Source organism: Ursus maritimus, unplaced genomic scaffold (genome assembly GCF_017311325.1).
Source record: "Ursus maritimus isolate PB19 unplaced genomic scaffold, ASM1731132v1 scaffold_14, whole genome shotgun sequence".
Lineage (NCBI taxonomy): Eukaryota > Metazoa > Chordata > Mammalia > Carnivora > Ursidae > Ursus > Ursus maritimus.
The window spans coordinates 36353798-36411704 of NW_024423786.1; the positions used below are offsets into that span (position 1 = coordinate 36353798).

Here is a 57907-nt window from a genome sequence, read left to right on the forward strand (position 1 = left end):
GGGATACATAGCAATGAGATGTGGAGTTCCATCTAGCATCACCTTGCCTTGTCCCCATTTTACAGATGAGGAAGCTGAGGCGTGAAATGATTGACATGCCCACATCTTCTGGCTACTCTGGGATTTGAATCCAGGTAGGCCTGAGGCCTGAGCTCTATTTCCTTTCTCTTCTCTGTCCTCCTCCCCAGTGTGGGCCAGCCTCTAAGCCTCTGCTCATGGCTCTCTGCTCTCCCACACTGGCCCTCACTCTCCTGACACCCTGTCTGCAGCTGGTCCCACCTCCTCCCATCCGTCCCCCACAGACACATTCAGGGATCCCTTCGGCCACCCAGGAAAGCCTTCTGCTTTAAGCCCAGGGCCTCGGAGCTACAGAAAACCCATAAATACAAACACATTTGCATGAAAACCCAGGGGTCTGTGTCTGTGGCTAATAGCCCACTTAGCTTCCAGGACAGAGCTGCCAGAGGCGGGAGCAGCGGCCACTAGCTTCCTGGGACAAACGTGTCCTGACAGCCAGGTCAGTACCATTCGGTGTTTATTTAGACACACAGATAAAAGAACCTGGTGGTTCAAACAGTTTGTGCTCCTGTTTTGTTTTTTTGTTCCTATATATATATGTGTGTGTGTGTGTATGTATATATATATTTTTTTAAAAAATCAACACATCACCAGTCCCCTATACGTTTCTTCTCTACTGAGCAATATATACAGCCTATTATATATATATGTGTGTGTGTGTGTATATATATATAATATATTTTTTCAATAGATAACTACATTCAAGTAATGAAACACAGGATTTACAATTTCCCTCTGATGGCAGAGGAAAAGCAAATTCACACACGGTTCACAGAAGTACCATAAGAGCCCAGCCAGACAGGAGCTGAGGCCCCTCTTGGGGACCACGGGGCGGCAGCAGCAGAAACCAGACAATCACACTGTTGCTTATCGTGGGGGGCCGATGAAGGGGGACGCCGCCCAGCCTGCTCTGCCCAGGCTGTGTGGTCAGGCCATGCTGGCTGACCCAGGCTCCCTGGCTGGGGTGGGTTGGGGGGCATGTCTGGAAACCTCACTTTTCCAGGAATCTCTCAAATTTGGGGTTCACGAAGGAGAAGCCAGCGAATGCCGTTTGGTCCATGGAGTCGATGAGGTTCTTGTCAGTGTAGGAGAGGCGTGCCTTCTCGTTCAGGAACTCCTGGTCGAAGTTGCTGTAGTCTCCAGGGGACTTCTGCGGGCAGAGGGCAGCAGCAGGTGAGCAGGACCCAAGGGGCGGGCCCTCCAAAGGTCCCCAAGTTCCCAAGACTGCCTCCCACACACCTTAGAATCCCCGTGGTGCTGGGCCAGGCCAGAGCTGGCCTTATTAAGTACAGAAAGAGAGGCAAACCGTACGAGACTCTTAACTCCAGGGAACAAACCGAGGACCGCTGGATGGGAGGTGGGTGGGGGGATGGGGTAACTGGATGATGGGCGTTAAGGAGGCCATGTGATGTGATGAGCCCTGGGTGTTACATGCGACAGATAAATCACTGACCTCTACCTCTGAAACTGATAACACACTATATGTTAACTAACTTGAATTCTACAAGAGAGAGAGAGCAGAAAAGGGCGTCTTTCCCAACAGCCTGAGAGGAGCCCAGCTGGACAGTGGATGCTGTTTGTCCAAGGGGATGAAGGAAGCCAGCAAGGAGCCCTGGGCCTGGCTAAGGAGAGGTGGGCATCGTCCTGAATGGGGCTCAAGCGAACGACAGCCCATGAGTAAACCCCGCCCGTTTTTACAGGTCCTGAGAGCTGTAAGAACAGCTTTCACATTTTCAATGCTCAGGAAAAAAAATCAAAAAGGAGATTAATATTTCATGTCATGTAAACATGAAATGAAACCCAAATTTCAGTGTCCATAAATAAAGTTTTATTCATACAAAACTATACCCATTTGTCAACATATTTTCTATGGCTGCTTTGTTGAGACCGTCTGGCCTGCAAAGCCTAAAATATGTACCATCAGACTGTTCCAGGAAAAGTACCAACTCTCTGCCTCTGAAGATACAATGAAATGGGAAGAGAAGGGATCTCAGGCCTGTGGCCTTCAGGCCAAACTCAGCAGGCAGGTACAATCATTTTGACTGGCACTGGGTTTTAATGGGATTTGAGCTAGTTATTTTAAAATTGGGCAATTTGACATAAAAATCCAGATTTCTGGCTTCTTTTGAAAACTGGCAGCCTTGGGCCCGCTTCCGGCGTGTGCACTCCTGGTGTGCAAGCCCCCTTGGACAGCTCGCCAGAAGCCCCTGACCATTTCCCACGGACCCACACACCTGCCCTGTGCTATTTGGTGCAGAGAAAGAAATCTACCCCTCTTTCTATCGAAAGCAAGAGACTGAGAGCAGGCTGTGTGATTTTCCTCCAGCCAGCTTGGCCTGGTAATGAGGTGCCCGGCCCAGGAGGGCCCCAAGTTTGAGCTCGCTGGAGCAGAGGAAGCTCTCCAGGTGTCCTGACAGAGAGAAAGCCCCAGGGAAGAGCTGCAGGTCAGAGAAGGGCCACAGAGTCCAAGTCCTTATCTAAGAATTCTGGCCCCAACCTGCCCCTGCTCTCCTGCTCGCTCCTAGGAGCCTCTGTAGATTCCAGGCCTTTGTGGGCACATCCCTCCTCTGACCGGAGTGCCTCCCGGCTTCCCTCCCCACCCTGCCCATATCCCACTTCTCAGACCCACTCTGTTCTTTGCATCTGGGCTCCTGCTGACGGACTCCCCCAGTGACAACTGATCATGTGTGGTCTCGTGACAGCTCTTGCACTGCTGTCCTATATCATAAACAATCATCAGTGTGCAAGCTTCTTATCTCTCCAAGGAGCTGAACTCCTCTGCTTCTGGGCCTCCCGTGCTGCCGGGCAGCGAGCACAGAGCTCTGTACCCAACAGGCACACAGCACTTCCAAGATTTATTGGAAAATGGATTGGGTGGAGGGAGGGAGGGAGGAAGGCCTTACCTCTGACTCCCAAAGCATAGTCCCTGCATACAGGGGCATTAAAGAAGGTCTACTGAAGGGCACCTAGATCCACAGTTCCCACTCTTTGTTCACTGACTGACTGCCTGACCGAGGTGGGGGTTGTGGTGAGAACACAAAGGTAGAGGCAGAGACAGAAGGTGCCGGGTGGCCAGGGAAGCAGGCTTGCTGGAAGAATGGAGATGAGGAAAGCGTGCAGATGAAGCAAGAGAGGCAGGGCCCGGAAGGCAGTGGAGGCCAACAGTAAGCGGGCGGCCCCCATGGGAGTGGGAGCACATACCACTTTGGGCTTGAAGGGCGGCTCCACGGCCCGTTTCTCCAGCAGAGTCCAGTTGATGGTCTTGAAGAAGGGGTGGATTTTGATGTTCCCGTTCACTCCCAGCCTCTTGGCTGTATCCCTTTCAAGCAGCTGCAACCCAGCAGGGGCCCTGGTTAGCACCCGAGGACTCAGGAAATCCAGAGCCTCAGCAAGCTCCAAGCGGGCCCAGGGGGTGCCCAGGCAGGTCTAGCCCAGCCCTGTGGCCCAGCCCAGGGCCTCTGGAGCTCAGAGGGTCCTCTCTGGCCTGCTGCCCTCCTGGGTCCCCCAGACACAGCAGGCCGAGCAGCAGGGCTGCCGGGACTTTCCGCCGCGGGCCCGTGAGTAAAAGCAGTGGTGTTTACTGGGTGTTTGCGATCTGCCTGGGACAGACCCGAGCACCACACATTTATGTTCCCTTCCCCAAAACTCTGTGAGGCAGGTTCTCCCACAGCGTCCCTTTGGCAGATAAGGAGACAGCCTCAGAGTTTAGCTTCAGGTCTGTCTCCTGACCCTAAGCTCAAAATCACTGTACCAGGCTGATTCGGTGCGATGGACTCAGGAGCCCCCAGGAACGTGGAGAGCGAGGAATACCCACAGTGTGTTAGGACCAGAGCATCAGTGAGGCTGCCGCTTCGGGGACGAGGGGCTCCTGGCCTTCCCATGACCCGCATGTCTGCTGGCCCCTGCCCCAGCCAGCCTGCCCGAGCCTCCCACCTTCTCCAGAATGTCCTTGGACTCCTTGGTGATCCAGCGGGGATAATGTGGTGTATCCACACGGATGGACTCGAAGAGCTCGTCCTCATCGTCACCATGGAAGGGGGACTGACCGATGAGCATCTCATAGAGAAGGACTCCAAAGGACCACCAGTCCACGGAGAATGAGTACTTCAGGCCCTGCAGGATCTGAGGCAGGAGAAGGAGGGCCGGAGCTGAGAAGAGTCCCCAAGCAAGAGACCAGGCCAGGCTTCCTCATCCTCCTGGCTGTGGCTCGGGACACCACTGTCTCCCACCCTGCTGAGACAGACAAGGTATCTAACCAGGCTGGTGGCTGGAAGGCTGCCCACTCACCTCGGGGGCGATATAGTCAGGGGTGCCGCAGAAGGTGCTAGCCTGTTTCTCCCCAAATATGTTCTCCTTGCACATCCCAAAGTCAGCAATCTTGATGTGGCCATCCTGGTCCAGCATCACGTTGTCCAGCTTGAGGTCCCTGAGAGGGAGCAGGAAGGGAGTCACCAACTCCCCTCCTCTCCTCCCAGCCCCCATGTCTCCATTTCCAACTCTGTAAGCCTAGGACCTCCCCCAGGGAACAAGGGAATAAGAGAAAAGGAAGCAGAAGGAGAAAGAGGTGCTAAAAACAGGTGTTTCCTGCAAAACACCTACTGGGGTTCCACGTGTTGGATACACACCCCCTGACTTCCTAAAGCCCACACTGAGGCTCAGAGAGGTGACGTCACTTGCCCAGGGTCACCGAGCTGGTCAGCCGTGGACGTGGCCCCGGGTTCAGGTTTGTCTGAGTCCACAAGGGCAGGGACCATGTCTGTTTTATACAGTTCGTGGTTTGAGGAGATCACTCATGCACACGGGGTACTTTCAGAAAAGGGCCCACAGCAGCAGGCCATCTTTACTAACCTCGGTAACCAGGCCCACCCCGGAGCGGTCCTCGGCACCGGCAAGCACACTACGGTATGAGGCTTCCCCTGCCACCTTCTCAGACCCGAGCCCTAACATTCGATACACACTGTCCCATGGATTCGATTTCCACTTGACAACACATTCTGGCCTTGTCCCACATCAGCCTCATTGATGGGTCCACACTCACCCACTGCAGGATGGGACTGTCATTTATTGGCGAGAACTGATGGAACCCGGCCCTACCGACTGCTCAGATGGGGCTTGGGAGCAGGACTGATCGCTCCCAGGAAGGGAGACAGTGTCCCGGGCAGTTCTGTGCTCCCGCCAATGGCGCCAAGTATGGGCAATGAGTTCGCAGTCCCTGGAGCTGGGCCAGCCTCAGCCGAGGGGCCACAGGAATCCGAGCAATGGAGTAGGAGGCTTAGGCAAATACCCAACGAAAGCCTGACTCCGAGCAGAGATGGGGCCATGGCTGGGCTGGGCCTCACACAGAGCATTTCGGGGGGATGTGATGGGGTTGGAGCTTTCCCTCCTAAAAGCCCCCCAACACCCCCCCTCGCACCTGTAAATGATCCCTTTGTTGTGCAGGAACTGTAGTCCACAGACTATCTCGGCTGCATAAAACCTGGATGACAGAGAGAGACAAAGTGTTCTGGGATTTCTACGACCAGCTCCTGCTTCTCCCTGGGCCCCCATCCCCGCCCCCAGGGTCAGGAAATGCTGCAAATAACTCCATGGACAACCTGGGCCTGATGAAGCACACCTTGTATCAGGTGAGAGGGGGCTGGCAAATAAGGTTAAGAAGAAAATTATGAAGGAAAAGCTCCTTGTCTCAGAATGAGATAATTCTCTGTCATAAGCATGGACACATGTATACAGATATACATACGTGCACACACACACACACAGCTGGGGGGGTACCTGCCAGTCTGGGGGCCACACACCAGGGTCCTGTGTTGTGCAGCACGACCATCTGCAAGGCTGCCCGGGCTGAGGCTCAGGGAGGGGACAGGACCCTTGCACGTCTGTGCTGTGCCACCAGCCAGAGCTCACTCCCCCTCCATGGCTTCCCATGTGCTCGGACAGCCCCAGCTACCCCAAGTCTCCCCTCCAGTTCTAGCCCAGGCTGGCTTCTCCAGGGAGAGGGAAGAAGGAAGAGGGGGCAGACCAGCAGTGGGCTCCAGCCCCCACAGGGCCCTCACGTACGTGGCACGGTAGAGCTCGAAGCGGCCTTTGTCCTGGATGTGGTACATCAGGTCCCCCCCGTTGAGGAACTCCATCACGAAGAACAGGTGGTCCTGGGGTGGGGAGAGGGGTCAGCAGGGCACAGTAGAAGGCTCTCCCCTGAGGGCCACCGGGGGCAAGTCCCAGCAGGAAGCAGGGGATACCTCTGCCCTGGAGGACATGGCGGGGCGGGGGCGGGGGGGACGTGGCCCTGCCCCGGGGGGCTACGGGGGGGCTGTGGCTCCTGAGGCAGTAAGAGTGGGAGAGCTGGGCACCTTGGTCTGGAATGTGCAGAAGAGGTGGGTGAGAAAGGGATTCTCCCAGGCGAGTGCCAGCACCCGCTTCTCCACCATGGTGCACTCCACATCGTCATCGATCAGAACCACGTCCTTCTTGAGGGCCTTGATGGCGAAGAACTCCTTCTTGCCCTTCAGCTCTGCAAGCAGCACCTGGTGGGTAGGCAAGATGCTGAGCAGCGGAAGGCCAGGCCAAAGGGCCAGGGCCCCACAGCCCCACCCCATAAGGAAGAAGCTAGGTAGGGTGGGATGCAGGTGCCCTCGGGCCCCTGGGCCCAGGTCCCTTGAGCTGCCCCAGGGCCCAACGACCCCTTACCTTCCCAAAGCTGCCTTTGCCCAGGACCTTGTGGAAGGTGAAGTTCTCAATGTTGCACCTGGTGCTGCCCTCCCAGATCTTGCCGTAGGTACCGTTGTCTGCCCAAGAGATGATGCTTTAGGCTTGGGTCTCTGTCTGCCGAGTCCCCTCCCTCGGGGCCAAGGGGTAGGGTGGGGTGAGGGGGCCTCAGAGAGGAAGGGGCTCCCTCTCCAGGGGTGGTGCCTCCTCTCAGGTTTTGGCAGTGGAGGGAGGTCAGGGCCCCATCTCGAGTCCTAGTAGGGAGTGGGGGCTTTCTTGGGGAAAATGGGCCCAGCTTCACCTGGGACAATATCTCCAGAGACTCCTGGCTTCCTCTCAAAATTCTGGTAGATTCCAACAGTCTCTGTTTCTGACTTCCGGGAGGGTCTCTGGAAGAGGGGACAGAGGTTGGAGAGCCAGACAAGTTAGTCATACCATGATCAGAACCCCCAGCCCAGACGGAGGACCCCCACCATCCATAACTCTACTCTCAGAACCAATGGAGGCCAGCAGGGGCAGAGCCCAGGACCTCCAGGTAGTGCGCGCGCACACACACACACACACACACACCCCGCACGTCCTATGGCACAGGGACACCCTGATGGTCTGGAACGCACTGATTACAAACAAAAGTTTTCCACACGGAGTCCCACCCTCCCAACCACTTACTCAATAGATTATATGTGTTGCCTTCACTTGTAACTGATTCTAGAATTTTACCTTGAAGCTTTATGGCATTCCTTGAGCCCCACTCACACCGAAACACGCAAACACGCAAACACACACACACATACACACACACACACACACACACACACACACACACACACACACACAGACTTTTAGTCCCAAGCATTCCAACCTTGTGCTCTTCCAGGCTCACCAAGTAAAGAACTGCTCAAATCACTTCTTAAGAGAACAAGCTCACCATCTTCTGCTGCCTAATTCTTGGACTGGATCTTCCAGAAGTGGGGTCCTGGGCATAACCCCCCCCCCACCAGTCGGGGTCCCCACAGTGCCTGCCCACCTGGCTCACTTGGTTCAACGCCTCAGCCAGGAGCTTCTGGTTAATGCCGCAGAGGTTGGCCACCTTCTTCTGGCACTTATGATGTACGTTCATGCCACAGTCTGGGGGGAAGGAGAAGGGCCATCAGGGTCCCTGCCCGGGCAGGACCAGACAGGCCACCAGCAGGCTCCGGAAGAGCTGCCCCCCCTTCCCCCAGGCTCAGCCAAGGGCAGGGAGGCGGGGAGGAGAGAGGAGGAGGAAGCAGAGCTTTGGTGGGGTCTGCTGAGTTTCCTGTCTTTAGAAAAAAAATCCATCTGAAGTATCATGAGCACTTCAAATGTTTCATTATTTAAAGAAGACAAAGAAAAAGCAGAAGCTATGAGACCTAATTCTAAAGCCTTTAAAGAATGTCTAGGACAACCTAGATAAGTCACTTTCCCTCTAGGGGGTCTCCTGTTTCTGCCTCCTTAAAGCCTGGGGGGAGGGCAGGAGTCTGCAAGGCCTGTTTGCTGAGCACCTTCTGCCGGCTCGCCCCTCAGTGACTCTCTGGGCCCTGCTCTACTCTAACCCCTACCATCGAGGACACTGGGCTGGGGGATGGGGGGTGGGTGGAGTCTCCTGGTCGCACAGCAGGTAAATGGGAGAGGCAGTCGGGCCAGCGGAGAGGGGCCACCGAGGCCTCCCCCAGCACTGCGCCCAAGGCAGCATTAGTCGGCGTGTGCAAGGTCTGGGGGGGTAGGCACCGGCGGGGTGTGCCCTCCTCCCTGCCCTCGCCCCCAGAGCTGGGGGGCACGTACCTTCACATTTTAAGCCCTGCTTCACCAGCCCCCAGAGCAGGCTGCCGCAGTGGTCACAGAAGGTGGGGCTCATATAGTTGTAAACCTTGAATCGATGCGGCATGTCAATGTTGAAACGTTCTTTCTGGAACTGGGGAGGGAAGGGGGGTGTCACAGGTTGAGGGTCACAGGCCAGCGCCAGCTCCTCCCTCAACCCCTAGCTCTCCCCCAACCCCACGCATGGCAAGATGCCCAAAAGGGCTCCAGTGGGGACTGGGCAATCCGGAAGTCCGAGGACAGACCAGGAAAAATGGGGAGAAGGGTGAGCTCCACGGGGAAAGGCTGGGGAGAACCCGAATCCCTCCCAGCTGGCCAAGCCCCCCCAGGTCCCCACCCTGGGCCTGGCCTCACTATGGTGTCCCGGCTGTTGGCCGCGGTGCCCGTGCACCGGCCGATGATCTTGTCGATGCATTTCTTGTGGATGGCAGCGTTGCATTCTTGAGACGGCACAGGCCAGGAGGGGGTGGGAAGGCAGCAGGAGGGGCAGAGCTGTGAGCTGGCGCCGCTGGGCCAGTGCAGCCCTCTACACAAAGCCACTGTTCTCCCTGACTGCCCACACCCTCACCCCACACAGGCCTGGGGCCCACAGCTTGCTTCTTCTCTCCTCCTGCCCGCCCTGGCAGGAGGGGCCTGGAAAGAGTAGGGGCAGGGAGGACAGGCCAATCTGGAGGTCCTCAAAGATGAGGGAAGGCTCGAGGGGGCCTAGAGGGCAGTGTGTGTGGGGGGGGGGCAGCAGTGAGGGCCAAGAGGACCACAGGCAAGCCCCCTCTCCCTCTGCTATGCTCAGGACAGCAAACGGGTCCGAAGCTTGCTCTCGTGCTCGTGCATACACACGCACACACCCAACACAAAGACCCTGGGACATCCATACTGATGCGTAACGACAATGGGCTCTGTATAGAATTGTTACGTGCCTGTCACCTAAAATACAGCTTTATATATTTCATCCCATTTGATCTTCATAATGGTTACTATTCCTATTTTACTGAGGCACAGACAGGTTAAGTCATTCTGCCTCAGGCCCTCCAGGTAGGAAGTGGCAGAGCTGGGATTCGGACCCAGGCCACGTGGCTCCAGAGCCTGCGTTCAGAAGCACCCCACGGTGTGTACGTGCGTACCCGGACACACACGTATCCCCACAGAAGGACACACGCAGCCAGGGGTGTACTGGAAAAGGTCGAATAGCCTGTCTGGGGGAAAAGAGCCGTGGTGGGCGGTGCTGGCTGATTTCTGGGTAGATCCTACGCCGAGGCCTGCTCCGGGCTACCAGGGTGATACTCCCACACGGGAGGGACTGGGAAGAGACGCAGGGAATCGGCTTCCGTGAGGCTGAGCAGAGCCCACGGGGGCCCCCACTGGATGGGGCTCTCCTACGTACAATCCCCATGCACACCCCCAAGCACACAGGGCCCCGCTCGCCCGGGCACACAGCCCTGGCACGGGACCCAGACCTTCCCGAGCACGCATGCGGCCGACGACATACTTACGCCTGCATTTGTAGCCTTGCTTGTTGAGACCCCTGAAAGACAAATCCCCAGGCGGGGTCAGGGCTGGCTATGGGGCCCTCCCCCCCCACCCCCCCACCCTCGGCTGGCACAGCCGGCCCTCACCAAACGAAGTCTTTGCACACAGAACAGAAAGTGGGCTGTCTGAAGAAAGTGGCAATAAACTCGTGGTTCTTGATGTAGTGAATTTTGGCCTGTTTGATGGCTCCACGGCGGTTCATTGTTGGGAACTTGGCCTCGTCTTCACCACGCATAGACTGTTTGCAATCTGGGGACCGTGGGGTTGCGAAGTCAGTCCCAGCCCCGGGAAGGACAACATTCCTGGAGTCCCTCCCGGGGCGGCCCCAGGTAGACTGTTGAAAGGGACGGCTTCCCTGAGCTTCCACCCTGGCTCTAGCCTCTGAACCTATGTCCCCCGCCCAGGGAGGGAGGGTCTTACCTACATCTTCCAGGAAATACTGCACAGACATCAACACCTTGGCCTGGGGTTGCAGGTCCAGCTGCAGGGGAGAGGGTTGGGGGGGGTCAATGAGGGCGGGCTCCAGCCAAGCTGGACTCAGAACCCGCCCCCATGGTTGGTCCCCCAAGGCCAAAGGAGTCCTGGCAGCCTAGCCAGACACCTGTCTGCCCAGTGTGGGCACAGCCCCACCCTTGAGCCCCGCCCCCACCCCCGACCCAGGGGTATTATTACATTTGGGGAAGTGAAAGGATCCAGCCCACACCCAGCCCGGCCACATGGCCCAGGAACAGAGTGGGAAGGGAAACTCCCCACCCCCCCCCGGCTGCCCCCCTTGACAAGGATCTTAGAATAGAGGCCCCCAGCCCCTGCATATGCAGAGACACAGGCACATCTGTGCTGACACCCCCCGCTGGTGCTCTCTGTGGCGGGGGCTCTGCACACCCGGTCTCCTTACACAGTTCTGAAGGCAGGACCTTCACCTCTCCCAGGACATGTGCCTGGTGCCCGACACTGTCCCTCGGTGGAGTGGACAGAGAGCACAGCAAGTGTCTCTGCCTGACGAGCCAAGGGTCAGTGCAGCCCTGGGCCAACTTCTCTCCTGGCCCAGCCCCTTCATGCCTTCCTGGAGGCTGACCAGAGTCCCCGAGGGTCATAGGGTCTTTTCCCGTGGGGACATGTTGACTGCAGGAGCCCACGGGTAACCCCAGGGGGCAAGAGACACTCTGCCAGCACGGACATCCCGTGGCCATGAGGGACACATGGCCACGTGCGTGTGAGGAGTCCCTGTTCCAGCAGGTGAGTGGTGGCCCTTGGCCTCCCCTTCTCCCACCGCCTCACTGCTGAAGACACGTACTGTGCCCGCCCGTGCCTGCCTGCCCCTGGAACCTCTGTGAAGGTTCCAAACAGAACTTAGAACAATGGGCACCACTGAGAGGGGGCCTGGCGCCTGGTGGTGGGGCCAGGACATTCCCCTTACATACAGTTTGAAATGTTTTACCACGTGCCTGTCCTGCTTCTACAAAACTGAAAGGGAAAAAGGTAGTCACGGTGGCGAGGACAGCACTCTTTAGCACCTACTATGTGCCAGAGCTCCAATAGGCCCTTGGCATCCAGTGGCTCGTTTCCCCTGAACAACGGACTTCGAGGGAGGGTCTCTTACTAGCTTCTTTTACGGATTCAGACACTGGCTCAGAGTGGCTGGGATCTGATCAGTCACCGAACTGCTATCAGCCGCAGAGCCGCTCAGGAGGCCAGATGGAACATACACACGCGTGTGCACGCTGCAGCCCACGTGTCCTCACCCCCACCCCGCACACATGCGTGTGCCATTGCAGCCCGCGCACACTCACCCCACCCTGCACACGTAGGTGTGCACGCTGCAGCCCGCGCGCCCTCACCCCCACCCCGCACATGTGCGTGTGAATGCTGCAGCCCGCGCGCCCTCACCCCCCACCCCGCGCGTGTGAATGCTGCAGCCTGCGCGCCCTCACCCCCCACCCCGCGCGTGTGAATGCTGCAGCCTGCGCGCCCTCACCCCCCACCCCGCGCGTGTGAATGCTGCAGCCTGCGCGCCCTCACCCCCCACCCCGCGCGTGTGAATGCTGCAGCCCGCGCACCCTCACCCCCCACCCCGCGCATGTGAATGCTGCAGCCCGCGCGCCCTCACCCCCCACCCCGCGCATGTGCGTGTGAATGCTGCAGCCCACGTGCCCTCACCCCCCACCCCGCGCATGTGCGTGTGAATGCTGCAGCCCGCGTGCCCTCACCCCCACCCCGCACACGTGCGTGCGCCATTGCAGCCCACGCACCCTCACCCCACCCCGCACACATGCGTGTGCACGCTGCAGCCCGTGTGCCCTCACCCCCCATTCCGCGCATGTGCGTGTGAATGCTGCAGCCCACGTGCCCTCACCCCACCCCATGCACATGTGCGTGCGCCATTGCAGCCCGCGCGCCCTCATCCCCACCCCGCACACGTGCATGTGCACGCTGCAGCCCGCGCACCCTCACCCCACCCCGCACACGTGCATGTGCACGCTGCAGCCCGCGCACCCTCACCCCCACCCCATGCACATGTGCATGTGCACGCTGCAGCCCACGCGCCCTCACCCAGAACTCGGCCTTGCCGTTGTTCTTCTTGCAGCGTTCAGCCAGCACCGATACGCCCACCGTCACCTCGGACATCGGCTCTTCGGCGGCCCGCATCAGCACGATCTGGATGACACGGCCCTCGTAGATGTGGGCGTCGAATGTGGACTTCCACTCGGGGTACATGGTGGGCTTCTTCTGCACCAGCGTCTTCCCACGCTCTGCCACAGGGCCAGGTAAAGGTGTGGCAGGGGCCCCTCTGTCCCACCCTCCCCAGACTCTCCACAGCTCCAGCCGGGAGAGAGTCTGCCTGGCTCCCCACCGCCCCCTGAGGGCCCTCCTGAGGCTATTTCCCTCCTCAGCCTTCACAACTGTGCTCTGCTCCCCTCTCCAGCCCCGTATCATTCGTAACACTCCAGAACACAGAACCGCCAGCAGCTCCTCTAGGATGCCCCGCTAGGTCCCACCTCCAGGCCTCTGCTCCTGCTGCTCCCTCGTCCTGTGACCCTCTTCCTTCAGCCCCACTTAGCTGTCACCTCCCCTCATGCATGCACTCAGTGAACACACACTGAGGCCCCTCATGCCAGCCGGCACTGAAAGTGAGGAACACGGCAGAAAGAGAAGTTAAAACCAGCACCTGTCCCCTAGAGCCCAGTCCAGGACAGAGGCACGAGCCCATGGATCCCTCAAGTCAACGTTAAATCACAGCTGTGATGAGACTGAAGAGGGCAGGGCCAGGGTTCTAGGTGGTGGGCCCCAGCCTAAGGGTTAGGGAATGCTTCCTGAAGGAGGGACGGCTCAGCTGAGACCTAAGGGATGAGTCAGGAGTTCAGCAGGTGAAGGCAAAAGCCAGAAGGATTGGTGTGAGATATCTGTCTCTTCCAGGAAGACCTCCCTGACCCCAGCCCGGGACAGTGCCTCCTGTGGGCTTCCCTATCACTGGACTCAGTGTCTGGATCCCACACCTGACCACCTGACTGTGAGCCCCGTGAGGGCAGGGCCAAGTCAGCCCTGGAGCACGGCAGTGTCCTCCGAGCCCAGCACAGAGGCTGACATAGACGGACACGAGGAGTTTGTTGGCTGAGACCATCAAGAGGGAGGAGCCAGAAGGCCGCCCCGTCCCCCAGAGGTGGCTCCACGTAGCCAGTGCTAGAGGCCCTATGGGCACTCAGTGGCCTCTACGGTCCTGCGTCCACGACAGGGCTCGGCAGGGAAAGGAGCATGAGGAAGAGAAGGATCCCTCAGAACTTCTAGGGGAACAAAGCACGGGCCCTCCAGGGCCTCCCGCTGGGCCCCGCTTCCCAGTCCTACCTGTGCTGAGCGCCTCCTTCATCTTCACGGCACAGAAGGGCTGGCTGGCCTCATCGGCGGTCTGCAAGGAGCCCAGCTCATAGGAGGTGAAGGCAATGCGCAGGAATGGCGCCATGTTGGGGCCTGCAGTGGGGCTGCAGACACAGAAAGGGTGAGGCTGGGTGGCGTGGGACAGCCCTGGGGGGGGAGCTCTCACCACACTGAGTCTGGCCCCCATGGTGTGCTGACAAGACACTCCTGTTGCCACTGGGAAACCTGAGAAGTTTTCTAGAAGTCTGGATTTGTGGTAAGTCTGGTAAGACTGCTGGCTGTGACATGCAGCCCACTGGCAGGAGCTGGCTGGCACTGTCCCCTTTGTTGAGTACCTGCCAGTCTACTCCAGGCCAGGAGCCCCCTTCTCACTCCTCTCCAAAACCCGTCTGGGCCCTAGAGGCGTGTGAGTCTGTGACCCCGAGTCATTTATGTGGGGGGTCATTTAAGGCCTCCTTTACTCCCCCACTGCTGCGGGCCTACCACGGGCCAGGTACCTAGCACGTGCCGGCCAAGACGGGCAGGACGGTACCCCCACCTCCCTGCACCCTCCTCCTCGCAGCCCTTCTGGGTTTCAAAGCTGGCTCATAATGACTTAGGCAGACCGACAGGGCGAAGATGACCAGCCCCACTTTTCAGAAGGAGAACCTGAAAGCCCGAGGCTGAGCCAGAAGCGAAAGCCGAGATGCCACTCACCAAGCACCCACTCCGCTCAGGGAGCAGGGCAGTGGCAGGGCCCAGCCGCATCCCTCACCTTCTGAACCTGAGCCCTCGGGGGCGGGTGCCGCTCACCCCAGAGGTTGCCTGCACTTTCAAACTAATTTTTTCCACACATAAGACTATTTTAATGTTGAACACACACTGACTTTGTGTTTTAGACCATACGGGTCAGCCCCGCATTCCCCCATTTCTTGCCGTTCCTCAGCTCAAGGCTCACGAGAGGAGGTGACCCTGAGGGTCTTTCGGGCTGTCACTCCTGGAGAATGGTCGCAAGCGCACTGCCTTGGGCCGCACACACAGGGATGCTCCGTAAGTGTGGTGGGAAGACCACTCGCTCACGCTCACGCACGCAGGGATGTGCTCGCTCCTTCCCAAACAGCAGGCAGCACGGCGGCGGTCACACACACGCACCCCCAGCCCCACGCACATACACGTGCATGTGCAGCTCGTGGCCCCCCCAGCTCCTCCACCAGGCAGCCGGCTCTGCTGTTCCCAGTCCAGATGAGCTCACAGGAAACACTGACCTCAGCCTGCAGCCCAGCCCAGAGGCCCCAGCAGCCCTCTGTGGCCAGCAGCCAGAGGACAGGGGAGGGGCCGGGCGAGGCAGACCCCACCGTGACTCCTGCCCAGGCCTGGCTCTGCTGCAGAGGGAGCAAGAGTGGGCGTGGATGCTCACATCTGAGCCCAGGTCCCCAAGCCTTCAGCCGAAGACCAGCCAAGGCCAGCCACCATGACCTCCTGGCAGGCGGGGAGGAGGAGCCGCTGTGGGAGGTGGCCTGCCCCTCCCTCGGCTCAGCATGTGTGAGTGTGTGAGATGGTGTGTATGAAGCTGTGTGGGGGTGCGCCTGTGAGGACGTGTGAGTGGGTGGCACGTGGTGGGCACGGCGCTAACGTGGAAGACAAGAGCAGGCTGCATGGGCCTGGGGGGCTGGCTGTGTGTATGAGTCTGGGTGAGTGTCCCTAACTCTCAGGCCAAAAAGGACACTGTGCCCCTCTTGCCACCCTGCTGGGCCTGGGGCTCCAAGGTGTGGCACACCCAGGTGAGTTCTCCCTGCGGGATCCAGAATGATTGGCAGGGCCCCTGCACAACACACACTTGCCAAAGTCTGCATCCGCAGTCCCAGGGCCTGACCCCAGCAGACAAGGCTGGGTCTCATGCTTCCCAGCAGAATAACCTCGAGACCCAGGTGGGGCACTGATAGGTGCTCTGAGTGTCTCAGAGGATGAGGGCTGAGGGGGCAGGCAGGCAGGGAAAAAGGAGCAAAAGTCGTGCTGCAGGGGACCTGGGAGAGAGGGGGTCAGGGCAGCCCAGGCAGCAAAATGACCTGGTCACTTTCGGCAAGTGGTCAAGCTGCCTCCCCGTGGCCTCTCCCTGGGGCCCAATCCAGATGGCCCCAGGGCTCCATGACCTCTCCCATGTCTAGGTCGCCAGCAAGAGCTGTCTGTGAGGACCGCCCTGGGGCTACACGGAGGAGACGGAATCAGAGAAGCCCTGGGAATGGCAGGCAGAGTCCAGCCCCGCAGGCTGCCAGTCGGACCTGCCCTCCAGCTCTCGGCGATCAGAGCAGCTGCTGCTCAGCAGAAGCCACTGGAGGGAAACCACAACCACAGCAGCCCCAGCTCTGGCCCCAAACCCGCACAGCCAGGCCACACTGCCATGAGGAGGGGGACCCCTGGGTTCCGTGGGCTGCCCTGGGGCTACTTGGCAGTGACTCTCGGGTTAGGTCACCCAGCCCCAACTTCCTAGGCTAAAACTAGAGCGTGGGCCCTCCGCCCCACTGCACTACCCAGACATCAGGAGGGAGACAGACACCGTGAGCTGGCACCGTCTTCCAGCACCACGGGACCCTGGGACAGGTCTCGGGCCCTGCGCACCGAGTGCCCCCTGCACAGCGGAGCCAGCATTGCCATCTACCTCGAGCAGAGTCTGAACACTGGTGGGGGAACCAGGGAGTGAAGAAACAGCACAAAAGCAAGGTGTGCTTATTATTTATAGCCCCCATGCAAATAGGCCCAGGCCCACAGGCCCCAAAGGAAGGCCACTGGCTCAGCCTTGTGCTGCTCTGCAGGGCCACGGAGGTGGCGAGGGCAGACCGCCCTCCCCCCCCCAGGCCTCCACGGGGACCAGCTCCTTGGAGCCAGCTGAGGCCAGCCACCCCTTTCCCAGCCACCAGTGGGCTCTTGATCTCTACTCTCCTGCTTCTCCAGGCCGTAGCACAGGCAGCCCAACGAAGCAGGGAGCAGAGCACCAGACAGAGTCAGAGGACCTGGGGGTGAGTCTCAGCACTCCCACTTATAAGAAGGACCATCCTTCCCTGAGGCCAACACATACCAGATTCACCTCCTCACGGCATTAGCTCACTTCATCCCTGTGCTGGTTCTGGAAGTGGGTATTTTACTGATGAAGAAACAGGTTCAGAGAGGCTAAGTGACTTGCCCAAGGTCACACAGCCAATAAGTGGTAGGAGGATTTGAATCCAGGCCTGCCTGACATTGCAGCCAATGTTCTTTCCAGTATGCTGTATCAGGAAGAAATGATGAAGGGAAAGAGGGAGCAAAGGTAGAGACAGAGAAAACATGCCAGGAGCAACACACACAAACACACTGAGGACAGAGGAAGCAAGGAGAGAGGTAAGGGCACCAGGAGACCGGTGCCCTGTGCTCAACCAGAGTCTGTGAGTCTGTTCACCCGACCTGCTCTGGGCTGGTCCTAGGCCTGACCTTGAAGACCTCCCCCTCCTCTGTACAAGGGCGATGCTGACCCCTGAACTACTATGTTCCCTCCTGTCCCGGCCCCTTGGGCCAGCCTCTGCTGTACAAAACCTGGATAATGCTTGGCCATAGTAGATTCCAGTCCCAGAGCATGAGGGCCCACTGGCTCTGCTCCCCGCTCCCCGCCCAGACCAGCCACCCAGAGGTAAGGAAAGGCCATGCTGGGCCAGACCAGAGCAGGCAGGTCACCTCTTCCAGGGCAATGGAAACCTGTTCCCAGCCAGCTCCGGGCAGGTTGGACACGGTCAACCTTGAGGTGGCCAGGGTGACGGCGATGGTTGGAGCTCCCGGGGCGCAGAGGACAAGTGTGCGTGTTGAGCGAGTGTGTTCCAGCAAAGGGGGTGGAGTGGCAGACGTGGCCTGAGGGGTGTCATCAGGAACAGAAATGTATTTTCTAATCTTTCTACAGCACTCACATGTAACTTGTTTGATAATAGTTTTATTAAGGGTGAAAAATAAAACCCAACAAGTCAAAATGTATCTAAGAGATGTGCTTTTAAAGACTAACATGCCCATCTCCTCTTCATAGGGAGGGGGAACCAAGGGCAAGGTCCTGCGGTGAGAGTCCTCAGGCCCGCAGATCTGACCTGTTCCCCTCTACCCCAGCCCTTCCCTGGCACTGGATTCTGCCTCACAGGCCACAGAGGAGCAACGTGGGGCCCTGAGAAGAGAGACCTGGCCAGGCTCTTGGGGAGTGTGTGCAAATGTGGAGGGAGGCTCTCTCAGGAAGTCTGTCAGGGAAATAAGAGGGGGCAGGCTGAGGTCAAGCAAAGCAAGCGAGCCCGCAAAGCTGAGGCACTGCTGGGTCTGCTCTTCCCTGAACAGCCCCCTGGGGGCGGACGATGCCCCCCTCCCATGCAACCCTGTCTCACACATACCTGCCCCACCCTGGGGCCAGCCCCTGCCGTCCACCGTGGAAGGCACCGCCCGCGGCCAGTAAAGGCTAGCTGGTGATGGCAGCAAAGCGGAGCCAGGCTCTCCCAGGGACACAAACCCTGCCTGCGGGCAGAGTTCAAGGTGCAGCCGAGAAGGGCCTTGAAGGATGAATGAAGGAGGGAGGACGCATGAGGCCCAGGCCGTGGGAGGGAAGGAGAGTGAGAGGCGGTGGGATCAGTAGGACGGAGCAGGGCTGGCTCCGGCAGAGCGGCAACAGGGCAAGGGGGCCGGGCTTGACGGCGGGGGGGGCCTCCCCGGATGGCCTTTCCAGACGGAAGCAAGTCAAGGCGGCCACAGGGGTTTCACAACCCAGGAAATGGGCTCAGCAAGAAGAGCAGGAGGTGGGGGAAGGGAAGGGCTAGAAAGGCCCTTCTAATGCCCTTCCACCAGGGCCTGTGCCCCAGCCTCCATATGCCCAGCCCTGTCCTGGGAGGAGGACCAACCATGGTCTCAGGTCATGGCCAAGCAGGGGATGCTCCTGACACCTGCTCCTCCCCAGGACTAGCTCCGCACGTCCTCGCCATGCTCCTTCTTGCTCCTTCCCACATACCACACAGGCCAACCACTGCAGTGAACTCTTCTTCTTTTCCCCAGTGACCCCTCCCAGTTGCCACCACTCCTGGTCCCTCCCCAACTCGTGGAACCTCCTGGGTTCCCACCGCCCTTGGAGAAAGCCCAGACGTCAGTCTCACTCTGGCTGCTCTGTGAACTCCCGTCTCACTTTCAAGCCCCCTCTTTTGGCACATGCTATTCCCTTAGCCAGCATGCCCTCCGTAATCCTACATATCCTTCCTGACAGTTCTAAAGGCCAACCCTGGGGAACCGCTCCCCCTCCCCCAGGAAGCCCACTGCTCCCCCACCTCATGTACTCCCCCAACAAGGACTGTGCAGTTGCCTGGGAAGCTCGTGCTGACGATCTGGGTCTGTTCTCTGAGCATGGTCTCTGCCCCTGGCGCAGGCTTCTCAGCTGTGGCCACACCTCTGAACGTCCTCGGGACATTCAAAAATCCTGCTGCTGGGCTGGCCCAGCCCATTGGGATCCAGTGGGAATTGAAGGTGAGGCCTGGGCAGCACGAATGAAGCCTTTGCGATCGTGAAAGGAGAGGCGACACCCTGAAAACCAATGAGGAATGAGGGCCCTCTTCCCAGGAAAACACGCGGTGGTGGGGACATAACTCCGTGCACGATGGGTTGGGGGCCGTAAGTCCCGAAGGCCCAGCCCAGCCCTCCTCGGGCCCCGCCGGCAGGCACCCCAGTGACAGGACACACCAGGCCATGGAACTCACAGCTTAGTGGGGGACAGTCACATAAATATGTCATCAGAGGGTGATATGACCGCTGCTCAAGCAGTTAGTGCAAGGAAGGGAGTGAGGGGAGCTGGGGTGCAGTGGGGATCAGGACAGGCTTCAGGGAGCGAGGGGAGCTGGGGTGCAGTGGGGATCAGGACAGGCTTCAGGGAGTGAGGGGAGCTGGGGTGCAGTGGGGATCAGGACAGGCTTCAGTCTGACAGATGTGCAGGGGTATAGCTGGCCCACCCGGCCAGAGGGGTTGGAAGAGTCTGAGGGGCAGGGCTTGGGACCCTAGGTCCCAAGGGCTCACACTTCCTCCTGCCAGCACATGGGAGGGGGAGGGGTGAGGACAGGGGCATAGTCCACACCAGGCCCAGGCCTTGAGTCACTCAGCTAGTCCTAGGATTGGGGAAGCCCTGGGCTCAGTCGCAGGGAGGGCTCCAGGTACCCCCGAGGGAGGAACAAAGGCCCCTTCATGGCAGGACTGAGGACAAGGGGGCCTCTGTGAGGAGCTGGGCTGGGGGTACATCGGGGCCTCTCCCAGAATAACCACACATGTGTGCACACACGGGCACACCCACTAACCCAAACACACAGTCACACACGGGGAACCCTGCTGGCAGCTGGACACGCACACGCAAGGTGGTAACCACAGGCACATACCCATTCCTACAATGACTCAGTGACACAGGCTAAGACACACTGCCCCCCCCATGCTCTCACATGTTGACAGACACCCAGGCCCACGCGGGCCACACAGGCCACTGACACCCTCACGCAGTCCCCAGCACAGAGAGATCGGCTGCACACGCACGCCGCGAGCGCAAGGTACACACGGGCAGAAAGGCTCCAGGCCGACGCGGGCATAAACGCACGAGCCTGGAAGGACCCACACACATCTGATAGGGGCTGGCACCAGGGAAGTCCAAATGGAGCTTTTTCTAGCACAGTCCCTGGGGATAACGGCTAAGGAGGGAAGGGCAGCCGGGTGTCGGGCAGGCTTGGCCTCCCCACTGAGGGAGGCAGAGAGAGTCCCTCCTGGCTCAGAGCAAAGTCCAAAGTGCACACGGGAAGGCGTGGGCCGGTCAGGCGCATAGCAGGGCAGGCCTCCCCACCCACCTGTCTGAGAGGATGGCGGAGGCCGGGGACAAGGCTAGGGGTCACAGGTGGTAGTCACAGGCCGGGCGTGCAGGAGGAGGGGAGGGGGTACACCTGTTGCGGGTAGGACAGCCATGCCAGGCGCCCCACACATGACCTCCACTGAGCTCCAGACTCACTGGGCAGAACCTAACAGAGATGGAGTAATTCACCCAAAACCACAGAGCCGATGGGGCAGCCCCAGGGGGAGGCAGAAAGGGACCCTCCAGTTCTAAACCTGGAACTGGCCAGCTGGCCTCCTGTGGGGTGAGGGCATGGGGTGTGTGCTCGGGTGTGGGAATGGCCCCTCTGCCAGCCTCCACAGAGGGGGCCCCAAGTGCACTCCTCCACCCTGTCCCTCTGCACCCTGGTTCTCCCCATAGCGGACATTAATCTTTGCTTAGGAAAAGGTGAGACGGCCACCAAAGGCTTCTGCCGTCCGTCCCCACAAGGTGAGTAGGGCCCAGATCACACCTCCCCACTCTAGGGACCGAGAGAAGCCGGCAGAGAGGCAGGGCCATGGTGTGCCATCCCACGGCAGCCAGTGAACGCGGGAACTTAGGAGTGGGGGCCTGGGTGCAGGTTGGACAGGTCTAGTTCGGGCCTGGGTTGCCCTCGGTGCCCTGCGAGCTTGGCCAAGGTGCTGAGGCACCATTCTCTCTAAAAGAGAATGATCTTGCCCTGCCCAGGAGATTGCGCTGAGTGCGAGACCATCGTCCTTACCACCACCGCCATCCTCACACCTGGCCCTCTCCCCACCCGCCCCACTGCCCATTTCCAGTCATCCTGTCACCGTAGGTACCCCCCAAACTTCCTTGCATCAGTAAAGGGGCTCCCTCAAGCCTCCCACCCCTGCAGTGCCCTGCTCTAGACTCTGCTGCTTTGGGAGCAGACCAGGCTAGGCAAAGGCAGCTCGAGACCCCCGGCTGACCCTGCGCTGGCTGCTGTCTCTCTCAGGGCCTCAGTCTTCCTGTCTTAATGACTGAGACCCCAAAGCTTTCTCCAGCCCTGATACTGGAAGCCCCTGCAATCCTCCTATCTCCCCCCACCCCCGCCTGGCCCCTGCTCCTAGCCTCTGCAGCCCACACCACGCACACATCTGACCCAGCCGCTGCACTGTGCCTGTTTACCCAACAAGCCAGTGACATGATCCAAAGCTTCCGGGGCTGTTGTGAAAACAGTGGCTCAGCCACCACAAGCCTGCCCTCCTGGACACCTTGGCAGGGACCTTCGAGGGACAGCCATCCCAGCCCAGTACCCAGGGCCTCTCGAACTTCCCCACCAAAGACCCACCAAACCCCATCCTCCCCAGCCCAGGCTTGCCTGCTACCTGCTGACTCTCAGGTCTCTGCTTTCGGCCCAGGCCCCCCGAACTCCAGGCCTGCCTGTGGGCCCACCTGCCTCCCCAGCCTCATCACGCTGTAGAGGTACTCAGACACATGTGCAGCAGGCCTCCTGGTGCTCCCCAAGCAAATGTCCCCTCACCTAGCAGGGCCAGAGGCTGTGGAGGTGGGGGGAGGACGAACCACCATCGCTCTCAGTTCTGGCCTGCACTCTACCCTGAAGTTGTCGCTTCTCTCCACCACTGTCCCCAGCCTGGCACCATCACCTTCCCCAGGCTCTATACCTGCCTGCTTTCTATCCTCTGCCCCAGTGGCTAAAGCAGATCTCGTCACTCCCTTTCCAATAAGCCCAGATGCCTCTCCTGGGCCTGACCCACCCAACCTGCTCCCATTACCTCCCTGACCTTCTCCGCCACTGCCCTCCCCTCGCTCCTCTGCCCTGGCCACAGTGACCCCTTTCAGTTCCCTGAGCTGCCAGGTTCCTTCCTGCTTCGGAGCCTCTGCACTTGCTGTTCTATCTTCCTGCCCCCTCCGCTGAAAGACAGGCTGGCTCCTGAGCCTTCGGGTCTCAGATGGAAACTCCCTGACCTGCCCATTGCACAGATGAGGCCACAGAGGCTCAAAGCAGTCCAGTCGCCGGCTCCAGAGTACACAGCCAGTAAATATCAAGTAAATATCAACCCAGGTCTGTCTGATGCCTGCAGAGGTCTTGCTCCTAACCTTCCAGCACACCCTCACTCACACTCCTAGCCCAGGCCCCTGCCGGTCCTCCCTCCCTCCAGTCTCCTGGCCCTCGTCTACTCTACCACCATCAATACCACACCAACACCCGAGGCCCCTAGCCTCTTGGCCCTGGAGAGCAAAGGGCCCCTCCTCCCTGGGCTGACCCTCTGCATGTCCCTAGGAAGGCAGGTCCCTGCCACCAGCTGCCAGGTGTCCAGGATGTACATAGGCATATGTGTGCAGGGGGAATTTCTAGCCCCAGATATCCACCCCCTTCCCAGTTGACAGGTGGACTCCAGGGGTCCAAAGGGTAGGCAGGCTGGCAGGAGGGCTCACCATCCACCCCTCATCGCCAGCCTCTCCGGCTTCTCCAAGCCCAGCGTCTGCAGGAAACCATAGTGAGGGAAGGGGCCCAGGGGAGACCTGAGGGGGCAGCAGGCAGCTGCCTTTCTCTTCCCTGCATCCATTTGTCATGAGATCTATTTTTCTCCCTTTGAAAGGGAGTGAGGGGGCTGGGCTGCTGAGTGGGCACGCAGCTGCTCCACCCCGGAGCTCCTCTCCTCAGAGGACAGGGAACGAACACTCCCCACACTCCCCGCCTGCAGGACTGCCACTGGGAGGCGGACGCGAGGGCGAGTGAGGGAGCCTGAGACCCGGCTTTTTAGCCGGGCTGTGCGGCCACCTGGCCCTGTGACACTGGGCGGGTGTCCAGGCCTTCAGACAATAACAACCCCATCATCAAGACCACTTGCTGTTTTGGGGGACAGTTACCACAAACCAAGCGCTAAGTGCTTTACATAACTACAGTTTCTACTCTTGCAACACTAGTAAAGTGCCCGGCACGATGCGAGCTGCTTTGCATACATTGTCTGTAGTTTCCAGCACCAGCCCATGAAGATGGATGCTGTCATTGTCTCATCTGTCAGAGAAGAAAACTGAGGCACCCGGCACCAGAGCCACTTGCCCAGGTTCATTCATACAGCTGCTCCGAGCTGCCTAATCGCAGAGATGCCAGTTCACCCAGGGCGGCGGTGCCTGCCAGAGCCAGTGCTCGCAGCCTCAGGGTAGCGCTCAGAGGGAACGAGGAGGCGGGGTTCTGGGGGCTACAGGGGACTTCGTGGCCTCAGCCCCCAACCCCTCTCCTTGGGCCTCCGTCAAGGCCTTGTCAGCCTTGGCAGTGGGAAGCGTGGTCAGTCAGCCTAACCCACTGGCCAGGCGCTGTCCCCTCAGAGGCAAGGCCCGGGGCGGGGCAGGCCACAGACAGAGGGCTGGTCAGTCCCACTCTGAAACCACTTCCTGGGCAGCCCAGGGGAAGTGAGCCTCCGGAAACACCTCGGATGGACAGGCCTCTCCCTGGGCCCAGGCCTTAGAAAATGCACACAGCACCCTGGGAAAAGTACCCTGCTTGCCTCCCAGTTGCCAGAGCCCAGCAACTCCACTTCCACCAGGCATGGATGCTACGGGGGATAGAGGGGCTGCCTGGACCCCATCCACCTGCGAGCACCTTGGCCCCACGACCACAGGCAGCCCACTTCCTCCTCTGTGGCAGCAGCCACAAACTGGTGTCGGCACAGCTCACATGGTCCCTCCCCCACATCCCCACCTCCCCCACACCGAGTCCCGGTCAGCCTGGGGTCTGGCCCAGGTGAGCAGAATGGCTGGTCAATGTCTGGGCAGAGCCCACCTCCCAGTGTGGCCCAGCCCCCTGGAGCACCTGTGGTCACAGCCACACCTCAAACCTCACCCTCAATGCCAGACGCAGGCTGGGTTGTGACCCTCACCGAGGACCCCCCGCCCCATCCCGACCCAGAATGGGCAGTATGGTGTGTGTGGGCAGGCTTCTGTGTACAAGGATGACTGGGTGAGCATCTGTGTGCGTGTTTGAGCGTGCCTGTGGGTGAGTGCATGTGAAAAGCTGTGGACGTGTGTGTGCATGTGCGGTGTGTGTGGGCACTCGAGGCTTTGCGGGCACGGGTGCCGAGCGCAGCTCAGTTTCTATGGCCTTGTGTGAGCATACCTAGGTCTGCGCCGGCTAGGTAACGTTTGAGCTTTGAAAGTGGCCTGGATCCAAGACTAACTGGTTGAACTTCTTAGGGAATGAGGCTCAGTGCTGGGAGAGGGTGGCCCCCTGACCTCAGGGAGCAGAGGCCCCCAGCCAGCCAAGGACATGTTACCTCCTGCCCTCTAGGCTTGGTGGTAAGTTGAATAAACAGCAGACCCGGTGACGACCCTGCCCTTGTTCAGCCCCCACTCCCATCCCAGGAGCCAGAACCCTGACCTCCTGCTCCCCCTCCGCACAGACTTAAGCTCTGACAGCCCAGCCCCCACTGGTCCATTCACTCCCCTCCCCAAACCTGTAGGTGCCCAACAGCCAGTAGGGAGGGGAGTGGGGGCTGATCAGGGAGGCCTCCTGGAGGAAAGACCACCTTGGCCACCCCTCCCCACTGTCACTCCCTAGGTTCCAGGTGCCCTCAGCAACACCATCACACCTCCAGAATCTTGTCCACTGGACTTTGGACACTCAATGGGTAACTCACAGGGCTGTTTTCACTGCCATGGGGGCTGAAGGAGGCAAGTCTGGTCCCAAAGGAAGGAATCTCTAGTTTTATAAGGGGCCTGAGAGAGTGCAGCCTTCCCTGGTATTCCAACTCACCCAGAATCTGGGGGTTGGGGAGGGGGATTTTTGAGTGTCTCCTCCGCCCCAGAGAGGCTGGGGAAATGAGGGAACTGGGGTGCGGAAGAGAGTGCAGGAGACCTCTTTCCATTCTCAGCTTGATGTCCAGCCCACCTTAGGGCCCAGGGCAAACGTGAGGTCCCCTTTGTGACGATGATGAAGACAGCCTGAGGCTGAGCCACGGGGCCACGGAAAAGCTGATCCATCCATCCTCAACCCTTGGCACATACACCACCTTCTAACTGACCAGCAAAGTGGCACCACTCTTCACCCCCAACCTGCTGGCCGGTCCAGGCCTCTGAGCTTCAAGGCAGGGAGCCCTCATAGGCCAAGAGAACTGCTGCCCCCTCCGGGCACCCAGGCCCTACACCCAGCCCAGGGACTTTGTGGGACACCCCCCCAATGCAGCCCCTCACCCCTCCACCCCCCGCAGAAGGGGAGGAGCCCAAAGAGGAGGAGGGCCACCCCATGCACACGGTCCATATATGTCCATCTGCCTAGGGGATCTGGTCTTACCTAGGGCTCCTGGCTCCCCCTTGCCCTCAGTCCTGGCTCCTGCTGCAGCCACCACCACACGGCCACCACCAGAAGGCCTGCCGCCCTCACCTGGGCCAGCTCCAGGCAGACCTGCAGGAACGAGAGAAAGCAGCTGAGTCGGGAGGCACAGCCAAACAGGCTCTCCCCATCAGTCAGCCTGGTCTGGCTCGGAGACCTCGGCCTCTTCGGACTGGGCTTTCCCTTCTGTGAAATGGGGTGCTTGGCCCAACTCTTCCAAGGTACCAGCTACGTGTCCTCTCCACGCTAGGGGTTGGATTACTGGGTCTCAGCCCTCGGAGCATTTCCAGACTATAGACGCCGCAAGAAAGCTCTTCCTAATCTTCCTGTCTGCAAGAGGTCGCCCTGTGACTTAGGAGACCTGGTGGCAGTGGAGGCCACTGCTTTGTGGTCTGGGGCAATTTCTCTGAGCCTCTGTTTGTCTTATCTTTAAAATGAGGAGACTACATCTCCCCGGGTAGTTCTGAGGCCCCAGTGACATGGCCTGACGGTTCCTGTCCCGGACTCACACTGGGAGGACCGTATGAATAGTGACACCTTCTTATTCCTTGTTTAGCACCTTCTAGTCCAGGTGATTCTCCTATTAATTGTGGGCCCATTATACAGCTGAAAACACTGAGGCCCAGAGAGATCCTAGAAGGAAGGAATGGCAAAGGCAGCAAGGTATCCCGGGGCTCCTGGCTGAAGACCTGAGCACTTTTGCTGCAGGCCAGGCCAGGCCTCCACAAAAGATTCCCCTCCCCAGATGGGAGCGCCTCCTCCAGCTGAAGACCCCCATCACCACTCCCTGGGGAATGAGGCACCCTCAGGCTTGTCTGTACTTTATGCTTAATTTTAATTTAAGTTCCAATTAGCTGTGGCAGCTAAACGGTGTCAGCGCCCCGCAGCCAAGCTCCAAATCACCCCCCAGCCCTATCTCCCCCATCAGTGCTGCTGAGACTGGGCAGGCGTCAAGTGGGCTAAACAGGGTTCACGGGGTCTCTGCCAGCCGTCTGCCTTCCTGCAAGCAGTCCGGTCAAGGGCATGGGACAGGCAACAGACACATCACAGACAGGAAACTGGGTTGGGGACTATCTGGGCTTTTATTAGCCCAGCTCCCAGGAGAATGGGGACCATACAGTTGGGGGCGGGAGTGAGTGGTCACCCAGTAAGACAGCATGTGCTAGGCTCTGCCTGCGGGCCAAGCCTGCGCTCCAGGCCCACTGACATAGGACCTTGAGTCCTCACGGCAACTTTTTCTATTCTGCAGATAAGGGGACTCAGCCTTAGAGAAGCCTAGCTCCAGTCCCTTGCCCGTAAGAGGCACAGAGAGCGTTTGAGCCTACGTCTTTCCTGGGTCCAGAGCCCTGGGTCTTGGTCACAGCACTGCAAACCCAAAGACTTGCCCTCGGGTATCCCCCAACTTGGGGGAGCCTTCCCCAGCCTCCCCAGGAACCGGGGCTGGGCTTGAAGTGCTGCGAGCACATCAACATGCTCACGCGCACCGGGGCTCTGCCCTTCCCTCCCAGCACTGTCACCCCGGGGCGCAGGTGCCGCGCTCTCGGTTCCCCACAATCACAGGGACTCCCTAACACACCGACTGGCAGTTTCATACAGTCAGACTGTAAGTCTCCCACCAGTCATACACTCACCCCTGCCACCCTCATCCCAGCCACAGTTCCGGAACACACCAGATCCCTTATACCACCCTACAGCCAGCTACAGCTGTCCAAACACCTCGACATCGTGTGCACACAAGGGTACGTACACACACACACACACACACACACACACACACAGAGCTGCCCTCTACCGGCCTGTCCTCCACACCCCAACTCAGTCCATAGCAGGAACGAGGAAACTCAAGGGACCCGTCCCTCCCTCAGTGACCAGGTCAGCCTGGTCACAGCAGCAGCATGGCAGCGGGAGTGGATGAACAAGTGGGTGTGCGTACACACCCACACTCATACAAACACACACACGAGCCTGGGGGGTGCCACTCTAACACCACTGGCTCCCAAAATTAACAGCTCAAATGTATATGGCCAGCGGGTCACCAAGGCACAAACCAGTGTGCAACATAGGACCCTCCAGACACACAAGGGCCATACAGGCACACAGAGACACACACATACCAACACACCAAGACACAGTACACACATAGTTGCAAAACGCACACAGAGCCTCAGGACACCCAGACATATACACGCACACACAGGCAAGTCACATCATGTGGAAAAGGACCACAGACACAGTGACAAAGAACACACAGGGAGACACCGACACATAACATACCTAAATGCTCAGATACAGGCGACTCAGCACAAGGAGTCAAGTCCAACCATATAGGGTAGGGGCCAGAGAAGGGGATGCCTCCCACCCCACCAAATCCTTCTGACTAGGTGTAAGTGGACGGGCTCAGTCGGGTTCTTCTCCCAGATGAGGACAAATGGGAGTGTCAGAGAAGTGAGACAGTTCTGAGGGTGCCCACCTCCTGCCTCTTCACCCCGGCTCTCCTCTACTCCCTCCCCTCACCTGGCCAGGCCCCCACGCGGGGGTGGCGTCTGGATTGCGGAGGGGCCGGGACAGATGGGACCTGGACGGGGACTCCAGGGGAGGGGACTCAGAGGGGCGTAAGGGCGGGGCGGTAAGAGGGGGATGGTGGAGACTGGAGCCACGCCCAGCCCGGAGACAGATGGAGAGAGAAAGGCAGAGACACCCAGACTGAAAGAAGAGAGAGAGCAAGGAGGAGGCGCCGCGCGGGCTGGGCCCAGCAGGGACCCAGGGGCGGGCGACGAGGCCGGGCGGGCGGCCTGGCCTCCCCCCCCCCCCCAGTAGAAGAGGAGAGGCGGCGGGACCGGCAGGGGGCGACGAGTGTGGGCCGGGGGCGCGGCTCCGGGAGGACAGGATCCAGGGGGCGGCGGGAGGTGCGGTGGGGGTGGGGCACGCGGAGGGCTACGGACAGACAGATCGGGGCTAGAAAGACGCGGACGCGGGAACATAGAGGGGGTGGGGACAGATGGACCGACCGAGGGCCCCGGGGATTCGCGAGGGACCGGCGAACGCTCCGAGGGTCTAGGGCACACTGACGGGTAGAGGGGTCGGGAGCAGACCGACGAGAGGGCCACGACCCCTACAGCTGAACAGAGGGACAGACCGACGGACGGGGGACGGAGGCACCGGCGAGTCTCGGAGCGCGACGGGACTTTCGCTGGCCGCGGCTCAGTTTCTCAGTTTCGGAAACGGGAACCGGATCGGGGAGGGGGAAGGGAGGGTCGCCGCGTCCTAGGGACAGCCCGGATCCCACGTCGGGGCCCGGCCCTCACTCACCTCCCGCGCACGGCCAGGCGCCAGGGGTCGCGGCGGCTGGGGTCCAGCTCCCGGCGCGGTTCCCGCGCGCGCGCGTGGACAGGGGTCGGTGCGGGCCCGACCGGGACGGGCCCGTAGGCCGGTGAGTCCCGTCCGGGCCTCAGCGCGGCGGGCGGATGCCGGGGGTCGCTCCGGGGATCCCGGTGCCGCCGCCTCCCTCTCTCGAGCCGCTGCACACGGAAGTGCAAGGGGGCCGGGCGGCGCGACCTCACCCAGGTGCCGGCCCCGGCCCCGCCCCCGCCCAGGGCCCGCCTTCCCCAGGGCCAGCCCCCCGAAGGCCCCGCCCCCGCCGCCGCGAGGAGGGGGTCCGGGCCTCCGCCTCCCGGTGCGGGTCTTTCTCTGCCCTCCCCGGCACACGTCGGCCCCCGCCCGCCCTTAGCCCTTCAGAAGGAACCCCACTGGACGGAGGAGGACGCTGCGGCCCGCGGGAGGGGGGCGCTCTCCCCACCTCTCGCACACCGAAGCCGGGGAGGCGCCGGCGGGGCTTCCCCGGCTCCCCGCGCCCACGCCCGGGACTCCCCACCGGCCAGCTGGCCCGCCGCGCCCGGGCCTCGCTCTCTCGCTTCCTGTTGGCTGGAGTGCGGACGCGGCCGGGCCCGGTGCCCGCCGCCAGGCCGGCTGGTCCCGGCCCTGCTCCTGAGACGAGCTGGGAAGACTCCAGGGTGGGAGGCCCTTGCTGGTCCGTCGCTGCTGGTCCAGCGCTTCTAGGAGCAGCCCCTACCTCGATCCCCCAGTCTTCTGCTCTCCTGCCCCCACTTTCCAGAGCTCCCACCACCCCTAGTAGGCGCCTGAGCTTCCTTTCCATACTTGAAACTTGGTTGTCAGGCATAACTCAGTCATTCATTCACTCATTCATTCATTCACTAGGTATCCTCTGGGCCTAAAGTCTGGGGATGGAGAGGGACCCTGGGATCCCATGAACTTGCCCCAAAAGCTCAAAAAGGGAAAAGCCGATGGTGCCATACTCCAAAGAAATTTCATTTTTCCGGAGCAAAGAAGAGGGTTCCAGGTCCCAGGCCTTCTGGGAGAAGACCTTAGAAGGGATGGAGAGACAGCTCTTCCCAGCGGAAGCCTAATGGTTGGAAATGAGGGAGCAATTCCTGAGGAGGCCAGTGTTGATCAAGGGGCTCATGGCAGAGACAGGTCATGGCTAGGATTTTTGGTCTCAAGGAGCAGGTGGTGGCAGCTGTTCCAATGGAGTGGACTCCTGGGAGAATGGATGGGGGCAAAGGGGCTGCCACATTGTGCAGGTGAGAGGACCCTGGGTTGTGGAAGATGGGTGGGGAGAACGGGACAGAACAGGTGGGTCACAGGGCTGTGGGTGGATTGGGAGAAGGAAAAGTCTAGTGAGACCTCCAGGGATGGAGACCCCTGGCAGAGGTGTGGATCCCAAAACTCTGTTTTAAGGGGGGGGGGCTGGGCTGGAAAGAGTAAAACTATAATGGTTCCTTCCACCGCAGAAGAGAAAAAGAGGGCCCTGGTACCCTATACCTGGGAAGGGGGACCTGTTTTGAAAGCTGGTGTATGTCCAGGTTCCTAGTCCTGATGCCCCATTGGGGTAGGTTCTCTCCACCAACCTGGACCCCTCTGACCACAAGGAATATCATTTGGAAAATAAGCCTATGCCTTACCCTTCACATAAGCTGTTTCCCAGGCCCAAATGCCATTTCCCACCCAGCCCCATGTCTCTCCCTGTCTTGGTTGTGTCCACTCACACACCACTTCTCCCTGATACCCAGCCGTCAATCCGGAGCACTTCCCTGAGCCGAGGGACTGTATTCATTAGAGTGTTGTGTGTCCTGGTCCTCTCACCCCCATCCCATGGCTTCCCTGGTGTTGGGCTGGAGAGAACGGTAATTGAGGTGAGCTTCAGGTAACTTTAGCTCAGCTGGGATCAAGTTTTCTTTCTGGCTCCTTCCTCCAGGTCCACAGTGGCCAACTTATCCCCTCCCTCAGATTCAGCAATAGGCCCACTTTGTGCTAGGCTGGACCCTTGGGGATCTCCAGGTCCAGCCACCAGACCTTTGCTCCCACACCCTGAGGTTCACCTTAGAACAGGGAAAGGAAGAATAATGGCTATCACTGATGGAGCCTCCCCAGTGCCAGGCCCTGTGCACAGTGGACCTGTTCAATCCACTCAGTCCTCAAGACCCCACAAGGTAAGGGCCACTCTTAGTGCCACTTTGGGTGAAGAGCAAACCACGTCTCAAAGAGAGACGAGGCCACTTGCCCAGGGGTACACAGCTAGTGAATGGCGGGGGCAGGATTCAAGCCAAAGGCTGCCCTGCTCCAAAGCCCATGGTTTATATCAGTGGTTCTCAGTCTCAACACTCTTGCCCTTTGGGCCATATAATTCCTGGTTGTGAGGACTGTCCTATGCCTTGCAGGGTGTTTAGCAGCACCCCTGCCCTCTACCCACTAGATGCCAAGTTGTGACAGATAAAAATGTCTCCAGACACTGCCGAATGTCCTTGGGGGGGGGGTTGGGCAAGGGAGCAAAATCACACCTTGTTGAGAACCGTGGCTTTAGATCAGGGCTGGTGTTGTGGGAGCCAGAAAGATTTAAATTAGACACCAGGAAGTACTTTCTGGGCCCTCAGGATTATGCAGACACATGAGCTCAGAGGCTGTGAGCACACGCTGGCCTCAGCCAATCTTTCTCTTCTGGAAACTTCAAGGGGAAGTGTGATGCACCCAAAGAGGGGCAGAGAGACTGAGGCTGTGTAGGCCACACTGCCAAGGGCAGAGGAAGGATGCAGGTGGGCTTCCGTCCAGAGACAAGCCCTGCAACCAGGGGCCCCAGGGAGAACAGGCCAAGCTGAGGAACCACTGTGCATGGCGGAACTGTTTCTGAGTGCCACACCAGGCAGGCCAGGGCAGCGTCCATACAACCTTGCCTCTGTGCCCCCAGAGCCTGCCTGCTCCCCACCTTGGAAGGGCCTACTGAGGCTGTATCACCTGCTAAGTGCATGACCTTAGGCAGGGGACCACACCTCTCTGCTCATGACAGACCCGTATCAGGGGCTGAGTCAGGGTTAGGTGAGATGAGGTGTGGGAAGCCTCAGCCAGGTGGACACCCTGTGAGCGCTCAGCTCACATTGGCCAGGGCACAGGCACCGTCACTTTGCTGAGTCACAGGCTTCAGCCTTGGAAGAGCCCTTCATGGCCTCTCATGACACAGGGTGTAAATCCCCAAGCAGGGCTGGGCCCCTGGCAACCACCCAGAAGTGGTACTTTCTCTTCTTCCTCCTCTGGGTTTGCAGCCAAGGAGATGGCCCCATCACTGATTGTGGTGGACAGTGTCCAGGCTCCTATTCCTGGCACACACCCGGGGCTATTCCTCTGTGGGCTCCCTGGAGGGTTTGTCCAGAGGAGGTCTGGCTTGACCGGCGCAGGTCCTACCCCACCCAAAGGCCATGAACCCTGGGGGCCCCCAGGCCCCTCCACAGGAAGTCCAGGACTCAGCTAAGCAACCTGGGAAAAGCCTGAACATTCTTCTGTCCCTGGGGCCCACCTAGCTGGGGGGAAGGATGGGGTTCCCCCCAATCTTGATCTCTGCCAAAAGTTGGTCCTTGTCCTGGACTCTCTGCCCCACGCTTTCTGCTTCTCTGTATCACCATCCCTGTCCCTAAAGCTTTGACTGCAGGCACCATTCTCATCACGCCCAGAGTGCTAGCCTGGCCATGTAGAGTCACTCGTGTTTCTAGAGCAGGAGGCCCAGGCCAGCAGGGATGTTGTGCCTGGGCAATTGCTGGGGAATGGCAAAGCCAAGAGGGTTCTGTTGGGGGTGGTACAAATTGAAAGGGCACTTGGGACATGGTCCAATCTGTGGCCCTACCTCAGGCCACCAAGATGTTCATGAGCAGGGATTTCAGCCTTGGGCACTGGGTAAGGGGCAAGTAAGTGCAATGGCCTTGGGAGCAGTGCTACATGAATGCCCGGCCAAGGGCTAGAGGGGTCAAGTTCCTATCCTGGCCCTGGCCTGGACCTGTAACTTAACCGTGCCTCGGCTTCCTCATCTGTGGACTGGAGATGATAAAGGTAATACGGCCTGGTGGGTGGTTGGGAGGGTGGGAGAGACAGAGCTCATGGGGTACCAGGCATGAGACTCAATCTATTAAGTGTTAACTGCCAAAGAGTTGGTGAGGCCCAGCTAACAGTCCCCAAGTTCTGTCCTCCATACATTCGTGTTTGGGTGAAACTTGAGAAATACTTGGGGTAGGCAAGGGTAAGGTGATTTCCGAGATTGTGGGGCACAGGGCTTTGCTAGGGCTCTCATGGGTATGCAGCCCCTGGCCTGCCCCAGTCCTGTATTGACCATGGCACAGCCCCTGCCCACCTGAGTCCCCACTTCTGGCTTTTCTGCCCCTCTGCCCCCCAAGGGGTGTGGAGGGAGGCTGGATGGACGTCGGCGCTGTCAGAGGCAGAAACAGAACGACGGCTTTTCCCTGGCACAGACACCCGAGGGAGCCCCCAGCTCTTCCCCATCACCACCTCCGCCTCTTCCCCCTCCCCCGCATCAGCACCCTCTGCCCGATCTGCTAGGTCTCACACTAGGCTCTGACACCTGGGTTCGCCAGCCCCCTCGCCTCCTCGCCAGCCCATGCCTCAGTTTCCCGCAGCGGGCAGTTCACCGAGCCCAGCTTGGCTGTGGGGAACGGGGCGCAGACCCTGCGCGGGAGGGCGGCCCTCGAGGTAGATGGGGTGGGGAAGGACCGCAGGCATACTGGCGTCCAGCGTGCGACACACACGACACACACACCCCACTGGCACCCAGACCGCCGCGCGCGCCCCCGCAGGCACGTCTCGGTGCTCCGGTACCGACTGGCCTTCGGCCCAGCGCCGCCCCGGCCCCGCCCCGGCCCAGGGAAGCCTCTCGGAGCGGCGCCAGAGGCCCCGCCCAGCCCTGTGACGCAGTCCGGGCTATAAAAGAGCCGGCTCTATTCCCGGGTCGGGCTGCCACCTGGAGGCTGGAGTGGCCTCGCCACCTGGGTCCCGGCGCCAGGCGGCGCCTTCGCCTCCTCGCCCTTCCCCGCTGCTGGGTCCGTTCAGGAAAGTCCGGGAGACCTGAGTGCGCCCATTTGATGGATGGCGCAACCGACGACCTGGGAGTGAGGGTCGTTCCAGGCACCGCAGCCTGCCCCCTAGCTGGGGACCTGTGAGAAGACCGTGAGGACAGGGAGTTCGATGGGGGATGAGGGATGGGGAGGGACAGCCGCAGAAATCTAGAAAAGTAATGACACACATTGGCTGTTCGGATGAAAACCAGACCAAATAAGGAAAATAAAGACAAGTTTACCGAGGAAAGTAGAAGTCCCCCATAATTGCTCGGAGAATTTGATCTCCCCCGACAGACCTACTCTCCACACTGTGATTGTATCTTAGAAATTGGTGGCCACAATCAGGGCAGGCTTTCTAGAGATGACAGCGCACCCTGGGGCTCAGGACCCCTTAATCATTTTGCCCTGGGGCCAGGAGGCGGGGATCCTAGGCTCCTGATCCACATTTCACCCAGGGTTTGCCAATCCCTCCGAGCAGGACTGTGAGCGGGCAGTGGGCAGTGCCCTAAGAGAAGTGGTTGGGCCAGTTGGACCGGCAGAGCTTGAGCGAGTGCCCGCATACTCTCCTCGCAAGGCCAGCACCCTCCATCCCAGGTCCTCCAGGGTATAAGAGGCCCCGGGGCACCAGGACATCCCTGCTAACCCACTCCCCCCCCCCCCCCCCCCCCCACTGCTCATCAAAATCCCTGCCTCTGCTCAAGCTGTGCCCTGCCCCTGGAATGCCATTCCGTCAGGCTCTTCACCATCTAACAAGGCCCCTACAAAAAGTCCTCCTCCAGGGAGCCTCCCAGATGCCTGCCCCTCACCAAGGAGGTCTTCTGCTGCCTATGAGCCCTCCCTTCGAGTCTGCCCCCCCCACCCACACTGTGCAGGGCCTCTCCCGAGTCACCACCCACGGGGCGCAGAGGCTCCGGAGCAGGAAGAACTAGCAAGCGGCCTCCACACTAACTGGCTGTGTGGCCTTGAGCAGCTCTCTTCGGGCTCCCTACTCCTTGGGGCTGCTCTGAGGATGGAATGAGATGCTGGGAGCTAGAAACAGGCTGCTGGGCTATCCGTGTCCACCCCCCTCCCAGACTGGGCTCCCTTGGCTGAGACACGCCTCCACCCCAATGCCCAGCAGGCTGCAGGGGGTGGAGGCAGAGGTAGAGGTTAGCCTCTGCAGGGAGCAGAGTCTCACCCTCAGACTGCTGCCCACCCCACCACCTTCACACGCCTGAGCCCTGCCTCTGCCCACAGGCTTCTGTGGGCAGAGGCTGTGGCCACCTTGGCCACAGCAGCTAGGCAGGCAGCCAGGCTGCTGGGCAGCAGGAATGGTGAGCCCTTGGGACGAGAAACACAGCCAGTTCCCAGGCCAGCCCCTTGGGGCCTGTGAGCACTGGGCACACATCCCAGAGCAGTGGAGGAAGGGGAAGAAGAAGGCTGGAATTTCTGGGTAATGAGTGGCATTCGGGTCAAGGGCTGGGGTACACAATCTAAGCCCTGAGGGGGGTTTTATGTGGGGCCCTTTACACCCCCAGTCTAGGCCAGTGGGGTGAGGACTCAGGCCACCTCAGTACAGCTGCACCAGGCTTCCCCACGGTGGGCACTGGAACTGAGGTCTTAGCTTCGGGTACCCAGCCCAGAATCGCAGGAGCTGCCAGGTGTGGGGCAGATCTGGGATCATGCTTGGGGGCATCGCAAAGAAGATGAACTAGACTTTCAACTTGGCCTCGGGTTTCACAACCTGGAAGCCTGAGAAGTTCATGCTGATGTCTGCTCTAGTTCCATCGTGTTGCAAAGCAGCCATGCTGGTGTGTCGTCTGGGGTGGAAGGGTAGCTCCCCTGTGTGCATGCACACGCACGTGCACCACTCCAAACCTTGGGGGCATCTCTCCAGGGCAGGCCAAGGAGGGAGGTTGAGACAGGAACTCAGGGAAAGTGTGAGTGCATTTGAATGCCGGGCCTTGGGAACCGCAGTGGGAGTGCTCTGCGGCGTCTGACTTTGGGTTCTTGTGTAGGCACCTAAGGGCCAGATGGTGTGTATGCGTGTGTGTTGGGGGGGCTGGTAGTTGGAAGGGGGTGGCAGAAATACCCAGCGTTCCCTCCTGTTCCTCAAGTCCCCTCCTTCCACAGCACCCGCATGAAGCCATTGGTATCTAGAGGAGAAGGCCCCCAGGAAGCCTCCACTTCCCCCTAGGCTTTTGAGAAAGTGGGTGGTGGCCGAACTTGAGCCACTGTTGGGGGTGCCGTGTGTGTGCCTGGCACAGCCATGGTACAAAGGAAGAAAAATGAACTTGTCTTCCCTGAAACAGAAACTTTGTTCCAGAAAAAGGGGAGAGGAGAAAGGATTCCCAGAGGCTGGGGTGGATCGAAGTGGGCCTGCACCGGGCAGCCCTCTGCCCTGTCACTCAGTCTGCTCACACCCCCCTCAACACAGCGGTTGCCACCCCAGCCAGGCCCCAGGTCATGGGGGAAGATCATACAGGTGCTTGTCCCCTTGGTACCTCAGTCTCCCATTCTGACTTCTCCATCCATTTGTCCCCACTGTCCACCCTGGCCAGGCTCACTGGGGTCTCTTTTCTGGCCATCTGCAGTTTGTCTACTCTGGACCCCTCCATCTCACCCCCAACAACTTTTTCTCCTCACAGCAACCACACAATACGACTAACATGCCAGGGAGGGCACACTCCCCACCCCCAAGCTGACCAGGATCTCTCGGGACAAAGGACAAAGTCTAGACATGACCACCAGACCCAGCATGGCTTAGCCCCGCAGCTCCAGCGAGAGGAAGTTCTTTCAGTTCCCACTGGACGACATCTTGCAATTTCTCAGCTCGGGTCTTTGCCTGTGCTGTTCCCTTTGCTTGGTACACCACGCCCGGCTAACTCCGTCTCAGTCTTCAGGTCGGTCCTAGCTCAGCCGATAACCTCCTCTGGGAAGCCTTCCCCATCTCCTTATACCAGGTGATTTAGACCTCAGACATCAGGGCAGAGTGTGCCTTCTATCCCTGGGGAGCCATGCACCCAGGGCTTGGGGTATGGTTCAATTGCCAAGCCCCAGCCTCAGGCTCCCGGTCTCTGAGGAAGCGAGGAGAGGGTATCAGGAAGAAGCGAGGGCAGGGGACAGGCAAGGGGCTTCACACTGGCTCCTGGAGCCCTGTCCCCCGTGCCCTGTAGGGCCTCACCGGGTTGCTGGTACCACCAACTGGCCCCAAGTCCGCTTCCTCCAGAACCTCCAGGTCATGGGTTACCTGGACCTCAGGTTCCCCCACTGATCGTAGTGCCCTAGCTGAGCCCCAGCTCAGAGGGAACCCCAGGAGCTGAGGGCAGGCCTGGCCTCCCGTGTCTTGTCTGATGGAAGTAGACACAAGGTAAATCTTCTGGAGGAGTAACCAACCACCGGCCTGGGGTGAGCCTAAGCGCACACAAGTGGGTGAGTTTGTGTCAGGGGTGGCAAGCTGAGGCTGCCACGGGCCCCCAGTGGACATGCTTGAGGAGCCATCTGGGCTGCCATGCCTCTGCCTCTGACTCGCTGCAGGACCTGGCAGGCCCCCGCCCCTCCAGGCCTCGATGGCTCAGCTGTACAAGGGAGGCGACAGAACGGTACCTATTACTTTGCCACTAGGATGATACTGGCTCCTGCCAGGGACCAGCTGAGCAGCTCAGAACAGCCTGATGTTGAATGCTTAGGGCAACCTGCAAAGTAAGGGTAGCACCCGCCGACGGGAGGCCCTGCCTGAGGCCGCTTGGCAGGTCAGGTGGCAGGGCCAGGCCCCCAGGTCTGTGTGAAGCGACAGCCTCCAGGCTTTCGGGAGGAAGGCCTGGTGGCTTTAGAGGCAGGGGCACCTCGTGGTTCAGCCCGGGTCCCAGGCAGCCGGGTCTCCCTTCCTGCTCAGCCCTCAGTGGCCACTTGACCTCAGGGAGGTAGTTCAGCTTCTCTGAAACTCAATGGAATGATCATGAGAGACCTAGCTCTCCACGGTCACAAGAATTAACTGACCAAGTGACCACGGATTAACTATCCCATCTCTCCCTCCTTCCCGGGTATGCACGAGGGTCTGCCGGGGGCCGACATGGGAGTGTAGTTCTAAGGGGTATAGGAATCACATCCTGCCCTTCGGCCCAGCCACACTCTGCTCTTTACCCATTGGCTAGGAGGCTCCCCAGCGTCCACAGAGAGCCCCCTAATTGCTGTCTAATTGCCTGCACCTGGGTAGAGCAGGCATTCTAATCCCATCCCACAGAGGAGGAAACTGAGGCTGAGGTGAATCCTTGCTCTAGGCCGTACAAGTTGCTGGAGGAGACTGAGGCAGGAGCCCAGGGCCTGGCTTGTCCACCTGTCCTGCAGAGGGTCCCTGGCCCCTTCCCCCTACAAAGGATGGGTGCTGAGGTGGGGGCTGGCTCTGCTGCCCAGCTGTTGGTCCTGGCAGGACCACAGCCAGGACAGCTTCTCAGGAAACTGGAGTGGAGCAGAGGTTTACAAGAGGGCTTGGGCCGGGCCCAGATGGCATCCTGGACTTTGGACCATGTCTCCACCAGAAGAGGGGATGGAGTCTAGCGTGATTTAGGAGGCCAGACGCCTGTTCTCCTCTGGCTGGCAGGGATGCTCAGCTGGAGGCTTCCTGCTGCTGAATGCATGGACGACTGCCTTCTAGAAACCCCTCTTCCCTTCCACATGCCTGCGGGGTTCCCAGCTCACAAGGCAGCCCTGGCCCTTGAGCCTGAGCCTCCTGAGACCAGGAGCAAGCATTAGTGAAAGGACCTATCCTTACAGCTTCTGTTGGAGGGCAGTGGCTAAGCACAGAAGCCCCTGGCAAGAAGTCAGGGGTCCCCTGGGGTGATGACGGGTGGCCTTCTTGCAGGGCTCAGCCACTCAGCTCTGTGACCTTGGGCAAGGCACCTCCCCTCCTGGCTTTAACTCCCTTATCTATAAATGGGGCTTTTTGTACCCCTCAGAGACTCGGGGAGTGTAGACCAGAGCAGGGTGGAGCACAGTGCCTGGATCAGATGCGTCCTCCATAGATCACTGCGACTTCTGTGATATGATTTAATTTTGTTATTCCTAGAGCGTACTGTTATTCCTAGAGCGTACAGGACAGGGAAGTTTCCATAGCCTGAAGCCCTCTGCATAGAATCTAAGGTTTTTAGAAGCTTAACGCAAGCCATTTCATCCAATTCATCTAACGCCGAGTTATGGGAGACTAAGGTCCCAACAAGCAAAGAGACTTGCCCAGTTACCAGCAACAGACTTCAACAGAGTCCACAATAGAACATAATTCATTGTTCTTTCCTTCCTGTGATCATTTCAAAAAGCACCTACTGCATGCTAGGCCTTGACCTGATGCTGTGGGAGCAGGGAAGTCTCCACTGCAAAGGCACCCTTGGCCTCGGGCCCAGAAGGACAAGGAGGAATTCCTTCTGGGGCTGGTGGTGAGAAGCAGAGAAGGCACTCCGGGCAGAAGGAACAGCTGCAGCCCAGACTCTCAGCTAATGAACTCATGACATCCAAGGCCAATGCCAGGAAACCATGAGGGAGGCCTGTGGGGCTTGCACAGGGTACCCCAAGGGGCAGTGGGGGTTCACATTCTCAGTGCCTTGGGCGCCACACAGAAGCCTGAGCCTGCCTGTAGGCCTGTGCTGAAGACAGTGGGAGATGAAGGCTTGGGGAAGGGGTTTTCCAGGTCGGCATGAGGGAGCAGATGAGGAGGAGATAGAGTGTTCTAGGCAGAGGACACAGCAAAAGGGAAAGCCTAGAGGCAGCAGTGACTGCAATACGCACCTTTAAGTGAACGCCTAAATGAAGGCATGGCCTTTATTGATCATATTCATGCTGCCTGGCTTTCCTGGGGCCAACAGGGCAGCGACCAGAGTAGTGTCCTGCTGCGTGCTGGTGATGGCCCAGCCTGTGCAGGGGTGGGGCGCAGAGAGGACTCCACCGGCCCACAGGCCCCGTTTCCCTCCCCCGAGGCAGTGCCTGAGGCTGACAACAGCCTGCTCCCTGAGCACAGGGTTTGGCCACATGAGCAGGCATTAGTGGGTGTGGGTCCAGGGAGCCTTCGCCAATCTTTGCCCTTCTGACCTTCGCTCTGGGAGCTCGGCGGCTCGGCCCTCAACAATGGGCTGCTGGCAGCCTGAGCAGCTCCTGGGGAAGGGTGTGGGTGTGTGTAGAGGACTCCTGGGCCACCTCAAGCACCCTTCCTCTCCTTCACTCTCGATTCTGGAACCTTTGCCCATGGTCTCGGACTCCCTGGTACCACCATTCTGGCATGTGACCTTCCTGGGGCCTAGAGGGTTGAGACTTAGACCGTGTATGTCTCTGTTCCTTACTTAGCTGCTGGATCACTCCCTTGAGGGCCGTGTCCTCTTCTCCTTGTCACTCCCAATGCCACCACACATGTGGCACCACCCCGTGAGGGCCAAGTACACTGTAGGCACTTAGCGAAGACTGGCTTTCCTGTGGTGGCACCCCTGTGCCCAGAGATGGTGCTCAGAAGTGTTTGTCCTCCACACATTTCTTGGCTTCCCCAGCTCAGGGTCTGCCCTGGAGGCACCCTTACTCCTAGGCACACCAATGCGAGTCATGCCAGCATCCTCCTGCATGAGACCAAGGTCTGGGTGGCTGAGGGGAGGAGGTAGAGGTGACAGAAGGGAGGAGGACAAGGACAGAGAGTCCACTGTGTCCCCGGCTCCCAGCCCACTCCATTCTATGGCTTCACACTGTGTACAAGAGTGCCCTCGGTGCTTCCCGTCGGCTTCCCCGGCTGCCCGGGCCCCCCAGAGCAGAGGTGGGTCTGGAGAGACCGTGGGCTCCTGCTGCCTTGTACCCTGCCCTCAGTAGTCAACCTTTTTGGAAGGGACTTCTCCCCAAAGAACTCAACCTTTAGCAATATTAGGCAATGGCCAGCTGGTATGGGGCTGCCCGAGAGCCTTGTCTGGGCATCCAAATTAGACGTGACAATAGTTGCTCCTGCTCAGTGCCCCAGAACTGCGACAGAAGAGGATTCTAAGTGGCCTGGGATAGCAGACTCTGTCCACAGTGCAGAGCTCCCAGGGCTGCGGGGAGCCCCTGCTTGCCCCATCTTGCAGGGCCCCCGGCCTTCAGGTCCCCAGCTCCAGGGTCCTCCACCAGCCTACAAGCCTAACAGTCTTGGAAGGGGTCCCCTGGGAGTCTGGGTAGACTCTGGACTCTGCAGAAGATGTGGCGCCCGTGAACTTGGTCTCAGATTAGAATCATAACAATGGTAATTCCAGTCCCCACATATCAAGTGCTCACGACCTCCGGGCCCTGAGCTAACACTTGATGTTCTTTAAGTGACAAGCCTCTCACAAAGCCCTTATGACGTGGGCACCATCAGTAGCCCCATTTCACAGGACGGGAAACTGAGGGCCAGGGAGGCTGAATGACATGCGCAGGACACAGCCAAACGGAGCCTCACACCCCACACTGCTCCAAATTCCATGCCAGAGTTCACAGCCACTAGGCCAGGCTGCCCTAAAGCCACAGGAGCGAGGGTGGGACAGTTGGCTGCTGGCCTGGGGAGAGCCACGCAAGAGACGTTGTGGAGGCACTGGCAGCTGACTGGGGAAGGACGGAGCTCCCCTTCCAGAGTCTTCTTCCCCAGCCACAAAGACTGGTGCAGACCCTGCTGATGTGGCCTCATGGGGTGGGTGTCCAAGGGGCAGCTGGAGGCTGGGGGACAAGTGCAGCACACTGGTCTGGGGGCCTCACGGTGGGCCCTCTGGGTCCTGCCACCTCCCTCGGGGACCGCCCAGACAGGCCCTCCTGCCCATCCCTGCCTGCTCTGATCCCGCAAGACTCTTCTCCCACAACTTGGGAAGCTGTGTGAGGGCACCCAGCCCCATGTGCCCCTTGCACCCCCCAGGGCCCAGAGGGGATGCCCGGGTCTGCCAGACATAGAAGGCATGGGCCTGGACCCTTGCCTGGATTATCTCTGGAATTTGCCTTGGAAACCTCTTGGTTCCTGCTGACTGGTGAGGGCAGAGCCAGGCCTGCCCTTGTCCCCGGGCTCAGGGTCTCAGACACTGCAGGGAGATCCTGGTGGACATCTGACTTGTCCCTTGCTCTCTGTTATTCTTTCCCGTTCTCTTCTCCCTATCCCCTTCTGGCTCTTGCAGATACACTGGTAAAGAGGCCATGCATTCATATTTCCGTCTCCGCAAGCGGTAACTCCCAATTGACCTCGTTGTTAGTAATCAAAAAAGAACCTGCAACCCTTTATTTAGTCCTACTCTGTGCAGAAAGCCAAGGAGAGGTGAAAGAGGAGGGGGCACACTCTGTCGTGAGCTAGTGCGCCCCACTCTGTGCTGGTTGCAGGTCTTGCTAACTGATCACTTCTGGCTGAGCCCGGAGGAATACAGCTCAGAATCCTTCTTAACACAGTTTCAGGGAGCCATCAGCAACCAGCCGGAATTGACATACACGTTGAAACCCATTGACCTTCCCTCCTGCAGCCCACCTCCTGCCGAGGATTGAGGCCAGGGTCGGGCCAGGGCTCCTGTGCAAAGCTATCCTTGTCCTGTCCCACCTTGCAGTGCCTGTGCCCTGATTTCTTTGTCCTCGTTCTGAAGCCTAGCACAGGATGGGGAGACGGCAGACAGGATCATCTGTCATGGCATCTCAGGTTCCTGTGAGGCAGCGATGGCCTGGTTAGGGACTTGGCCCCAAAGTGGTGCAGTGTCTTTAGACCCAAGGCATCTGGGCTGCTGAATCCGAGCACTTTCCACGGCTGCCTCCATCCGGGAACCTGAGACCCTCCCCAGACACACGTCTCTTAGAGAATCCCTGGGGCTCAGGGAGCACATGTCCACTTGCCTGGCTTCCTGCCCCCCAGGCCCTCACTGTGCGTTCCCTCCCAGGTTGAGGACAAGATCCTGACCACTGACTTGCTTTTTGTAGTCATTCAAACACGTGAATTAGCGCCTACTGAATGCCAGAGCCTGTGACAGGGGTCAAGGGCCTCCCTGAGCGGAAACAGAGGATCCTGACTCAAGGAGCTTGAAATCTACAGGGGAAAGAGGTGTGTTCCCAGATGGGTTATTGAGAAAGCATTAGACTCAGGATCAGACAGGTGGGAGGTCGGTCCCAGCACTGCCACTTGGGCCTCAGTTTTCTTGTCTGTAACATGAGGATTTTAGTAACCCAGTAACACCTGCCTCACAGACTTATTTAAGGATTAAACAAGATAATTTATTCTATCTTTCAACATTATTTGTTGAGCACTGACTATATGCCAAGGCTTGCATTCAACTCACGTGATGTGATTGCTCTCTTAGAGCTGACAGAGGAGGGAGAGCAGACAAATCACTAGGAAAAGACCACACAGAGTGAGCAGAACCCAGATGGGGGAAGTCTAGGTACTGGAAGAGCCAGAAGAACCCCTAACCCCACCCAGAAAATCAAAGAAGTCTTCCTGGAGGAGGTGACTCCTGAGGGAGGAGAATGAATAGCCAGGCTTAGGGAGGAAGGTGTTCCAGGTGGAGGGAGCAGCCTGGGCAAAGGCCAAGCAGAGAAGATGATGCACAGGAAAGTGCCTGGCAGTGGGCTTCAGCATTTGCTGAAAAAAATACAAGGCAGGAGAAGAGCCCAGACAGGGTGTCCTAGGGGCTGGATGTGGGACAGATGAACTGGGTCGGGTGTGTCCAGGGAGCTGCATTATTTACTGTCTCAGCTATAAAATATTTACACAGGCTTCCTGATGATTTATGGTGTTTGCTTTCCTACCTCCGGGCTCCTGGCAGGTAAACCACGTGCCCTAGAGCTCACCCGGGGAGGAGTTCTGCGGCACTGGCGTCAAGCCCCTAACTGGGCCAGGAGGAGGGCTCTGGTCCCGCCAGCCAAGCTGTGCGGCAGCTCTGAGTTCTAATGAAGTGTGAGCCCCACAGGCCTGAAGCCCCCACCCCAGTCCCCAGGGCAGAGCCAGGAATCCAGGGTGACAGGGATCCAGGCTGCGAGGAGTGGCAGGCCCAGACGGTGGCCCAGGGCTCACTGGCTGTGTGGTCTTAGGCAAGGTGCTGGACCTTTCTCACCCTGTTTTCTCCCCCTGTAAAATGGGGTTAATAGTAGTGCAGTGTTTTGAGGACATTGAGATCACGTGGCATAGGATGCGAGCTCGGTGACAGGAAGCCTGAAATTCCTACATGTTTCATTAAATGTCTGCAAAGGGTAATATTAGGACAACTTGTCAAATGTAGCACATCTCAGCTCTTACAAAGTGATTCGAAAGTGTTTTATGTGGGAAGTGGGTACGTCGTAAACTGCTTGGGTTGAGAGCCCAGCCTGCAGAAAACTTAGAAGGGCCTGACCTCAGTTTTCAGGGGAGGGAGACCAGCCTCCTTTGCTTCTGAGCAAAGACTCTTGGAGTCTTTCTAGGGAGCGGCCCAGTTTCCTGTTCATTTCCGGAAAGGAGGAAAGAGCCCCAGACAGTGGGAGGGTAAGCAGGGTAAGGGGCTCAGGCGGACCTCTGTCCAGGCCAGGTGGTGCCTCCTATTCCTCCAAGGAGAAGCAACCCCTCAGGCCGAAGGCGGAGCCCCCCACAGCTGGAATGGCTCCTGGCCCTGTGGGTGGGAGGTCTAGGCCATGGCTGATGGGCTCTCAGGCTCACGCAGATCAGGCTACGGGGAAAAGCGGGCACGTGGCCAGGTGGGCTCCAGCCTGGGACAGCAGGATGGACAGGACATTAGCTGAGCAGGGATGGTGAGGTCAGCAGATTCCTGAGAGACGCTCCTGGAGAATCGTGGTCCAGTCGTGGATGTGGACCAGGGTCTCCATGCAGGGCCCTCCTGGACCTGCCTGACCAACCTCTCCATTGAGCAGGCAGGCACACTAAGGTCAAAGAGAGAAGGGATCGGAAGGCCACACCGAACCAGAATTGGGACTGGAACCCAGGGATATCACGCCCTTGCTCTAAGAGTCACAGATCTGTGGACTTTCAGAGAGCAAAGGTCCTCAGGGATCACCTGGTCTGACCCCCCGTCACAGTGTGCAGAGGAGGAAAGTGCACATCCTGGACCTGTTTGCCTTCCCCAGCTCTGATCTTTGTCTGTGGAAGGAGGCCGCTCTCTTCAGGCTGCATTCCCTGCACTTCTGTGTGGCTCAAGTTAACGTGTGGGCGTACTGTGGGGGAAAGCGGACAGACAAGCAGAGAGACACTTAAGGCATGTCTCCAGCTGTGGCTGCACCTTTTCCATGGCCTCAGATCCCCCTGGATGGAGCCGATGAGCTTTTAGCTTCTTCTGGATGATGCAGGTATCAGTCAGTAATACTTTAGTGAGAATCAGCTGAGGGGTTCCTTAAGTTCACTGCATTCCCAGGCAGACCTCCATAAAACAGAAGCTGGCACAGAGCTAGGGTGAGGAAAGAAGATCTCCAAACGGAGCGGGGGCCTGAGGAAGCAGAGAGTGGGCTGCCCCAGGCAAGCCCTTTCATCCTGGACGAGTGGCCTCACCTCTCTGGACTTCAGGGTCCAGAAGGAAAAGAGAAGCCGCTCTGGGTATTTCAAATAGATGGAGTGACATGTAGGGAATCCATGACACAGGTAATGGAAGAGTGGAGATGTTATACAGGGAATGGAAAGGCAGCCCAGAGAGTAGCACCAACAGGAAGACACCTCCATCCCCAGGCTAAAGAGACAAAGGGTGAGGGGGTGGCGTGCATGTGCTACCCCCGGAGATCCCCTCCCCAGAGCTCAGCAGCCTGTTGGATTTTCCCCATGTGTTTCTCAACCAGGGTGTTTGCGGCAGCAACTTCCGCATTTTGCAGCTACTTCCCGCCCTCGGCTGCAGCTCTGGGGCGCACAGCTCTCTGGACAATGGCTGCTGCTTCTGCCCAGTTTGTCTGGGACTGGAGAGGCTGGGACCTGGGCATCACCCCTACAGCATCCACAGGAAAAGCAGGGGGCCTGCTGGGCTGCAGTGTCAGGGACCTGGGGAGAGGGCCCTTGAAGCCCAGAAAGCTGAAATCTCCATCACACCATCTAGACTCCAAACAGCACCAGCCCCTCAGGGTCTTGGGGCCAATGCTCCACCAACCAGCGGACCCATAAGTATTTACTGAGCACCTACTGTGCGCCAGGCATTATTATGTCCCCTTGGTTTTACCTGACTCCAGACCTGTGAGGTGGGCATTATGATATAACCCCATTTTACAGATGGGAAATGGAGCTTCGGAAGGCTTAGGTCACTCACCCAGGATCCTGGGTCCCTACGCTAAGATGCAGCTGTGCTATTTTACATTGATTCCCTCACAGCCCTGAGGTAGCGACGTGGAGAACACTTGGCATTCGCCATGTCAACATCAGGGGTTTCAAGTGTTCAAGAGTAACCCCAAAGGTCAGGGATTTTCCGTCATTTATAGCATGGCTGAGGCATGAATCTGAACCTTGCCTAGGTCAAGGCAGGTGGTGGGAGGCTGATTTGGAGGCTTAAGCAAAGCAGGCTGAGGTCTTTGCTAGCACCCTGTGGGAAGGCATGTGGGTTATCAGGCTCTGGGGTCAGGTTACCCCCCTCCCTACTACAGTTGCCTGACCTTGAGCCAGTGCCTTTATCTCCTCAGCTGTAAGATGAGATACATAATCCTGACTTTGATGGGTTCTTGCGAAGCTTATGATCACATATGTAAAGGTCCCGAAGGTTCTGGCACACAGTAGGGGCTGTGAGGACAGTGATGTTGATTGCGGCCCTGTAAATGGTGGACCCGTAAATACTCATGGCTACATGGCAGGCCCTGAGGCCTGTGTCAGAGGGAGCTCCAAGGGCAGGCAGGGTGATTCTAGGAGGCCAGAGCAGTGAGGAGGGTCCATGCAAGTGCAATGTGAAGGTCAGACAGGCAGGAGGGGCTGAGGTGTGTGTTCAGGGGCTCTGGCCTTTGGGATCCCAAGATGCCTGAGTGCAAATGGCAGCTCTGCCCCTTCCTGGTGGTATGAGCTTGTGCATGATACTTTAATGGGCCTCACTTTATCTATAAACTGGAGGCATCATCAATGCCCATTTCCGAAGGTATGTGGGGGAGGCGAAGTGCCTGGTATGTGCCTGGCACATGCTAAGTGCTAGCTAGGTCCACAGTCACTGTTACCCAACAGCTGTGCTTACTAGCATTGCCATGGCGGCCGGACAGGAGCTCCCGGGCGTGAGTAGAGGCTGACTGTCCTCCATGGCTCCAGCGGTGTTTCCTGGGCCCCGAGGCCTACTTCGCTTCTCAGCTTTGGCCTTCTCTGAGGGGGCATTCCTGAGGGGTTTCCCATCACTTCCCATCAGACTTGGGTAGGGGAGTGGCCAAGGCCTCCTGACCGGTGGCGCTTCCGACAGTTTCATGCACCCCTACAAGGCCGCGTAGGAAATGGGTCTGGATACCCCGCTGTGAGTAGCTGGCTCCCCTGCCCTGGCCTCAGCACTAATGTCACTCTGCAGAGGCCCTCCCTGACCACCCCACTGAAGCAGGCCTCCGATCCTATCACCCCGCCTCCCGGACTTCACCGCACTTACCGGGATCTGGAATTATCCCATCGACTTGGTTACCCGCTTGAGCTCTGCCTTTCCGCACCGGGGGGAATGCTCCTTGAGACAGAGTCTCACCTGTACCCTAGCTCCCAGTTTGCCGTGTGGCACTTAATAGGTACTTGGTAGACATTTGCTGCACGCAGGAGGGAGGGATGACCGGGGAGGTGGAAGGCGGTTCTTGGCGGGAGACACAAGAACCCTCGACAGAGACGAGAAGGCCTGAGTTCCCAGCCTCGCTCCTCCCCAGCTGTGCGACTCTGGGCCTCAGGCTCCCCACGCGTACCCTGGAGTCTTTGGTGAGAAGAGATCCGAGATCCTCTCGGGTTCCAACATTTCATGCCCCCAAGGGGTCCCTGCCAAGCTGCAACTCGGGGAAGCCGCCTCTGCCACTGGGTAACAGGAAGTGCCGATGACAAATGCAGCCGGGTCTATTCTGAAACATGGTCTTGGATTGGCTCTGTCTGAGCCATGAGTGACTAAGCCCAGAGAATTCTCCCCTTCCTCGGGGCCGCCTTCCATAGCACGTGACTTGGGGCACCCTCCCCACAGAAACACGTACACACACACACACACTCACATGCACATACAAGGTCATGCACACTCACGCGCACTCACACAATCTGCATGCACAGCTCTTACACCTGCATATGCACACTCACGGACGCCTGCTCACACACATACACCACCCAACACAGGTGAACCCTCGCCCACACATGTACTCTGTACCTTCTTGCTCAGACACATTCACACTCGCACATACACATGCATTGATGCTTACTCACACACTCACCCATGCCTACTCACACCTGCACACTCACTCACACACACACATTTACTGTCACACTCTTACTCATGCAGTCATGCACACCCTCCTTCAGTCACACACACAGGCACACACTCATACACAATCACACACACCCTCTATTGGACAAGCCCAACCCCCACCTGTCTGGCAGCTTGTCCTAGGCCCGCACGGGCCTGGCCTCGTCTGGTGGCTGCTCCCTCCTCTTTTCCCTCTTGGTTCTATTTATTTTCTTAGTCATGGTGAGCATATTTGGGGAAGGATCTATTTTCACCCTATCTGAAACATATTTCCCCTCGGCCGTGAGCTCTGCACATCAGTGAGAGAAGGCTCCAGCTGCCGTGGTGTGGCCCAGGAGGGCTGAGGCAAAGCCAGGATGGAGACCAGGGAGCCACAGAGGCCGGAGGGCTTCCTGGGATGGTCTTACCGCCCAAACAGGGGCCCCACCTCTGAAATTCTTTTTGGATGACTCTGAACCCAAGGCAGCTGCTCCCCACAGAGGCAACTGTGGCTGGGGGGGTCTGGCACCCCCTTTACTTCTTCCATTTGACCTGGGGGGGTCACTTGCTCCTTACCAACCTCTTCTTTCTTTCCCTTTCTTTCTTTCTTTCTTTCTTTCTTTCTTTCTTATTTCATTTATTTATTTGGGAGAGAGACACAGAGAGAGCACAAGTGGGGCTTTACACAGGAGGGGCAGAGGGAGAGAATCCCAAGCAGACTCTGTGCTCAGCACGGAGCCCAGTGTGGGGCTCCATCCCAGGACCCTGAGCTCATGACCTGAACCAAAGTCAGATGCTTAACCCACTGAGCCACCAGGCACCCTGTCAACCTCTCCTTTCTATAAGGGAGTCAAGCCTTCAGGGGTCATCTTGTCCTTCACAGTTTTCAGATGACAAAACAAAGAACACGAGTTATATTTAGGGGACATTTCCTCTGCCCCAACCTGTGTAAAGCCCTTTATATGCATCACTGCGTTTCAGCCTTGTAACCACCTTGAAAGATTGTGCTCTTACTCTCCTGTCTCACAGATAAGAAAACTGAGACTTGGGACGCCTGGATGGCTCAGTCGGTTGAGTATCCGACTCTTGATTTCGGCTCAGGTCATGATCTCAGGGTCATGAGATGGAGCCCCGCATTGGGCTCCGCGCTCAGTGGGGAGTCTGCTTGAGATTCTCTCCCTCTCTCTCTGCCTGTCCCTCCTGCTCATGCCCTCTCTCTCTTTCTCTCAAATAAATAAATAAAATCTTAAAAAAAAAAAGAAAACTGAGGCTCAGGGAGGTCAAGGAACACGCAGAACGCACACAGCAGTGGGCACAAGGCAGGGTCCTCTGTCTTCCTATTGCTCAGGCTTCAGTAGAACCCCAACTGCCACCAGCACTCACCCTGCAGCGTGGCCTGGAGATGGCCAGAGGCTCCGTGGCTGGCCCTGGTTGGGTAGTAGCAGGTTTAAATTGAAAATCCCCGAGGGAGCACACTCAGGGGGTACCTGCCACTCCCAGTCAGCTTCTGGCTGCACGGTATTGATCACGCTGGTGGCAGGTGTGGCAGGGCAGCCAACGGGCGGGGTAGCCCCTGGGCGGGTGCGTTATACAGACAAAGCCTCTGAAACCTGAGGCCCTAGTCCCATCTGTGCCTCCTCCCCTTTTCGGAGCCGTGTCCCTTACTTCACATACATGCTCCCATGCGACAGCCCTGGGAGGCAGGGCAGGGCAAGCTTTCAGGCCCCAAGCAGAGTCCCTAAGTATGTCAACACACAGAAGGTGCTCAGTAACTATTGGCTAAAATAAAAAGAATTTTAAAACGGGCAAAGGATTTGAACAGACATGCTTCCAAAAAAGACATGCAAATGGTCAATAAACACATGAAAAGATACTCAACAGCATGAGTCATTAGGGAAATGCAAATCAAAACAATGGCATACTGCTTGGTACCCGCTAGCGTGACGATGATGAAAACACGGACCATAGTAAATATCGGTGAGGGTGGAGAGACATCGGAGCCCTTCTCTACGACCGGTGGGGACATAAGAGAGTGCAGTCCCTGTGGAGAATAGATTAACACAGAGGTAGCACAACCTCACCCCTAGGTACCTATCCAAGAGAATGGAAAACGTAGATGTCCACACAAAAATCTTTATGCAAATGTTCATAGCAACAGTCTCCATTCCAGCCAAAAAGTGGAAACAACCCAAATCTCCACTGGGGGCTGAGTGCATGGACAGAATGTGGTCTAGCTCTATGGTAGACCAGCGTTCAGCCGTAAAGCCCGATGAAGTGCTGATACATGGCACAGCGTGGATGACTCATAGAAAACACTATGTTAAGGGAAAGAATCCAGGTGCAAAAGACCTCATTCTGTACGATTCCATTGATATGAATTGCCCAGAATGGGCAAATCCAAATAGACACAGAGTCGATTCTTGGTGTCCAGGAGCTGAGGAGCGAGAAAGGGGGGTGCCTGCTGATGAGCATGGGGTCTCTTGCGGGAGGGATGCAAATGCTCTGGAAAAGACCCTGGTCGGCAGTTGCACAGCTGTGGGCATGTACGAACACCCACTGAATTGTACGCTTTAGAAGGGGCGAATTTTATAGTACAGAATTATGAAAATAAATTATATTTAAAAATATTTAAAGAAGCCTAACAACAACAACAAAAAAGAGTCAAAAGAATCTCTGTGGGTGGGGGACGGAGGTCCAGGAAGATGCAGTGCTTTGCCAGGGCCACAGCGGGAAACGAGGTCAGCCCTGTTGTCACGAATCCAGTGGAAATGTCTCCGATAGTGCCTGCGTGTCAGACACGCTCCTTCCGTGTGCCGAGCAGTGTGGAGGCCTCTGCACACGTTATCTCATGTCATGGTAGGGATTCTCGTTACCCCCATTTTGCAGATGAGGAAGGGAGATTCAGAGAAGTGAAATGACTTGCCCGAAAGGCATTTGCCTTCGATCGGTCCATCTCCAAATGGTAGGGAAAAGGACTCTGCGAGACCCTTTGTTTGTTGTCTGTTTTGCTCTTTAACATGGCAACCTGGCACCCTGAATGCAAGAAGAAAGACAGGAATGCAAGGGGGCTGGTGCTGCAGCCAATAGGCTGCTGGGTCCCGGGGAGGGGACACTGGTCCCCGGTCTGGGATCCTGGCCTTTGGCAGGGGCAGGTGCTTCTAAGCAGCCTCCAAGAAACCAGCATAGTAGAGTCTGGGGCAACTCTCCACGCCGGGCCTCTGTTCAAAGAGCAGGGCATACAACATTGCTCAGGCTAGGGGCCTCTGCTGGCTCCAGTCCAAATTCTTTGGGGTTTTGGATAAACAAGGGCTGCCCCATTTCACCTCTGTGTGACCTTTCTACGTGTGTAGCCCTGGATTCCAAGAGCCAGGCCCCAGGGACAGTCCCTTCCCGCTTAGCCCATGAGTAGCCCTGAGTGTCTGTGCCATGGCCAGGCCAGCTGTATGCCACCAGGAGCTTCACGGATTGCTTAGCAGCCGCTTGTAGGAAATGGTAAGGGGGGGGCCCTCTGAGGTCCCGCAGCTTGGGCCTAGTCTTGGCTCTGCTACCTGCTGGTGGAGTAACCCTAAGCAATTCACTTTACTTTCCTGAGCCTCAGTTGCTCCATCTGTAAAATGGGAGGAATGACAAATAAGATTATGACATAACTAGGTCAAGCCCACCTCATAAGACTGATGAGAGGATGAACTGAGGTGCTGCGTGCAAAGTGGGGGCCTGACTCTACAACGTTAATCATTATTACACTTACGGGGGCGGTGGACCCGGGATCAGAAAGCCCAAGGGCTGACCCCCAGAGCAGCACACGTACCTGTACACTTACACAGTCCACACCTTCATGTCCTCACACGTTGCATGCTCTGCGCGTGACCATACCTTCACACTTTCGTGTCCACCCTCACACATGAACTCACAAGCACCGCCCATTCATGCGCGTGCGCACACACGGCCTCACGCAGACGTCAGAGATCTGTAGGCAGGGGCGCCTGGGTAGCGCAGTCGTTAAAGCGTCTGCCTTCGGCTCAGGGCGTGATCCTGGCGTAGGGGGATCGAGTCCCACATCAGGCTCCTCCGCTATGAGCCTGCTTCTTCCTCTCCCACTCCCCCTGCTGTGTTCCCTCTCTCGCTGGCTGTCTCTCTCTGTCAAATAAATAAATAAAATCTTTAAAAAAAAAAAAAAAGAGATCTGTAGGCAGACCCTGGCAAGCAGGCCTGCTCACACATGCAAATACACGCTCCCGTCCCCCCCACGCATATGAACACATGTAGCTGAATTTGTATCCATTCACACGTGTGTGCCCACATGCGTGAACTTGATCTTCTGGGAGCCAGCAGCCCAGCACTGGGGCCCAGACCAGTCGTAGAACTCTGCACTCTGGCGCAGTCAGAACCAATTCCTGGGTCCTCCAATGGGCTCGGCCAGTTCCCTCCTAGGAGCCCTCACCGCTACCGCTGTCTCTGCCCAGCATGGCCCTCTGTTTGACCAAGCCCTCTTGCCCGGTCAGGCACAGCTGAAAAACAGCCTCTGCAGGAAAGCTTCACTGACGCCCCAGCCCCAGACAGAAAGACCTGACGACTCCCCCTGAATTCTCCTGGCCCATTTTTTCCACCTCAGCCTGCCTGGTATCACTCTTGGGTTCTCCTGGAGAGGGACCCCGGGCTCTGAGAGCGCAGTGTCTGTGGCTCGTTCACCCTTGTGCCCCCGGCCAATGCACAGTACAGGGGATGGCTCCGACATGGAGGCTGCATTGAACTGAACCACACTGTGCATGTGATAGGTCACTCTCCTGTCTCTGCACAAGTCCATGTCCAGAGGAGCCAGCAGAGCCGTGGGCCTGCGGCCGCTCACCCTCAATACATGGGCAGACCTGGGGCCCCAGGGCTGCACTGTACACCCTTCCTAGCAGGGAACTTCCCCAAGGCCCTCACCCAGGCACTGCCTCCAGCTCCTACTGCCCTGACCACCGACCCACAGCCCAGTCGTGACAGCAAGACCCCTTGGAGGCTGGACAGGCCTGGGGGCAGATCTCAGGACTTGCTTTGCCAGCTTTAAGCAGACAGACTCCACTCATCAAAGGAGGTAGTTGTGGTTTTTTTTAAGATTTTATTTATTTGGGGTGCCTGGGTGGCGCAGTCGTTAAGTGTCTGCCTTCGGCTCAGGGTGTGATCCCAGTGCTCTGGGATCGAGCCCCACATCAGGCTCCTCCGCTAAGAGCCTGCTTCTTCCTCTCCCACTCCCCCTGCTTGTGTTCCCTCTCTTGCTGGCTGTCTCTCTCTGTCAAACAAATAAAATCTTAAAAAAAAAAGATTTTATTTATTTATTTGAGAGAGAGAGATGTAGCAAGAGAAAGCACAAGTGGGGAGGAGAGGAAGAAGCAGACTCCCTGCTGAGCAGGGAGCCCGACACGGGGCTCGATCCGAGGACCCTGGGACCATGACTGGAGCCAAAGGCAGACGCTTAATGGACTGAGCCACCCAGGTTCCCCAAAGGAGGCAGTTTTTGCAGGGTGCCTGAAGAAGTGCCCTCAGGCAGTGCTTCCCAGAGCCTGGTCCACTGCATCAGAACCGCCCAGGGTGCTCATTAATGTAACTTCCCAGGCCCATCCAACCTCTTGAATCAGAACCTCCGGTGGGGGGGAGCCCAGGAATCAGCATTAACAATAGACACTCTGGTTTAGTCCTGGTTTGGGGTCTGAGAGCCACACTGCCGGGGGCAAATTGCAGTACCATTTATTAGCCCTTGGGCAAGTCCCTTAACCTCGTCGAGCCTCAGTTTCCTGGTCCGTAAAATGGGGATAATCAGGGTGCCTACCCCTGGGGCTGCTGCAGGAGTAAAACGAGATCATGAAAGCACAGTGCCTGACACCGTGCCTACGTGGGCTCAGCAAATGTGAACTATGAGATGTGCAGCCGTGTTCTCACGCCCGGGGACTCCTGAGTGAGGGGCAGAGCCGTGACGTTCTCCTTCTGGGAGGGCCCCTGGGGGAGGTTCTTGGGGCAGCAGGGCCCTCGCCCAAGACACCCGCCACCTAGTGGCTGGTGCCTGGGACTGTGCGCAGCTCCGCCTCCTCCCCTCTGCTGAGGCCCAAGGCACCACTAGCCACAGCTCCCACCCTACCTCGCAAGCAGCCCGCTGGCAGCCCCCCTCCCTGCCCTGCTGCCTGGGGAGCCTAGCTGGCTTGGCGTCAGCCCTGGCACTCCCTCTAGCTTTGTAATAAAATAGTCTGCTTGGGTCAGCTTTCCTTGGCAAGGAGGCCACCTGGCACAGAAAGCAGGATGGAGGGGGGCAGCCTGGGGAAAGTGCTTTTTCAGTGACCACCAGTTATAGTCTGGTGTTCTCCAGGGATCACTGGTTCCCCACACCAAGTGACCCCCGGGGAAGAACCCTTCTCGTCTTCTCTTTTTCCCTAGTGCCTCATCATTCATTTATCCACGCAGTCATTCATTCAATATTCAAATGTCTACTGCATGTCAGGCGCCGGGGCTCGATAGTGATCACCAGGACGGACAAACTTTTTCTGTAAAAGGCCAGATAGTAGGTATTTTCAGCTTGGGGGGGCACACTATTCTGCTCTTGCAGCACGACCGTAGCTGCAGGCAGTATGCAGACAAGTGGGTGGATGTGGCTGGGCTCCGACACCACTTTATTGGTGGACCCTGGAATTTAAGTTCATATGCTTCTCATGCATCATCAAATATTCTTCTTTTGATTTTTTCTGCAACCATTTGAAAATGTAAAAACCGTTCTTAGCTCGAAGGCTGTACAAGACAGGCAACAAACAGCCAGCAGGCAGCAGTTCACCAGCCCTGAGCTTAGCCCTCTACACAAGAACTGTGGATTGTGCCACGCCCTGTGGGTACCAGCGCTCCTAGGAGAGGCAAGGCCTTTGGGGAGGCTCAGCAGGGAGGTGAGGGAAGCCTCCAAGCCCACTGCCGCTCGACCACTGCAGCCCTCCCAGAGTCCATCCCCTCGATGCCACATATGTTCTCTGTGGTTTAGATATGGGGACTCTTAGGTCTCCTTTGGGACCTGAACCTTTTTGAGGGCAGGAACGTCTTAAAGCATTTAGAGTCAGAAAGCACCTGGGTTCAAATACCATCTTGACTGCTCCCTAGCTGAATGACCTTGGGTGAGTCACTAATATCTCCGTTTTCATTGTCCTCATCTGTAATACCCATCCCAAGAATCGTTGAGGGGGATTAAAGGAGTTGAAACATGCATGGACAATGTACACACAAGAGTACCTACCATGGAGTTGGTGGTCAGTGCTCACTGACCCTCAGCACGGTTCCTTTCTCCACCCACCCCAGCACCCAGTATGGCTCTGAGCACAAAGTGCATGCTCAGTCTCTCCTTACTAAGTGCTAACCTCCAGAATGGGAGAAAAAGGCCCCCAACTCTGTGCCCAGGAACCCCTCCGAGTCTGTATCCTAGACTCCCCTGAGGCTTTGCTCTTTGGACTTAGCTTGCAGCATTTCCCTTTTGGCTTCTTTGCCCCCAGCAAAATGATCTCCTCGTCCCTCCTAGACCAGCCACTAGGATGCCCAGGGTTAGGAGTATGTGGACATGAAGAGCCCTTGGTTGGTTCTGCTTCAAGGACGAGCCATGGAGGAGGCGGCTGCTTGGCTGGGGATAAAGGGAGAGGTAGCCTACCTCACTTGCCAGCTCAAGGTCCATGGGGATGGGCAAGCGGCCCAGGTCAAGCCCTTGGGCATCTCAGCCGTTAGGCCAAATACATTAGGCTGACCCTCTAGCACTTTGCCCTCCTCTCTAGGTACACTTCTCTCCCAGGTGGTCACCTGATTTATCCTGCCTTCCGGAACAGCACGCCCCCTCCCCCTCCAAGAGCCTCTCTTCCCTTATCTGCTTTCATTTTATTCATAGCACTTATCACTGTGTGAAATTTTATTATTAGTACTGGTTCAGTCAATCTCCCTTCCACTAGATTTTAGGTTCCTGAAGGGCCAGACTTTTGTCTGCTTCCATTCTTATGATTACCCTCACAGAACAGATAGATAGAAAATATCTCCTAGTCAACAGATGAGCATACTGAGGTCACCAGGTTAGTGAGTAACAGAATGAGGATTCAGGGCCAGGTCTGTCTCATAGTCAAACACATTCTGAACCCCTACCATTAGACACAGCTTGATTAATCTGGCAAGATGGAGTGGGGGAGGAGAGGCCAAAGGCCTTGAGCCCTATAGTCTGTTTCCAGCAGCCATAGCAGCTGTAACAGGGTAGGAGGCATTTATGGAACTCCTAGGAGCCTTCTCCAGCACTGCTGCAGGAGGCAAAGCCAGGTGGGCTTCACTCTTGCCTTCTTGAAGCTCATGGTTGTTTCAGCAGAGATGCATATTCTAGCCTCTTCACTGCAAAGCAGATTGCGCTAGAAGCTATAAAGGTCACAAAGTGCTTTCCAGGTGCTTAGGCTGCTGTAACAACATACCAAGGACTAGGTGGCTTGAACAATAGGCATTTATTAATTGCAGTTCTGAAGGCTGCAAAGTCCAAGATAAAGTCCTGGCTGGTTTGTAGATGGCTGCCTTCTTGCTGTATCCTCCTATGGCAGAGAGAGAGCATTCCTCTCTATCTCGCCTCTTCTTATAAGGGCACTAACCCCATTCATGAAGGTACCATGCTCATGACCTATTACCTTCCAAAGGCCCCACCTCTATGTACCATCACATTGAGGATTAGGGCTTCAACATCAATTTAGGGAGGACACCAACATTCAGTCCATAGCAGGTGCTGACTGTAGTACTCAGGAAAGTCAGGACGACGGGGTCTGGGAGAGTGGTTGGTGGGGGATGCCATCAGGGAAGGCACTTTGGGCAGAGGGCAACAGGAATGAAAGCCAATGAGATAGGGCCTGTTTGAGGAATGGTGAGGGTTCTGAACGGCTAGGCCTGGAGAGTGTTAGGAAAGGGAAGTGATGGTGTGAAAGGTGGTTCAGAAGGTAGACTGGGGTCAAATCAGGGAAGGCCTAAAAGAGACTGGGAAAGTGGGCTTCCCACAACTGCATAGTAGATAAGAACAAGG

General features: G+C 58.0%; 1 protein-coding gene across 2 annotated transcripts; it reads right to left on the reverse strand.

Moving 5' to 3' along the window:
* Positions 1-518: 518 nt before the first annotated feature.
* On the reverse strand, positions 519-29676 carry PRKCD (protein kinase C delta). Of its 2 annotated transcripts, none has more exons than XM_040628687.1 (19): positions 29478-29676; positions 26130-26240; positions 13990-14123; positions 12700-12899; positions 10570-10630; positions 10236-10398; positions 10113-10144; positions 8977-9062; positions 8587-8716; positions 7820-7911; positions 7085-7172; positions 6766-6863; positions 6429-6602; positions 6136-6227; positions 5492-5554; positions 4366-4504; positions 4012-4200; positions 3280-3408; positions 519-1228 (listed from the first exon to the last, which is right to left on the reverse strand). In XM_040628687.1, exons 3-19 carry the CDS (start codon positions 14102-14104, stop codon positions 1070-1072), a joined length of 2010 nt encoding a protein of 669 aa, XP_040484621.1. In that variant the 5' UTR covers positions 14105-14123; positions 26130-26240; positions 29478-29676; the 3' UTR covers positions 519-1069. The 2 variants fall into 2 exon arrangements, with proteins under 2 accessions (XP_040484621.1, XP_040484620.1); XM_040628686.1 differs by having other exon boundaries at positions 7811-7911; positions 29478-29675.
* Between the last annotated feature and the right edge of the window lie 28231 nt (positions 29677-57907).

Coding starts and splice junctions, on each gene's coding strand:
- PRKCD (XM_040628686.1), bottom strand. CDS start 14,104: ATGGCGCCATTCCTGCGCATTGCCTTCACCTCCTATGAGCTGGGCTCC. Junction 10,399..10,569: donor GTATTTCCTGGAAGATGTAG/GTAAGACCCTCC, acceptor CACGGTCCCCAG/ATTGCAAACAGTCTATGCGT. Junction 6,603..6,765: donor GCAAAGGCAGCTTTGGGAAG/GTAAGGGGTCGT, acceptor CCTACCCACCAG/GTGCTGCTTGCAGAGCTGAA.